Source organism: Leiobunum rupestre, chromosome 11 (genome assembly GCF_980474605.1).
Source record: "Leiobunum rupestre chromosome 11, qqLeiRupe1.1.hap1, whole genome shotgun sequence".
In the NCBI taxonomy this organism is placed as follows: Eukaryota; Metazoa; Arthropoda; class Arachnida; order Opiliones; family Sclerosomatidae; genus Leiobunum; species Leiobunum rupestre.
In genome coordinates this window covers 40,775,977-40,848,065 of record NC_143394.1, presented here as the reverse complement: position 1 = coordinate 40,848,065, position 72,089 = coordinate 40,775,977, and the positions used below count along the sequence as shown (strand labels likewise).

The window sequence follows — 72,089 nt, the reverse complement described above, 5'->3', positions numbered from 1 at the left end:
AGAAATTTGAAATTTGGGTTTGTAAACCTTTATATATATTTTTTTAAATGTTTCCGCTGAACCCCTGGAGCCATCTCAGAGAACCCCAGGGTTCCGCGGTACACAGGTTGAAAAGACAATAACATATTTCATATTGACCAACATCAATTCTAACCTCTAATACCAATTTGTTTCACTTGTTCTAATGAACTAAGACTGCAGACGATATATTAACAAGTTTTAAACTTGACTTTCTGTTTACTTTCTTACCAAAAAAAATGATTTTACTTGATTAATTACGACATCGGCACAAAGACGTTTTCAGATTTCGCGTTCGGTTTCTAAATTCCTAAACACAAAACCCTTTTTATATCCTGTCATTAACTTTACAAAACTCTAACCGTCCCTGACGAATTTTTTCTACGTCACTGAAGTTGCTTTACCCAATTCAATGGCTGTGCCTTTAAACACTTTAAGCGCAGTGTTGTGTACAAATTTCATTGTACGAACCTTTACACTGAACGTTTTACGGAAAGGGGGAAGACAATTTCCGAATTTTCCCTTTCCGACGGCAGCAGGCGATAATGCGTCTAGCCAATGAAAACTGTACACAAGAAAATGCACGACTTTTGACGGGTTGCGTGCTCCTTGTGTGGGGTGTTGTGTTTGTGGCTCCTAGGTTTTTAAGTAGACCTTTTCACTTTAGATATTTGTATCGTACATATTCCAAAATACGTCCAACGCCACTTGTGAAATAAATTCAGTTGACTTGTGCTCTCAGGCTTTTGGAAATCATGTTTGATATTGTATGATGTATTTTCCATTTGACACATAGAAATAGAAGTTTTGGAATTTCCGCTTGACACAGTGCTAAAGATCACAGCAGAGCGTTAAAAGGTACAAAAGTCTACAAAATATATTAGAGGAAGAATCAGTTGCAGTGCAGCAATAAACAGGGATAAAAGCTGCTTACGTGAGTTACAGAGAGTGCCTGCAAAAAGGTTCTAATAAGGGGCCTCCAATTGAGGAAACACAAGCAAGCCAATCTCCGAAAATAATACATTTTAAACAATTTGTTAGAATTAAAGGAGATTATTTTCAATCTGTTCTCCCTATCGGATTTTAGTGCAGCTCTAGGTGACATTCTATAGCCGACGTGTTTGTTTTTTGAGTGTAACAGATTACATGATGTAGCAATACGCTGTTTCGTCAAAAATACTGTTAGACTCGAATGAGGCCTATTATGTCGTATTTGTAATTGCAACGATAATACTATAACAAGGCCTGATTGCTACCTCAAAAAATAATGGAGCTGCCACTAGGAACAAACAAAAATAAGGGAAATTAAAGGTTACCAAGAATATTTTATGCGGGTACATTTTAAAACGAACTATAGTTAAATGTGATGATTTTTTAAAATAATTTCGAATACTATTTTAAATTTTAATTTTTACCGACGTTTCATCAAAACATTTCATACTCATGGCACGTACAAAGTCAGTGATCCCAAATGGGGTAGAAACTAGACTCTGGTTAGCTAATACATATAATGCCACCTAGGAGCAACAAACACAACACCCCACACAAGGAGAACGCAACCCGTCAAAAGTCGTGCATTTTCTCGCGTACATTTCTCATTGGTTTGACGCTTTAGCGCCTGCTGCCGACGGAAGGGGAAAATTCGGAAATTGTCTCCCCCCCGCCCGTAAAACGTACTGCTTAAAAGCTCGTCCAATGAAAGCTGTACACAACTCTGCGTTAGCGTGTTTAAAGGATAGCTGCGTTCTCCTTGTGTTTGTTGCTTCTAGATGCCACATACCGATTGAAATAACCAAAATATTTTTAACGACAGTACAAAACTATACAAGAAAGAAATAAATATACCCGGTTGAAATCTTAGAAAGGTTCCACATACAAATAAAATTTGGTCAAATATATCAATAGTTATTTGAGGAATTTCAAATTTGACTAGTTGAAAAATTCGGTTCATCGGTGGCTCTAAATTTAGTAAATAAATTCAACCTGGTATGACATTAAAGCGAATTCCCTTATAATTTTTTTTACTCTTTCTAAAATGGTAACTGAGTATAGTTTAGTTACGGCCTGGATAAAAATGATAGTTAACATGGAAACTCGAGTTGTTGTGACAGGTTGACGTTTATAATGTCTTTGAAAAGTTGAATAACATTTTAAGTGTTAGATTTAAACCCTCGATTAACATTATCGTCCGTAATAAAACGTTAACGCTAAAGACAAGTTCAACCGCTTAATTGAACAAATTAATCACTTTGCAAGAAAAAAACGACTGCCGAACTTCACGCTCAGTTGATTTTCTGCTCGGCTTCATTCGGGCTGGAGAGATCCGATATTTGCTGCGAGAAATGACAAAATAAGCTTTTAATTTATTTTCTTTGGCTATTTATTATATGACATTTTTGAGCGAGTTCCAAGAAGCATTTCGTTGAAAGCTTTCCTTCGATCATAAGGATGTAATATATCTCCTAGAGATAAGTATCCATTTACTTATGTTATTTGGTCGAAACACCTACATTCAAAACACATCTTACAAGTGTTAGTGATCTACTGATCTTACAGTACTGACAATGTGAGTGTAGACATAGCATTATTGTGCAAAGATTTACCCATTGAGTTGGCAATAAATAGAGGTACAACTAAATCGGGCTGGCGCGGGACCAATTTCGTTCCATAAGGAGACTATATCAACTTTATCGATCTACGGTGGCGGCATCTGTCTCTAGTGGTGGCAACCATATTGCAATTGAATTTTTTCGCGAATCTGATGCGAAATTGAAATGTATGATTTCTCGTAACAAACAAACCTTTGAAGTTGTTTAAAAATAATTTTATTTTGTCAACACGATCCTTTTTAACTCAAGTTACGGTGAGTTAGCTAATAATTATTTATTTTTAGCCATATAACTTTACAAAATATAGATGGCACTACCGCCTAATTATAAAGATGAATTTCGTACAGTCTTATCAGAACAGGTCCCGCGTAACCATGGCAACCGAAATCGTAATTGTTATTCTAGCAGTATTATTCCCAATTCAATGGATTTACCCTACACCGTTTATTGCGCTTGCTTAACTGGGCTAGTATCCCTAAACTATAAAGTTTATTGGGGCTGAAAAGATGGTAGTCACGTGACTTTATGGAGAACTGCAGCGCCATCTATCCTAAGAAATACGAACTATTATTCATTTCATTTTGCTAATGGTGGTTTAAATTTTGATCGATTCATCTAAATTATCTAATTATTATTGTGATTAAAACTTTTGTAATAGAAAGGTGTAGGTTAATTAGATGTCTGCAGTATTTGGAAGGAATAATTGTTTACTTTACCATCGCACGGCCAACTATGAACACGAGTTACCGAATTGAAGTTGGCTGTGTAATGATAGTCACGTGATTTTGTTTTCCCATTTTAAAAAGTTGGTTAAGACCAAATTTACTTTATATTTTCACCTATTGCTATTGGAGAAATTATCATCTGAGTCGAAAATCTAAAGATACATATATGTTTCACATTTATGAATTAATACTTGTTTCTAAAGAGAGATTTTATGGACTTCTGCTTCGACTGAGAGACATCCCATCTTGGGACATTTAAGCATTTATTCCACGTTTCAGATATTACTTTTGATAAATATAAGTATTATCAGGAAGGGGCGTCTTGTTGCTTAAAGTCAGCGACTATGTACGTTCCTGCCTGTGTTTTGACTCAGAGAAAGTATCGATTGCACTGCATTAAAAGGTTTCGGAGTAGGACCGTATCTGCTCAATGACGTATACGTGACATCTCGAAAATACTACGGATAACGTAGGTGTCCAACCGTTATCTTTCTAGCTGCTACCCATATTACGCCCCCGGAATCTTTCTCGGTTTAGTTCGGATTTGAAGGGCTAATTGACATTTTAATTATTCCAGTAGCTCACCCAGAAATTTATTTTAGGGGGGTGGTCCAATGACTTGTTAAAGGCTCAGATAAAAAATATACAGGGTGTTTGAAAAGGTTGTGTAAAAATTTTAAGGAGTTGTAGGGGTTGAGTTGAGAAGCATGCCTGTTTTTCCCCCATTTTCCTACGATGAGTTAAAGTGGCGCCCAAGAGCTTCAAAGTGTGGCCTACTAGACCCTGGAAGTAGGCTGCAACCAGCGCAAAACCAAGCAGCAGGGACTTTAAATACTGTTTAAGTTTACTTTTTCACGCTGGTTACCTCGATTTTTTTTTACCTATCACACGAACCCAAACTTTAATGTTCGCATTTCCCTGCTGCTTGGTTTTGCGCTTTTTGCAGTCTACTGCCACGGGTTAGTAGGCCACACTTTGAAGCTCTCTGGCGCTCTTTTTACTCATCGTAGGAAAATGGGAAAAAAACAGGCCTACTTCTCAACTCACCCCCTACAACTCCTTAAAATTTTTGCATAACCTTTTGGAACACCCTGAATAAAAACGTTTTAAAATTTTTTATTTCGTAAATTCTGGGTGGATATTTCCCTGGCCTCCTGGTTGCGCAACTGCATTATCCCATAAGTTATATCACAGCCATAAATACTAAAATTGAGTTAATGTTTTTACAACATCCTTTCTTTACTGTGACGCCCAATTAGAGCGCCACCTATTTGAGACCTCTTGTGATATACTTCGTGAAATAAAATCGCCTACTCTCGATTGTTTGCGGCCAACGCTTAGAGAAATTTAAAAGGCTTTTAAAATTAAAACTAAGGTTTCTTTGGACCAAATAATGATAAATTCGTAAATCTAAACAGAATTTGGTAATTAAAAACCGTAGCTTCTTGATCTAATATTTTTAAAATTGAAGATGTGTGGAGTTTATCGATATCAACTTACATTTTCAGATATTTATAGAATTGGCTGAATTTTAAACTTGGCTGACCAATAGTGAACCCAAAAAGACGGTAAAATTTTTGATTATGTATTTGCTATTCGCACTACTAATTGGTCAATGGCTTTCAATCCTCCTCCTGCTCAAGGTAATCAAATAACTCTATATCTCATTGGTTTCGCAAACAGTGGTTTTTCCATAATTTTGTTTTGATGGCATACAATTGAAAAAATTAGTGTTGTTAATTTTCCGGAAAAATAAAATGCGGAAAAATTTACATAAACGTTTTCCGAATTGCATAAAATTTTCCGCAAATCAGAAAAAATAAAAAATTTAAACATAAATTACTTTTAAAGGGTTTTTAATTTTTTAATATTTTATCGATATAAAATGTCTAATAACAGTAAACATACTAGAAAAATTAGCAGTTTTACATTGTTAATCAGATTTAAGCTAGTCTAGAGGTTTGGTTTTACTTTTAGATTCGAAAAAATGAGGCGAAAATTCCGCTTTCTTTAAATTTGCAAACAATATTAGACTAATCGTGGAATGAAAACTTTTTTTTATTTTTTTCGGTAAATTTTCCGACTTACAACACGTGCCCCTGTGTCACCCTGGCTATGCCACTGGCCCCATAACTGACATCTTCCCAGGGCCGCAATAAGGCGGGGGTGGAGGGGTCGACGTCGGCCACAGGCGGCAGAATCGGTAGGGCACCGAAAAAGTCTATTTTTTTTAAATTTACTTTTAAAATTGTAGATTACATTTTCATAAAATCCTAAAATTGTGGTTTTTACCTCTCAGAGGGGACTATGTCCTCTAGGAGAGGTTTTACAATCACCGTGTGTGTCTGTTTGTTTGTGTGACCGGGGCAAAGGTAAAAACCGTGTTTGCTGTTTAAAGGGAAGCAAAACCACCGCGTAACGGTGAGCGTTAACGGATGATTTTGCGGTTGGGTCGGGTGTGGTTGTTTCATTTCGTTAACGCTCACCATCGCGACGGTTTCAACTTAGTTTTATTGGCAAGTTTTTTTTGTAATTTTTATGTGTAGTGTGGGAATGTTGAGTTCGTGTTATGGCGGTTGTGGGTGATGAGTTTGTTGTGTATGCGTTTAGTATGTATGGGTGTTTTCTCTTCAACTTCTTCTTATTGACTTTTGGGACGGACCGAGGGCTGAGGGTTACGATAAACGCCTCAACGTCCAAATGGCAGGGTGTCCACCAATTGTTTACGGTATTCGTCTTAGTATCAATTTGCGATTGCATCGGGCGGGATTCGAACCAGAGCCCTCCTGCATGATAGGCGAGTGTTCTACCACAGAACCACCGATACATGATTCAGCTCAAAGAAAATTATAAGCTCAGCTTAAGCGGAAGAGTATATTAATAGTTTTTAAAGTCTAAATTTTTACGTATGAAAATTTAAAGGTCAAATCTTGTTTTAGCGCAGTCAGCAGATAAGATGATTAAAGGGTAGAACCCGTTAGTTTTTGTAATTTATTTCGTTTTTTCAGTCGTATATTTTTTATCTATTGTATGTTAAGCGTATTCGTTTTCAAGCGTAATAGTTCATTTATGAAGAAAATATCGAGTTGTATACATCGTCTGGTTTTTAACTGGGTCGTCATTACTTCGTAATTTATTTTAAACGTTTTCTCGACTGATTAAGATGTTTAATGCAGTTCATCAATTGGGCTCGTTTGTTTTTATTTATAAAGAGCCCTAACTATTCCGTCTACGGTCATTTATTGATATACGAGCTATCGTTTAGTCAAGTGGCTTTCTGTGCTTTGTGAATGGTAAGTTTTTCGCTTCTTGTTAATACATTTTTTATTGGTGAGGATATTTGGACATCTACGATTCCTAATGTAGTCATTGATTTCCTGGGTGTGCGAGTCATTATATGATATTGGAAATTGGACGGTATTGGTCTTTTTCATGTGGTATGTGTCACAACGTCAACAGGAAGTCTTAGAGTCGTCGAATATAGCTATTCTACGGTATCTTCATCAAGTGCGAGTGTTGAAATAAAATGAGCATTAAAGATGCGGCAACTATTTCGTAAGCGAGAAAAATACAAATACCCTCTGTAGATATTTATTTCATTAAAATTTGCTTCGTATTATATTTAACTGAAAAACTTGTTCTGTAAATAGGGTTAAATTCAATAGTGCATTGATTAGTACTCTAACTCGCTGTTGTAACTATTTAATTTATAATATTCTGAATAAATTAAACTCGGTTGTTTCGTCTCAATTATTTTAATTAAAATTAAAATTTTATACCGGGCGGGATTGAACCGGGATTACGTTTTTAGTAAATAACTCTGAATTGCGGAGATATTTTTAACGGTCGTCTCGAGAAAATAATACCACTAGGGACAATTCTTTCGAGGAGATTTATATTTTGGCTGGCCAACTTGTTATGAAAATGTAATCAACAATTTTAAAAATAAATTTAAAAAAAAATCGGGTTGTTTGGTTAGTTAATTTTATTATGTTAGTCTACTCTGTATTGCTATATATAATAGATCGCACACGTCGTGATATCTTTTGTATCAAATATGTGATACCTCTTAGTAGTAGTGCATTATCCCCTTACCTTATCCAACTATACTAGGGTGCCGATCTAGCGCTCGATGAGCCAGGAACGTTCAACTAATTCATAAATAATTTCTATAGAAATATCTATAGCAAAAGCCTTGAATTACGAAGGTTTAAATAACCATTTTACACAGGTAAAGGCAAGTAAAGTGAAATTTTTATTTTGGTAGATATTTACCTTTTTTTTGTGTATTTAAGAAAAATCATTACACCAAATAATTCGATCGAATACGAAATCGAATATTTGATTCGTCGAATCGAATAGCACTTGGGGAAGTTCGCGAATATTCGTTTTTCTTGATCAAATAGTCGAATATTCGAAAAGATAGGAAAAAAGTATTTGGTATTTTCAAATCGTTTGCAAACAGGTCGAATAACCGCTGGTCTTTTTCTAATTTGTTGAGTTTCAAGGCCATCAGAGGAGATCGCTGTGAAATTTACGAACTAGTGTTATGGCAGCTCTCTTTAGGCCACAGCGGCAAGGACCATTTAAAGAGTAACTTGCACGTCCATTATTCATACCGTGTGTATTAAAACTTCTTAGCGAAAGGCAGAAGCTGTTTATTCTAGCGCCTATTGGCTAGATTATTCGCGTGTTCTTTGTTATGGAATTTTCTAGAATAGCAAAGTAAAACTAAAACGTAAACCAAGTTCAAAAGAAAACTAATAACTGGGAGAAAGGTTGAAGTAAGTAATTTTTTGGATTTTTCGGTTTCGAATTTTTGAGTTCACTAAATTATTGGTTTAAAATTATTATAAATAAAATTAAATATTATTTTTTTATTTGTAGATCTGTTCCTTCGAGTTTTACATATATTTAAAAACTCGAGATTTTAATGAAGTTTTTGCAAAGCACGAAAAATATAGCAGATCCTTTGATTTTAATTGTAGTTAGTAGTTACTAAAAAAGTTGCTAGCTTATTTGGACCTGCGGTAGCTATACTTTAAAAATGTGTATTTTAAATTTTGTTTGTAAAAGTTTTCTTTGAAAAAGTTTAGTATTACAGTTTAAATTTGTTAAATGAAATAAAATATAAATTATACATTTGGTTTAGTATTTTACTATTGCAAGTAAAATGAACAGTGACTTCAATTACTTTTTTATTTTTTTGACAAATATGCAAACTATTTGGTTATTTCAAAACTAAATACGTCGAATTATTTGGTATTCGAAATACTATTTAGTATTTGATCAGTTAACTGGCTTAAAATTTTGCTCTAAAAATATTCGACCAAATTATTTGACTTTTTAAATATTCGATTTGGTATTTGACGTGCCTTGAAAAAAATATTTGATATTCGATTCGATCCCCAAAAAATGATATTTACACACCTCTATCATTCACTATTAAAATGTTATCAAGTTTGTCGTATAAAATTAAAACATTTAAAACGTTTTATCGCGTTTGTTTTTTCTTATGCTTTTTAATTTTTATGGAGAGGGGAGGCGCCATTTTGAGGTTTTGCCACCTAAATTATTCTCCATAAGTATAAATAAGTATACATTCGTAGCCATACTTATGGGTATAGGCCTAATATATATTATAAATTAACTTCTGATTCTACTTAAAGTGTTGGTTGCACGAAATTTTAGCTATGGCTAATTATTAATTCATAAGAAAAAGCAAACCATTTATAGCAAGTACAGAAAATTTCATCAAAATCGGCTAAGTGGTCTTTGAATTATTATAAAAAGAAGTCGAAATGGTGGAAATCGAGTTTTTCGGCGAATTTCCAGACTTCTAAAATTCTTCTGGGCACCAATGACGTCAGAAAATGCGAAGCTAATTGTCTGTAATACATTTCTTTACATCTCGGATTAAAAGCGGGTTGATTTAACACCCAGGAAAAAGTCATACGCAGTAGTAATTGAAATAGGCATACACAAGCCTACGTAGTAGAAAAACGATATGAAACCGAAGGCTCCTTGTAAATTCTTCTTAAAATGTCAGGTCGCGCGTGCCGCGTTGCGCGCGCGTAACCAAAATATTTTTTATTTCGATAATAAGCCTAATATTATGATTAAAAGCCTCTGGTTTGATAACTTCTACAAGTCCCTCCAGAATCCCTCCACTTCAATTCCTTCTATTTTAGGAATAAAACTACAGCTTTGATTTGCCCCAAATTGCTCGTGCTACGGAGGAGAAAATTCGCCAAAAATTTCAGGATTTTGGGGAGCGAAAAAGGTCAGTTTCGGACTCAAAGTTAATACACTTAGGCTTGGAAATTTGTTTCGACAATGACATTTTTGGAAAGAGAACGTCCTAGGCTTCAAAACAAGCCCGAATTCATTCGCTTTTATTTATATAGATTTTTCGTGCAACCAACACTTTAACTAAAAACGGCCCCAAATAACATCGCTGCTCCATTGAATAGAAATATTTTATAAATAGGCCCACTATATCAGCGGTTCCCAAAAGGTGTTCCGCGAAACTCTGGGGTTCCGTGAAAGGGTCACAGGGGTTCCGAGAATTCGCAGCACGGCCATCTTTGTTTGCGTCAAGAGTCTTTTAAGATAAGTAAAAACAATGAGTTGGGGTTAGGGCCGTCTTAAGGCATGGGCTAAGTGGGCTACAGCCCAGGGCCTCCAGTCAGTTGGGGGCCCCCGGAAAGGCCATCCATACACTAGGGATAAGGGATTAGTTAATTAAATATTATTTATACTAATTTAATATTATGTATCTTTTAGTTACGTCTAAAGTAATTTGACTCATCACCACATCGCGCATCATACGGTACCAACAATTTCTAAAACCTAACAGCGAGTCACTGTCAGTAAAAATCTTATTTTCAGTAGGACTATGTTATACTTTTGATATTAAAAGCTTTGGTTTGATTATTGGGTTGTTGAATTTAGACAACGGACATACCAGTGCTGACCGTTGGGGATCGCAAAGGTCTTAAGAAATAATTTATCCCATGGTCCCAAAAGGTCTTAAGACGGCCGTGTTTCGCCAGAATTAGTTGGATAATTTAGGGTTCCATAGCATAAATAATTGGGAACCGCTGCACCTGATTACCCACGCAGGGAAATTAACATTTTAGGGGATAATATCTTCATCAGATTTATTAGCTTTCAATACGACTTTATAAACAAGCAAAACAGAGTGACGAATATAATTAATATAATATAGCGTCTTCATGACCATTGATAGTTTTGAAAGGACAGAATTTAGACATTCTTATTAAAAATATAATTTTTAAAATATTAAGATTTTGGAAATAAACCATTCTGGATATGCACTTGCTTATTCTGGAATAAAGCGCGTGTCAACATGCTCAATAATAAAATATTTGGACGCTAAAACTGCTTTAGTCCCATTCGACTGAAATCCCATTCGACCGAAGGCGGTTTTTGAGGTGTCCCATTCGACCGAATTCCGCCGAAACGTGCGGTTTTTATGTGTCCCATTCGACCGAACGCTTTTATGTGTCCCATTCGACCGAAAGCTGCTATATAAATTGGCTTTTGCTATGTTTTCAATTTAGTTACTGAAGTCGTTTGCAATGGAGCGGATAGCTAATAAAGGAGGGTATTTATACATCAATAATAATTATTTATTCCGTCTTAATAAAAAGAAAGATACAATACTTATGCATTTATTTGAAAATAAAATGGAATGAGCATGAATTATATTTTTATCTTCACCTAGTCAAGAAAAGTAACTGAACCAAAACTGAAATAGTAAACTTAACCAACTCTAACCTAACGTAACCTAACCTAACCTAATCTAACCTAACCTAACCTAACCTAACCTAACCTAACCTAACCTAAACATGGATCTTCGATAGTACATACCTTATAAATAAAATACCAAATCACCCCGCCAATTGGGATTTCGGTCGAATGGGAATAAACGCTAAAACTACTTGTAGACGGTGTTTAAAGTAACTTATAATAATGTTTTAATTCAGGATAAAAAAAGCTGTACACTTATTGGGCCCAGATACGCGATAAAAAAGATACTATAACGCTCGAAACAAAAGAAACTATTTACATTAATATTGATACAATGATAGTGTCCGAAAAACGAAAATAAAAAACAGAATTTCACAAAAAAAAAAAGATACATATGAAGCGACAGTAATAAAATTTAAAAAAAGGCTAATCGTAAGTAATGCTGAAATGAACAACAGGTCAGCCCCAGTTTTTGTGATTGAGCTTTCTTTTTTGCGTACTAACTTCACTAAAGGATATTGAATGCCTCCAAAGAAAACCATGTTTTGCTTAAGATAAGCAAACTACACCTTAATAATATTTAATAATAATCAGCTAGGCGAATACTAAAGTCATATAGAGCCTTATCTTTTCCTTTATCTAAATAAATATCATTTGAATACGACCATTATTTTCATTTTGCCGGAAAAATGCTTTCGAAACCCTGTGCATAGATATCTCCATCATACGGCAAACCTGCAAACCAAATGCCTTAGGTATCAGCTGATTATTATTATTATTTATTATTAGAGTTGTTAATTTTCCGGAAAAATAAAAAAAAAAATTAAACAAATTAATTTTTAAGGGTTTTAACGTTTTTATCGATATAAAATGTCTGATAACAGTAAAAATACTACAATACATTAATAGTGTTACATTGTTAATCAGTTTCAACTAGTCTGGTTTAGTTCTACTTTTAGTTTCGAAAAATTGAGGCGAAAATGCCGTTTTATTTAAATTTGGAAACGATATATTAGATTAATCATGGAATGAAAACTTTTTTATTAAATAAGGAAAATTTAAGTTTTTATTTTTTCACGGTCGGGTGTCACCCCCAAATCACTCAGGGCGGACGCCCCCCCCCCCCGCTAGCTACGCCACTGGAATTTACATATATTTTTTAATACAATTCGTTTATCAATAAAAAACGAACGTTACTCGTTGGTCAATTGGTATTTATGTTTCCGCGACACCTTCACGTTCCAATATTTAGTCAAATCCATTCCTTCGCAAAAATATTCCCTCTTCCAGCGAAAGCTAATTATTCCAAGCCTGTAGTCGACACCATGTTTGACTCTTACATCCACGTCTCCTCCGCCACGTTTCAGAACTTCCAACTTTTATCGATCCATACATATCCCAACCGCCAAACGTACGAGTCAGATATCTATTTTCCACGCCCTAATAAACCCTATGGACCGAATAACTCCCTTCAACGCGGTCCATACTGACTCCGATCCTTGTCTCCTCTTTCCGCAAGCGCGGATCGCGTTGAATAAAAGTAAAGGCGAGGAAGAGGGAGTATTTCGTCTGGAAGATGCTTCGCGTGTGTATGTACCGTTTCGGTCGAATGCCTTCGCTGAAAGCGGGGACCTAAGCCTTGGTCTCTCTGCAGAATTTAATGCGCCACTGGAGTTTCTCCGGGGCTAAATTCGATTGTATACGCCATTCGCGGCGGAAGAACTTCAAAAGTCGGGGATGTCGGGGAAATATTTTTACGACCTTTTATTTCTAGCATAGGTCTATGAAATTGTTCCATAAGTATGACACTTCCTACACTAAGAGACTATATCGGGCTTCATCACGGTTTTGCGTCCGCTGACTTGGATTTCTCAGAAAGCCTTGGACAGCGAATCACGTAGCAATGGTTCCTCATTTCATTACGCGGCTTACATTACCTTGTTTCTTTTCGTGGTCTATTGACAGCTAGGAAAATGTAATCATATTGTTTCAGTTAAGGTTTTTTGAGGTTAGAGGTTAGCTTACGTAATCATGTGTACAAATCACGAAAAATAACTTAAGAAAATCATTGACAATCAACGAAATATTGTATAAAATCACTGTTCAATCAAAGAAAATGTGATAAATCACTGTTCAATGAAAGAAAATGTGATAAATCACAGACAATCACATAAAAATTGTAAAAAAATCAGTTCAATTACAGAAAAATCGTAAAAAAATCAGTTCAATTACAGAAAAATTGTAAAAAAATCAGTTCAATTACAGAAAAATTGTAAAAAAATCAGTTCAATTACAGAAAAATTGTAAAAAAATCAGTTCAATTACAGAAAAAATGTGAGAAATCACGAACAATCACCCAAAAATTGTGATAAATCACTGACAAGCACCGAAAAATCGTAATAAATCACGTACAATCACCGAAAAATCGTGATAAATCACGTACAATCACCGAAAAATCGTGATAAATCACGAACAATCACCTAAAAATTGTGATAAATCACTGACAATCACCGAAAAATCGTGATAAATCACTGATAATCACCGAAAAATCGTGATAAATCACTAACAATCACAACAAATTGTAAGAAATCATTGACAATCACCAAAAAATTGTGAGAAATCACGAACAATCACAGAAAAATTGTGAGACATCATTGACAATCACAGAAAAATTGTGAGACATCATTGACAATCACAGAACCTCTTTCGAAAAGCAGTAGTCAGTTATTTCCCCTAGGTCTTTTTGAGCAGTGAAAATTGGAACGGCTGCTACGTTCAGTCACACGTCGCCAAAGCCAAAGGGAAATTTTCTTTCTATAATATCGTCATTCCGTGTTTAACCCCCAGTCAAATATAGGCATACTTATGGAACGATATTATAGACTTTTGTTAATATTAATAAGTCCAGACTTTAACGCTCCCGCACATATCGCGTATTACACCGGTGTATTCGGCGAGTCTGATTAAGACTTTGATCTCCCTGAGACCCTGTTATTATATTATTAGTTATAGCAGGGAGCGAGGGTCGAAAAAGAGCTGATACGGAGGGCTTCCCCCTTTTATTCAAAGTATACGAGCCCTGCCATTGGAATGTTTTCGCGTGAAAGAGTTTTTATGTTCTTTTAAAAGTCATTAAAGAAGTTTCCGCGACAGCGCGATTTCCACAAAGTTGTTAACTTTCCAAGCAACGCGCCAGTAGCATCCTCCACGACATGTTTTTGTTGTATCGCTTACACTTTCCAGGCGCTAAATTGACTGAAAACCTTGAATTAAGCTTCCAAATTTTAATCAGCGGGGGAGCTTGGTGTTTGTATCTCCGAAATTATATTTCCACATAAAAGGGCCTCACAGTTTTCTACGCATTTTAAACGTCTAAGGTCAGGGACTTGGTGGTATGAAACGTTTCATCATAGGTAGAAGTTAAAACAATTCGCTGATATTCAAGTTACTCTGTACAGATTTTAGTCTAAGAACGGTTTGGAGCAGACGAAATGTTTTATAATACTTTAAAATTATCCAAGTTATAAGAATTTTGCATATATTCACTTTTATTTTTTTTAATTAACCTTTTCAGTTTACGTAGCGACCAACGTGAGTAGTTCTTAACTGAGGATTTGTTATTATAAAACACAAAATATCTGCTTAGCGGAAGAAAATCGATACATTTCTTATAGTTTGCCCCATTGGCCGCTACGTGGCACTATGTAAACTGAACAGGCTAATTGAGCTTTGCAAAGGACTATTTCACTTGTATTCCTACAGATTTTAGCTTAAGAACGGTTTGGAGTGGACGAACAATTTTCAAATATTTATCTTTAAAATTATCCAAGTTATATCAATTTGGAGTATTTTCACTCTATTTTTTCTCAATTAACCTTTTCAGTTTACGTAGCGACCAACGTGAGTAGTTCTTAACTGAGGATTTGTTATTATAAATCACAAAACATCTGCTTAGCGGAAGAAAATCGAGAACTTTATAATAGTTTGCCTCGTTGGCCGCTAAGTGGCGCTATAATAATAATAATCAGCTAGGCTAATACCCAATGCACCACCTTAGGCCTAAGTCATCAAGCGCCTTTTAAAGCCATTAATTTAGGTGGCCGGGTTAATTTACAATGCGTAGGAGGGTGGTGGTAAGCCCTGCAAACTGAACTGGCTAATTGAGCTTTGCAAAGGGCTATTATCGATTGTATTCCTAAACTATGAACCCGTTGGTAAAAAAGTGTTCTTGTTAGTTTAGATTCATTTGGTTAAAGGGCCACATCGACGTTTGAATTTGACCTGTTTCACGCGCTAGTTTACAGAATAGTAATGGTCGTATTTGCTACCACGGGCTGAATTTTTCAAACGCCGGTGTGGGCCTTCAATATTATTGAAACGTTTTAATACAACCTGAGGGCTGGAAATAATCCATAATATTATTATTATAAATATAATAATTATATATTATTATAAATAATAATAAATATGGCATTATATTTATATGGATAAAATAGAAGTGTTAGTGAAGAAACTGGAACCCAATTTAAAGATGTTCTGTTAGATTTCATACCATAATATTTTCACATACGTGTGTCAGTTATCTATTTTAACTGGGAGAGCGACCACATTTGGTGAACATTAGACTAAAAACTTACTCACACAATAATACTAATTTGCAATTTGGAATAATTGAACACTACATTAAAAAAACTGGCTCGGGGAATGCGTCACTTTTTCTATTGGGGTGATCGATATAATTATTAAGGTTGAGTGTTTGTATATATGTTTTCCGCTATAGGAATCTACAGTTTTCAACTTAGGTCGACCACATTTGGTATACTATGTCATGGTACCCTGATTGTGGATTTCAACGGATACGGTCAGCAAAACAACTTTAATTAATTGAATTAATTTAATAATTAGGTATATCCGCTAATAAACCAAAACTATTCGCTCGCTTTGGGACGAAAAGAATACACCTTTTACCCCAAACTACCAACTTCTTCCATACAATAACAGCCAAACTGTATTTTGAAGTTGCTCCATATTTCCTAATAATTACTCAAAAACTAGCGACTAGTTTTCGCCTATAGACGCTAGCATAAACTCTATTTATGTCTTATTCAACTTGTTAAAAGGTTCAACGCGAGTTTTAATATTTTTACGTAAATGGGCTCGAGTGGTTTCGTGCGTGCTCCCTGAAATAAAAAAATGCACGAGCCTTTAACGCTAAAATATTAAAGAGCGCGAGGAACATTTTAACAAGTTGAACAAGACACGAATTAACTACAGTTTCAACTTAGGTCGACCACATTTGGTATACTATCTAATGCTACCCTGACTGTAGTTTTTCGACGGTTACGGTCAGCCAAACCACTTTAATTAATTTAAATAATTTAATAATTAGGTATATCCGCTATATACAAGATAGTACACTTTGATCTTAATCAAAAGACCAAGTTTCTTAGTTCTTTAGGCATACACACGAAAAAAGTTTAAATTATTATTTAAAAACCTTCTTCTATAGATACTAGGCAAATTATTATGTAATCAACGTACAATTGGTTAATATTGTCATTAACCAGTTGGTTATATTGGGTACGGTGCTATGGGTGGAGACAGTTATTGCGTCGTTCTAATTTCGAGTTGAATGAATCGGTGTTTCATCATTGGCGCTTATCCTTAGTTGTACAAATTGGCATCTTTCCCCGGGAAATACCTGGTACCCCAGCTAGTTCTGGTGTCTAGGGGCAAGCTTCAAATAGAAATTACAACTGTTTGAGGTTTGCCATGGAAAAAAATATTTAATAATCACACTAAAACTATTGCAAGAAAATAAAAGGGTATGTTCCCATTTGACCCAAAACCATTTCTCCCAATTCCCATTTTACCCAAAAGATAAGAGTTGTACCATTTGACCCAAAGCCACTTCTCCCAATTCCCACTTCACCCAAAATTCATAAAGTTATTTATTTATGACATTAAATTAAATTTGAATACATTTGTGGAATTGGAGAAACGCTAAAAATAATCTCGACATATTCATTCTCCCTGAGTATAAATAAATACATTATTGGTTTAATCTTTAAAAAAACTAGAGGTCGGGGATGGTTAACTTGCTCAAATTTTCCGAATAGTACATGTTTTTTAATCATTTTCCGAAATATTAACCGGTAAATTTCTTTGTTTACATTTTTTCCCCGAAAAAAAATCAATTTAAACATGGATAATGATTACCCGTGCCCGACCTCCAAACAAGTCAAAAATTAAATTAAATTTTGATACATTTGTATTGCATGTTTAATCTTTTAAAACAAAACAAGTTTTTTTAAGTTTCATATATTAAGATGTTAAAGTAGTTGGTTTATCGCAGTTGGTGTTCTGGTTAACATGAAATGGGTTAGAAGTTCGAAGAATCGTATGATGTCCTTATTATATCTTTTTGGGATAAATATATTTGGGTTAAATGTACTTGGGAGAAATGGGTTTGGGTCAAATGGGATTGGGTGAAAAGTAGTTTGGGAGAAATGATTTTGGGTGAAATGGGACTAAATCAATAAAAGCGTTGCTAATACAAACTAAATGACTACAGACATTGAATTTGAATATTAGCGTAATGTACATACGTCATAGACGGTAACTTAAGATATAAGGGTCAATACGATCCAATAAACACATCACAAAGATTAAAATAAATATTGGAAAATAAAAATATGAAGAAAGATTTTACCGCCGGTGACAACATTCCGAAGACTGGTTTCTGGTGGCGATATTTGTCGAATATAAGGTCTTACATTGATACTGCTGTGGCACGGTGAAGTCCCCGATCTCACAAACACATTTTCCGACCACGCTCCTTGGTTCTAAGTTCACCGTTTTATTTAATTGTCGGTCATAAGGTCGAAGGTCACGTCATGACCATTGGCAGGAATCCCGCGCTTGGAACTTCTTCCAATCACACACCGTGGGTGTCGCGCACCATTAAAGGGTGACCCGCGCATTACTCCAAAAATATTTATGACGAGAAATGGTGCCAGAGTAGCGGTGCTCATAAATTAACGAAAGTTCAGCAGAATGAACAATACCAAAAAAAAATAAGTTGTCAGGGCGATACCAATTATATTTTCGCACTACCGAATGGATAGTGGAATTTCCAAGAATCGTCACATGGTAACAATATAGGCAAACTTCAACTGGAAAATATGAAGCACGGCGTCTTCACTTTTTAAGGCTAATGAAGGGGGGGGTCACTAAGCCCAATAAAGTCGGTGCCGCGGTTCGGCATAGATAAGGAAAGCGAAAGGGGACCATGGCCAGTAGTCCCAGAACGACCTTCAAGAAGAAGGGGGTTTAGGAATGAAGGGGTAAGCCCATTAGCCTGTCACCTGAACGCTAGATGAGTTCATGGAAGAGCATTCGTAAACAGAGCCATAAATTTAAGAATGTGGGAAAAACTAAAATCATGTGAAATAGAACACTCAGGCTATAATAATTTTTAGCGTTAGAAGCATACAAGTCGTAATTCTTAAAAAAATGCAACTAATAATTATTTCAATTTACATTATTAAAAGTATTTTATAATCATATTAATTAACATTTAGTTTGGTTCATTTTACTAAAAATAATTATATTTAAATATTTGTCACAAAAACTGGCCGGTCTTTAAAACGTGCTCAACAATGCGATTGTGTCGCCAATTTTTTGTCGAAATATTTTCTCCATTTACGCTGACTCGGTTTGCGACTCGTCTTGGCTAAAAATGTTTTGCAAAATTATTGGCTCTAGTCATAGTGAACGCATGCAGACTTACGTTCATATTAATATGCCATTTTATGTAGAAACGTGGCTATCTTGTTTTAATGATCTGGGCTTAGCTTCCACTTGCTCTCCCACCAAATAGCGTATGAATATATCCATGACAGACTTTTCCGTGACCTATAACAACAGATTGCTCCGAAAATCGATGGTCTTCCATTAGGTCATGCAGAGCATATCCCGAAGAAAACTGTAGTTTACATTAGTAATAAATAGATTTAACAAAAATGTTAATAGATTTAACAAAAATGTTAATAGATTTAGGAAAAATGTTAATAGATTTAGGAAAAATGTTGTTAATAGATTTCGGAAAAATGAAGTTAATAGATTGAGAAAACTGTTTAAAGATTAAGGCAAACTATTTAAAGATTTAGGTAAAATGTTTAAAGCTTTAGGTAAAATGTATAAGATTTAGGTAAAATGTTTAAAGATTTAGGAAAAATATTAATAGATTTAAGAAAAATGTAATTAATAGATATAGGAAATATGTTAATAGATATAGGAAATATGTTAATAGATTTAGGAAAAATGTAGTTAATAGATTTAGGAAAAATTTTAATAGATTTTGGAAGCATTTTAATATATTTAGGAAAAATGTTAATATATTTAGGAAAAATTTTGTTAATAAATTTAAAAAAATATAGTTAATAGATTTAAGAAAAATTTAGTCAATAGATTTTGGAAAACGTTGTTAATAGATTTTGGTAAACGAAAGTAATAGATTTGGGAAAACGTAGTTAATAGATATAAGAAATATGTTAATAGATTTAGAGAAAATTTTAATAGATTTAGGGAAAATGTAGTTAATAGATTTAGGGAAAATGTAGTTAATAGATTTAGGAAAAATGTTCATAGATTTAGGAAGCATTTTAATATATTTAGGAAAAATGTTAATATATTTAGGAAAAATTTAGTTAATAAATTTAAAAAAATATAGTTAATAGATTTAAGAAAAATTTAGTCAATAGATTTTGGAAAACGTTGTTAATAGATTTTGGTAAACGAAGGTAATAGATTTTGGAAAACGTAGTTAATAGATTTTGGTAAACGAAGGTAATAGATTTTGGTAAACGAAGGTAATAGATTTAGGAAAACGTAGTTAATAGATTTAGGACAATGTACTTAATAGATTTGGGAAAACGTAGTTAATAGATTTAGGATAATGTAGTTAATATATTTTGGAAAACGTAGTTAATAGATTTAGGACAATGTACTTAATAGATTTTGGAAAACGTAGTTAATAGATTTAGGACAATGTACTTAATAGATTTAAAAACGTAGTTAATAGATTTAGGATAATGTAGTTAATAGATTTTGGAAAACGTAGTTAATAGATTTAGGATAATGTAGTTAATAGATTTTGGACAATGTACCTAATAGATTTTGGAAAACGTAGTTAATAGATTTAGGATAATGTAGTTAATAGATTTAGGACAATATACTTAATGGATTTTGGAAAACGTAGTTAAGATTTAGGACAATGTACTTAATAGATTTTGGAAAACGTAGTTAATAGATTTAGGACAATGTACTTAATAGATTTAAAAACGTAGTTAATAGATTTAGGATAATGTAGTTAATAGATTTTGGAAAACGTAGTTAAGAGATTTAGGATAATGTAGATAATAGATTTTGGACAATGTACCTAATAGATTTTGGAAAACGTAGTTAATAGATTTAGGATAATGTAGTTAATAGATTTAGGACAATATACTTAATTGATTTTGGAAAACGTAGTTAAGATTTAGGACAATGTACTTAATAGATTTTGGAAAACGTAGTTAATAGATTTAGGACAATGTAGTTAATAGATTTTGGAAAACGTAGTTAATAGATTTAGGACAATGCGAGGGGCAGATCACTTTGTTACAAGGTGTCCTAATAATCATGATTAAAAAGTTAGTCATGATTTAATCATTTTTAATCTTCGTACAGCCAAAGCTACAAATTTAATTTTAATCTAATCTAATCATGATTTAACCATACGAGGGGTGTCCTAATAATCATTGGAGTGAACTGCCCCTCGGGACAATGTACTTAATAGATTTTGGAAAACGTAGTTAATAGATTTAGGATAATGTAGTTAATAGATTTAGGATAATGTAGTTAATAGATTTTGGAAAACGTAGTTAATAGATTTAGGACAATGTAGTTAATAGATTTAAGAAAACGTAGTTATTAGATTTATAGAAAATGCAGTTAATAGATTTAAGAAAACGTAGTTATTAGATTTAGGGAAAATGCAGTTATTAGATTGAGGAAAATGTTGTTAATAGTTTTAGGATAATGTAGTTTTTAGATTTACGAAAATATGGTTTATATATTTGGGAAAATGTAGTTAATAGATTTAGGAAAATATAGTAAATATATTTAGGGAAATGGAGTTTAATGTTTTATAAAAATGTAGTTTATATATTTGCAAAAAAATGCGGTTGGATTTGGAAAACCAGGCCCGTAGTTCCAAAGGTATTTTGGGGAAATTAAAAGTCATTCGCTCAAACGTTTTCCCTAGTTTTAATTTTTTAGCCCGATTGGAAAATTTTTTAAACTCCCGGGTGCCTTCAATTTTCAGTCTAATAGTTCCAAATAAATGTAGCTATTCTTCGAACCGATGGGCTCCAAATTAAAATGACGTAATAAAAAAATACAATTATCTAAAATCAGTTGAAATTCGTACACCACTTTTAAGTTTTAAAGTGACAGAGACATAAAAATTTGTACCAGTATGTTTCCAAAATATAGAGGTGTAGAGTATCAGAAATATTTTATTTCCTGTAACTTAAGCACCATCTTTTAAATTAGGCCTTTCTTTGCCACGCTTAAGTACGAGTAAAGTATATTAACCCCGAAAGTCGAAATAATTGAAGTGAAACCGCGTTCTTTAGTCACAATGATGTACCACTCTTTCGATAAAAACCTCCGCGGAAAACCGGCTAAAGTTGGAAATTTGTCTGACAAATGACTCTTATTTATTAGACGGTTACCATTTCATTCCGGTTCTACACGCTCCGCGGGGTGAGGGGGGTTGCGAAACGCTGGCAAGAATTTAATTAAATTTACGAGTTCCTTAGCACGCTTAAACTTTAATTGGGTCGTGCGACGTCAGATTTGAATTTCCTGTAAGACAAATAAATTAAACGGAAAATTTCTGTTTCACATTTTTTTTAATCGAATTTGTTTTACAACCATAATGTTTGAAATTACGACACTGTACATTTTTGGATGGTAAATGTTATTTTTTTTTCTCGATATCGAGATATTTTTTTTCTTCAAACTACAGCTATTTACATCTACAGCCATTTCTTTATTTTTTCTTCTTGAACAGACAGAGAAAGTTGAGAATTATATAGAGATTGGGGCGTGGTATGCAGCGAGTATTATATTCGTATTTATTTTGAGCTACGTGGTTTTTTGCCCTATTAAGAAACGACAATTAGAAACGCGGAAGAGTTATTTGATCCTTCCCACATAATTAACTCTTTATTGTTCGCGCGTTATTTCTCTTTGTAAGTTTCACTGGTCATTAATCACCCAAGTCACAATGACGTCAATTGCGCATTTAGTTGTAATATAATTCATAATATATAAATCTATTGAGCGATTACAATTTAGGAGCTTAACAACAAATAATTCGGCTGTAAATCGAAGGAAATATTATATTAAATTAATGGTAAAATTAAGGTTTAAAATTATTTTACTTTTGAGTGAAAACTAAACGATTTAAAATCAATAAAAATAAACCGTAATATTCAATAAAATAATTAATTGACGACACTGTAAAAAATGGTTTTGACCAGGAGATATTAGCCACTAGTGACCTTTACAGTACGCGTTTAGTACAATCATTAATTAATTTAATTAATATGTCGATAGGTTGTTTCTGACTTTTTGTTGAGAGATATACACACTAAGTATTAGAGCCTAACCTGTTTATTATCTACAGAGAGAAAACTTTAACTAATAACTTTCACGTTATGAGAATTTTGGAGATCTTTCGAAAACACTTTTATAAGAAGGGGGGAGGGGTGAGGTAAATATAATATAATATAATTTATAGTCCATACTACGCGGAATTCCAACGCGTATACAGCACCTCATAATACTACGAGTAGTTGATAATAACATTTTCATATTATACGATTCACTGAAATGTTCACTTTATTTTTTTCAATATTAGTTTTTTTTTTCAATGGAACGTTTTTTTTTAGTTTATTTTTTAAAAAATAAAAAATGGACACCGGATTTTGTTTATTTTAGTCAAATTAGTTCTCGATGCGTACCGACATCAATCGGTAATCGGTGGTATGTACGAGTTTGCTAATAATATCTTCTGAGTATTTTCGGATACTGAAGTATACTTCAGGCTTATATTTCAATAGCACTCCTTTTCTTAGTCTCTATCCTAGCGTCGAGCCGTACTCGTTTTTAACTTGCTGATAACGCCTGTTGAAAATACACCCGATGTCGAAACGTTTTTAAGTATAACGATTGAGTGTATATTCGGGTGGATGTAAAGGATATTTATGGTGATATGAGAAATGTATTTATTTACTTGGGGAGTTGGTGGTGATGGTGATGCGCGTGATGCGAGGAACCGTTGGTGTTGCTGTTGTTTTGGTTGTTCTCCGCGTTGCGTTGGCTGTTCTTTTTGCTCTTCATTCTTCGGTTTTGGAACCATATTTTGACCTGCCTCTCGGTCAGGTTGAGATTCCTGGCTAGTTCCCAGCGTTTCTGTTTCGACACGTAAGCGTTGTACAGGAACTCCTTCTCCAACTCGAGGGTTTGGAACTTGGAATACGGCTTGCGCTTCTTCCGCACCGTCACGTTCCCCGTCCACTCCAGCGGGTTGCTCGCCACGGCTTCGGCCACTGAAACGAAAACCGGCATTCCTTTAAGTAAAAAGGACAAACTGTTAACAGAGATCTGATATCAATTAATTGATAGGCGTATTTGTAAATGCAAATTTAGAAAATATTATTTTGATAATAAAACCACGCCGGCCTAAATCAATTTGATATAAGCGGGAAATTCTTTTACTGGTGTACTTTTACGTACGCAACTTTGGTCTGAAGCGCCAAATTGTTTCAGAAAAATTTGTGTCTCGGGAGGTTTTACTTACTAGTCAGCAAATTTCGCTAGTTTTTTCTTTTGTTTTAATGCGAAACATTATTTTTCGGGAATTAATATTTAAGGAGATATAGTTAATGCGGTTTATATATGTACCCAAGATGATTTTCAAAGCAATAATGCTTTTCGGGGAATAATTTTTGCACCATTTGAATCTCCTTAAAATGTACTTTCAGTGGAACTAAGGGAGGGGCGGTGCTACTGTTCCAATTTACCGTATAAATATTTCAATTTTTATATAATAATGTTATTCGTTCGAAACGGTGTATCTTCACGGGTACACCCTGATTGTTCAAAATACGTTTCCCGACCCCAACTAATATGCTTTAAAAATAAATAAAAACAAATATGCTTCCCAAACAAATATTCTTTACAAATAAATAAAAACAAATATGCTACCCAAACAAATATTCTTTACAAATAAATAAAAAAAAATATGCTACCCAAACAAATATGCTTTAAAAATAAATAAAAACAAATATGCTACCCAAACAAATATTCTTTACAAATAAATAAAAACAAATATGCTACCCAAACAAATATGCTTTAAAAATAAATAAAAACAAATATGCTACCCAAACAAATATTCTTTACAAATAAATAAAAACAAATATGCTACCCAAACAAATATTCTTTACAAATAAATAAATAAATAAATAATCCTACACACTTCGTTAAAAAATGGTGCGTGAAGCGGTGTAAGCATTCGCCGCTTATACCAGGAAAGTAGCTCCTATTTTTCTTAATTAACATTAATTAATTAATTTCTCAATTAATTTTCATAACTGAAAATTATAGCGCAGAATTTTTAATACATCTAGGGTGTTTAAATAGGCATTTGACAAATAGTGAAGAAAATAAGGTCATTAAGAAATTAATAATGAGAGAATGAAACGAAAATTTCCTTGTTTAACCTGACCATAACTTAGTCTTTAATTATTTTTCATAAGTATGTCAGGCAGTCGAAATAATAAACGCAGAATCAACGTCATATCTAACCCTAGCTAGAGAAATGTGAAATTTAAAAAATAATTATCCTACACGCTCACTATGATGACTTGGCTAAGAACCACTATTACCTCGACTGACTTACAAGGAGATTACCCGAGTTGTTTATGGCCGATTTCGTTAAAAATCGGGCGTAATGTAGACCTATATGAGATATGAAATTTCCCAAAAGGAGACGTTGCCCTACCCTTCCAATTTGCCATGGCAACCGAAATTTTATTTCACCACTTAAAATCAAAAATATCTCCATTAAAAAAACATAGGATTTTTTCGGTTTCACGAAAATTTTTAAATTTCAAAATCACGAAATGGGTAATTTGGACCACATTTAGGTAAATTTCATCAAGTTTGGGTAAATTGTAACATTTTTGGGGTAAAATTGATACAATTTCTGGATAAAATAAGGGAAAAATATTATTTTTGTTTTAAGTGGTCAAAAACATTTTCGGTTGCCATGGCAAATCGAATGGGTAGTGCAACGTCTCCTTTTGGGAAAATTCATAACTCATATAGGTCTACATTACTCGAAGACCTATCGGTAAGAGCTATTAGTAAGTTTTTAAATTTCTTCAAATTTGTTTAGGGCTTAGCTTTATTATCCCTTTTTATTATGAACTAATCTAGTTATTCGCTAATTTTATCATCCTTTACAATGCAGTCCATAGGTGGTTCCATTTAACACTACATTACGCCCGACCTTGAACAAAATCGGCAATAAACACCTCGGATACTCTCCTTGTTAGCCTAAAGACCACCAAAAATATGTGGTCATTGTAGAAACGGCCCTGAGTAAAAATGTAACACAATTATGTGAAACTTAATTACAAACTTGTGATCTGAGAGAAATTTAATAGCAGTGGACGCTTCAATAAAAGATACTCGGTTTCCACTCCAATCTCCAAATTCATCTGGGAAGGAACTATTTCCGGTCGGTCGGTTAAAGGGTTAGAATGGCTCGCCAAAAAGTCATATTTAAGCCAATTGGAGACGCGTTTTTGCCCTCATGAGAATTTTGCGTCAGATAAGAAACGCGTCGGCTCACGTGTATAAGGAACATACTAATGTTAATTTTCGATAACATATTTTAAGGTAAAATAGATAATGTTACTAAAACTAAGTATAAGAAGATAATATTATTATTATTATTATCCTCTTATGGTATAAATAATTAAATTTATACGGAATATTTTTATATTACCGGGCAATTTTAAGGCTTCTCATGGAGGCAGAGTTAATTCATTTCGTATGAAATTATCTTTCGGAAAAAGATGAAAACTAATTCCTTTAGAACTAAACGTATTTCTTTTGCATTACGGTATGCAACAAGTGTTTCCTTTTAACCAGGTAATTTTTTTGGCATTTTAAGGCTTAGCAAACAACCGATGTTACGTTCGAGAAAGTTTCCAGCTTTCTAATATTTCAACAAGCACTATATAAATAGTAACTTATGAGTCCTGGCTATCGGAAATATTACTTCTTGGCAATTTCTGGGAAGATGTTTTATTTAAGCGCCTATTGTTGTTTTATTGGATAAATAAATACATAGCTGCAGCTAGCCTTTCTATATTAGAACGAAATACCCTTCTTGGAACAATGGTCTACGTAACTATGTATAAGTATATTTCCCAAAACCGGATACAGATGGCGTGTCTTGATTGTTTGATTTGGGTACATTTGTTCGAATTTCATTCGTCCGAACGGTGGTACAAATGTCCGAATGATCATTGGTCCGAATGCCGGAAAACAGGATCGTATGTCCGAAAACGTATTGCATTTGCCCGAAAAATTTATCACAACTTTTGTTGGTGATTTAGTCGTTCAATTTATGTTAACTTTACTGGCGAATTTCATTTCTTCGAATAATCGTTTGTCCGTTTTTGCAAACATTACTAATTGTTTTTTTTAAATATTATTAATATAAGAAAATAGTAACATTAACGTGAACCTAACCTAACCTAAAATATCCACAACATTCAACGCAATTCCCACTTACTAACAAACAACGATATTTACAATGTAGTTTTTTATTTTTTATTCTAGCACTAAAAAAAAACGGTAAAAAAAACAGCAATAAGAAATACTAATTTAGCGACAGAATTCGGACAAGTGATGCTACCGATTCGGACGAATGAATCAAACAAGTTGTCCAATTCGAACAATTGAAACATTTGTTATTTCGGCGGTTCGGACGAATGAAATTCGAACGTTTGTTCCACCGTTCGGACCTATTCCCCGATTGTTTCTAGTCCGAAATTTGGCGTGTTTCCATTCTATGATATTGAACAAATGAATTTGATGCGGCAGATTTACACTAAATTAACTGTTCTAGCTAAAGTGTTTCGATAAATAAGACCAGAAGTATATAGTATAAGTGAGAGCGAAGTATTTACCAGCCTATACCGCTAATGTAATTCTCCTGAAACACGCACTTTCACAGGCTCCCTCTGATTTTTCAAAATGCGATTCGAAAGGAAAAAATGGCGCTTGGTGAAATACATCACATAATGATTACCTAAGATTATCTGCAGATGGAAAATATTATTTATTAATAAGTAAATATCCCTACGCGGTGTAATATATAAATTTTGCATCGTATATTTAAAATTAACTCGAGGGAGAAAAATTATGCGTAGCGAAATATTGACTTTCTAAAACTACGAAAATATGTTTTATAAATAAGTAAATATTCCCGCGCAAAATGTGTTTACGTTTTAAATAAGAAAACTGAGTTATTCAAACTAACACAATTTTTTTTAAATACTACAAAAATTAAAAATATCTACTGTTAAAAACAAACATGTATTACTATGTTTTTTTTTGTTTCTTAAATTTTTATTTTTATTATAATTATAATTTTTTATTATAATTTTTAATTATTATTTTTATGATTATTTTAATTATAATTGTTAATTCTTTTTTTAATTATAATTTTTAATTCTTATTTTAATTATAATTTTGAATTATTATTTTATTCTAATTTTTAATTATTATTTTTATTCTTATTATAATTTTTTAATTATTATTTTTATTATTATTTTTATGATTATTTTTATTATTATTTGTAGCACAATTTTTAAGTATTACTTTTATTATAATTTTTAATTATTATTTTTGTTATTATTTTTATAATAATTTAATTATTATTTTTATTACAATTTTTAATTATTATTTTATTATTATTTTTATTATAATTTTTTAATTATTATTTTATTATTATTTTTATTATTATTTTTATTATTATTTTCATTATAATTTTTAATTATTATTTGTAGCACAATTTTTAATTATTACTTTTATTATAATTTTTAATTATTATTTTTGTTATTATTTTTATAATAATTTAATTATTATTTTTATTACAATTTTTAATTACTATTTTATTATTATTTTTATTATAATTTTTAAACAATATTTTTATTACAATTTTTAATTATTATTTTATTATTATTTTTATTATAATTTTTAAACAATATTTTTATTACAATTTTTAATTATTATTTCATTATTATTTTTATTATAATTTTTAAACATTATTTTTATCATAATTTTTAAGCATTTTTATCATAAATTTTAAACATCATGTTTATTATAATTTTAAATTATTATTTTTTTGTATTAATACATTATAATTATGGTAAGTAAAAAGTTGCAATATTGGTTTCATCTATTAAAAAACGTCTTGTTATTACGCATAATATACCAAGTTTGATATTTTGATTAGATTTTAATTTACCCCTTATTATACTGATTGATGTGGAATCTGACAATATTGTGTAAAGGCAATCGAGCAGAAAGGTAAGTTTAGTTCAGCTAGAAAGCGAACGTGCATATGGAATGATAACAGACAATAGTTAGCTCTCGTAAGAAACGCTCGAGGAAATACGGGCTACTTATAACTCGCCCGACCGGTTATTGCTTTTTCACCTCGTACAGCAAATGTTGACCATTATTCTGCCTTTTATCCTAACTATAGATACGCATTTGCTATAACCAAAAGTATATAATATTTTTCTTACGACAGAAGTATCCCACTAACAAGGGGAGTACCCGAGGTGTTTATTGCCGATTTGGTTCGCGCGTAATGTAGACCTATATGAGATATGAAATTTGGACTACCCATTCGATTTGCCATGGCAACCGAAAATATTTTTGACCACTTTAAACAAAAAAATCTCCATTTAAAAAGCATGGGATTTTCTCGGTTTCAGGTAAATTTCATCAAGTTTGGGTAATGGGTAAATTGGAATATTTTTGGAGTAAAATTCTAACAATTTTTGGGTAAAATAAGGAAAAAATCTTATTTTTGTTTTAAATGGTAAAAAACATTTTCGGTTGCCATGGCAAATCGAATGGGTAGTGCAACGTCTCCTTTTGGGAAATTTCATATCTCTAATAGGTCTACATTACGGCCGACTTTGAACAAAATCGGCAATAAACACCTCGGGTACTCTCCTTGTAAGGGAACTTGCCTTCACATACAACGCATCACAGTTCAAAATGTATTAATAAGCCTGCCAATGTTAAACGAAAAAATTACAATCTTTAGGGATATTTTAAACAAAATATTGCCATACTAACAGTAATGGTAAATTCGGTAATAGTTAGTGTAGGGAGCTGTTCGCTCGCGTGGCATTGTAACCCGTCCACTTGAATTAATGGCTTTAAAAGTCGGTCGATGACTTGGGCCTAACCAAGGTGAAGCCTTGGGTATTAGCTACTAAAAATATGGTTCATAAATAAGTAAGATTGTGATTGACAAATTTCGAAATTTTAAAATTCGATCTTGAAAATTTTTGGTGATTTGCTAGGGAGAAATTTCTGGTAATTGTAGGTACTCTTGAAACACATATTGACATAATAGTTATCAATAGTTACGAAAGTAGACCAATTCAGTCTATGAAAATTACTTGTGTGGATCAGTAGCTAGCCTAATAATTAGATTTTACGACGTTTAAAAATTATCTCACACACTTCTGTATAATAACTAAATTTAAGTTTCACGGCTGTACTAAAGTGATTGCTTGGTTTATTTAGTTTTATTTAGTTGATTTTATAAAATAAAAAGTGGTCTTTCCCAAATTGCTAAATAATGTTGCTCTTCGCACGAGCGATTTGCACGCGCGTGCACTAGAAAAAGCTATTATCCTCGTGAGTGTATAGCGCGCGCTCGTAGACTTGTAACAGTAAGAGACTGTGACGTCAGAGCCACATTTAAACCAGACGGTCACTTTACTTTAAAAAAAGAACTAATTGTTATCATAAGTGGCATAATATCAATAAGTATGACAATTAAACGAGATTTACAATCAAACTGATTTTCATAGATATTTCGTAATCAAGATGTTTTCTCAGCACAGTGCCCTCTAGTGTCTAAAATATGCGAGACTTCCGCTAAGCCGAAGTATCTGGTTTCCGATAGATAGGAGGAATATTAGGCTAAAATGTTAAAAATTAAAAAACTTTTATACTCATTAAGTTTTAAAATGTAGCGAATTTAACTTTACTACATTAATCGAACTAAAAACCAAGGAATCAGTTCAACAATTGGGGACAACCTTTGAAGTACGTACGCACAAAAGTAATGAATACCCATGTTAACTTAAATTATTAAATTGAAAGGGTAATCATATCCAGACAAGAAAAATTCAATAATCATAAATATAAAACAGAACTAAGTTTACTACATTGTTTACGTCGACCTAGCGAAGCACCTACGAGCGCGGGGTTCCCGTTAATGGTCGACGCTCGGAAAACGTAGATGGGTTGCGCACATTACCTTATATTAATCGCGGGAACTCGAACAATCACGTCTTGTTTGGATTTTTCCTCAAGTCTCCAACTCATGTTGAAAATTAGCAAAGTCCCGATATTTGGCCTTTCCATAAAATATTTCTACGTTCTTTCCGCGTTTTTTCTACGTCACCCACAACCAATTTCGCTAAAACTAAACAAAAAGTTGGCTGTACTTTTTGCATTTTCCGGTAAGATTTCCCCAAACATTTTACATGGAGCTCGGGTTACGCTTAGTGACTTTGGAGTTCAAACTGTTTTTAATTTATTTTCGATACTAATTAAATGAATTATTATTGCAATTCTCGTATCAACTCTGTGAAAGTATTGTTAATGCTTCAATATTTAATAGCTAGTATTTTATGATAAACAACATTCTTTACCTGAATACCTGATACACAACTGTGGCTGTTAATGAAATGTTAAGCCTTAGTTCACGAGGCTATAAACTGTTAAATATCATCGAAACCGTACTAAATCTTTCGTTCCTCTCCTTTTATGACTAGTTAAGTAAACGAAATACATTTATACTTTAAACATTTGATACAACAAATTTATTAATATCACTTGAATTCATTTTAATACGCCGTGTAAATACTTACACTCGGTAACAGACGACATAACGAGCTCAAGAGTCGAGCGAGGGTAAAAACAAGGAGTAATATTTATATATATTACGTTGTTCTAAATCATCCTTGCAAAAACAGTTTTCCTTCCCCTTCTTACCGTAACGAACATTTTATGGAAAATTCTATTGGAAATGACTAAAAGAAAAACTATTTTTGGCTATAAATTATCTAGCTAAATCGTATGGTAAAAATATTTAAAGGAATTTGCGAAAACTGCAGAATTGATAAAAATATAATATTTATATATTTTTTAAATTAACGGTATAATTATGATTTAGGCTTATTTTGCGTTACACCAGCTTTACTTAATCAGTCTGTTAAATTGATTTAATTATATGAACTCTCAATATCTGGGTGAAGACGTCCAGTACGGAGCACCAACGCCATCTAGGTTTCCTAACTGATACTATCTTATCCCGTAATATTTCAAACGAAATGTTTCAGCAGATTATAGAAAAATGTTCAGTCTCCTAAGAAAAATTAAGTTTATTGTAAATTTATTGAATACTTTACTGGTTAAGAAGTTGCGCACGTAACCGTAAGTCTATAATCATATTCCAAGTGTGTCAGTAAGTCTAAATAGTCATTGATAATGCGTGTGAAGTGATGTAGATTTGATGTCATACCCAAAAAACCTTATCGGGAAAAGTCTAGCCAATACTAACTAAGGTCATAAGTAACATAATAACAATAAGTGTGTCATTTAGGAAAAATTGTTTTTCAGAGCTATCAAGGTTTAGTTCTCAGCACAGAGCCCCCTAGTGTCGAAATATGTCTATAGCAAAATATACGATAGACGATATCATACAACTCAGCTCTAGTACAGAGCCAAGTCACAGCTGGTCGAGAATGTCAGTGTCCCCGGTTTCACAATTTGCATCGCCCGTCAGCGCTCCTACCGAGAGAATCTCGAAATATTTATATCCAAATACAAAACACGCGCGTAAAAATGTCAGATGACCCGCATTCCGTAGTCTGCTCTGCTGTTTTAATAGAAGTGAGGCTTTTGGAATTTTAATAGGCTTTAGATTATTCAATAACAATTGTATTGGAATAAAAATAAAAGGGTAATGATTTAATTAATTTAAATAGGCAGTTCGCTTTAATGTTTTTGCATTTATAGTTTGTGTGAAGGTTTAAATAGATTATAAATTTAAAAATGCCTAGTCAAAATGGAAATTAAGGTGTAAGCATTGACGACAGTGACGAGCTAAGAACACTAGGCCTAAAGTCGTACGCTAATATTTGGCAGGTGTTTAGTATTTGGATAGAAATCTTTCCAATACTTGACACTACGGCGCTACTAACCCCTGGAAATATTCTGCAACAAGCGCAAAACCAAGCAGCAGGGAAATACGAACATTAAGGTTTGGGTTCGTGTGATAGGTACAAAAACAAATCGAGGTAACCAGCGTAAAAAGGTAACTTAAACAGTATTTAAAGTCCCTGCTGCTTGCTTTTGCGCTTGTTGCAGCCTACTTCCAAGGGCTAGTAGGCCACACTTGGAATCTCTCTGGCGCTCTTTTAACTCATCGTAAGGGAAAACGGGAAAAAACAGGCATACTTCTCAACTCACCCACTACAACTCCTTAAAATTTTGGCATAACCTTTTGAAACACCCTGTATATTTAAGAGAAACGAAAGAACTTTCGTAGACAGGGATTGAAGTTGAGTCTAGTCTTAGCATATTGTGGAAGGGCCTAAGTGGCTACTCTACGGACGTAAAACAAAGAAAATGAGCTATAGGCGTTTGAAGCTTATTGCCAGAATTAATACTCCATACACGTTATTATGATGGCAGTATAAAAGTTAACGCCTTTCGAGTCGTAACCTTTGTTTATGACCTTTCATTCGTAAGAGAGACCTCAGCTTCGTAGCACTGACTCTCTTCGTGGCCCGCCTAACCAAGACAATGTCAATAATCTAGTTTCGAAAAGCAGCATTCATTTTTAAAGGGAAATAAGAGACACATACGAAAAAGGAAGGCTATATATGTACTTCCACTTTTTGCAATTATTGTAACGGATACAGATTATTTTCGTGTAATACAATTTGAGTTACTTGGATATTGTGAATTTCTATTTGTCTATCTTGTTACTGGTTTATATTCTTTCAAAGGTAATCCAATATTATTTTTAAAAACTATTATTATTAAAATCATTTTCAATATTTTCAAATTATTCTTACTACTTTGTACCGAGATCCTACATTTAAAAATGTATTTACTTTGTTTAATTTTAAATAAATAATTTAATCTTTTAATAATAATAATTTTAATAATAAAAATTTTAATACTAATAATTTTAATAATAATAATTTTAATATTTATAATTTTAATACTAATAATTTTAATACTAATAGTTTTAATACTAATAGTTTTAATAATAATAATTTTAATACTAATAGTTTTAATACTAATAGTTTTAATAATAATAATTTTAATAATAATAATATTAATACTAATCATTTTAATACTAATAATATTAATACTAATAATATTAATACTAATAATTTTAATAAGTGTCCACTTTGGTGTGAGACAAAAGGGACAATAGAACATATATACTTTAATTGTACTATAACTCTGTGGTTTTTAAATATAATTTCTGATATAATAGCTACTTTCACCCGGTTTTAAATTGAGAGATCAGTTGTTTTTATATTGGTTTAATGTTACAAAAAAACGGAAAATAAGGAATGTATAGTGATGCCTTTAAATGTATCGAAATTTTAATAATAATAATTTTTATAATAATAATTTTAATAACAATAATTTTAATAACAATAATTTTAATAACAATAATTTTAATCAATCAGAATAATTTTTATCAGAATAATTTTAATCATAATAATTTTAATCGTAATAATTTTAATCATAATAATTTTAATCATAATAATTTTAATAACAATAATTTTAATCATAATAATTTTAATCATAATAATTTTAATAACAATAATATTAATACCAATAATTTTAATAACAATAATATTAATACCAATAATTTTAATAATAATAATATTAATAATAATTTAAAAAAATAATTTCAATTTACCATCGTGGTAAAGTTTTGGTATTTATAAGTTTATTTTTTTTAATTTTGAAAATAAGGGGAAAATATATTTATCGGGCGATCTAAAAGGTTACCTGGATGGAACGAAAACGAACTCGATCGTGTACTCCGAACGAAGGTGCGTGTCAGCTTCGCCGCTTATATCATTCAACGCTCTACCACACACGTTCCCTCCTAATCAGCTGGTTCTACCACTTTTATACTCTTTCTTTTCTGTCGTTATCGGTCTAATAGAGAGGTTAAGCAAGCGCTCACAAGTAAAAAACAACGTCGACGAGTAAATCGACGTTTAAAATCGGTTCGCCGAATAACACAATCAAGAACGTTTCAAATCGAATTTTTACGAATTGCACACCTTTCGCTAACCCAGGGCAGACGCAAAAATTTTAAACGTCGTTTGGACAATATTAAAATAGGCGTTATGTATGGGTATGAGTGCTGTACCAAAAATGTCTCTTTTTGTATACTCTTACTTATTTCGACAAATTTGCCTTAATTGTACAAGGCCTAGACGAATTTCAATTCAAACAAGTATTCACGATTTTTAACAACTTGTCATAAGTCTGTCCCGATTTGTTGAGTTGGAAAATAATAATTATTTTAAATATTTTTATCGGAACACTATTACGAGGTGTCACCAAAAGTTAATGAACTCCCCATGCTGGAGGCGTTTTCCATACGAAGTTACATTTTGACCTCGAATTTAAAATTTTGCGTGCTTCTAGACCGAAAAAAGTTTTGGTTTTTATGAAACAATTTTATATACATAGAAGTAGCTATACCCACAATTCCCAAGTGCAATGTATCGCGTCTAAAAACGGGGTTGGAAATTAGCTTTTATTTGACTCGATTTTCTCATCATTTTCATTCTGAGCTCTATTTCGATAACTTGGGTTCATTTACTTCTGGTGTCACGTAAGCTCAACCGAAGTTGTTAAATATTCGACAATGGGGAAAAGTAAAATATTAACGTGACTTCCGAAGTTATTATTCAAACTTCTAGAGTCCTCTTCTTAACCTCTGTAGTATCCCCGATCACGTCCCAAACGTACAGTGTCCAGATTGGCTTTCAAATGAAGCTTAATCAGAATTAGTTTTCGTTTACTTTAAACAGTTCCTTGACCATTTAAATTTAATTTATGTGGTAAACAATAGAATAATCAAAATCTATACACTCGAACCTGTTCAACGTTATTTATTAAAATTAAATAAATAAAAATAAAAATAAATACATTTTATTAATGCATAAGCTCCAATACTGATGTACTTTCTACAATTTCATAAGTGAAATGCAATCTTGAGGGAAATGTTACTTATTTATTAACCCTATTTTAGTAATTAATGTTAATTAAAGTTGTAATAGAAGCTGTGTATTTTTGATTTATATATCGTAATTATTAATAATTCATATTTTCAAATAAAATAATAAAAATTAAAATATGCTACGATATTTTAGTTAATTAATTACGAATAACTTATAATAGTTATAATAATAAACGCAAATATATTGTAATTATTCATTATAACATTAATTATTAACAGGTCAAATTATTATTAATTATTAATTAATGTTTATTTTTATTTTGTTTATAATGCTATCCTTAAAAAATATTTTTATGGTTATAAAAAATACGGTTATAATTAAATAAAATCGTAATAAAAAAACACTGTGAAAGTGTACTAAACGTTTACGGGAATGTCAAGGCCTTTAAGTTTATTTAACAACGGTACTCTATTTAGACACGAATTTGCTGCATTGCGGGTGGAACACTTTTACAGGCGTTAAGTCTATTTTGACCTACTCCCTAGAATATTCTACATTTTGCCTTAATTATAACTTATTTAACAACGTAATAAATCAATTTATCTTTTACACGAAGATATTTGAAATAGGCCTAGGTTTTCGCGGAACAAACTTGAGCCAATATGGCGTAATATTTTCGTAACATTAAAAACTAGTTCGATTCGTGATAGTATTATAGTTAAAAGTAGGGCTCGGATAAGCAATTTTCCGTTCATTTCTTTTATAACCATATCCGAATATTATCCGAATTAAAATTTAATTTTTTGCGTATTAAATCGTATAATAGTCGCGAATAATATCCATAAATGAACAGTTAATCGAATTTTTTACGATAAATTGAAATTTTGGTGCTTAATTTATCCGTTTCCCCGAGCTCTAGTTTTAAGGTAAATAAAATGTAGTTGTAGCTCTGTAGCGCGGCTCACCAACAGTCGTAAACGGTAAATCATTCCAGGTTGGGATAAAGAGGGGAATTGTCAACGGGTTTCGGAGAGTGATATTTACCTGTCGCAGTTGGCACGTAAGCGGCGGTAGAGTGTCCCTCGACCGCCGTGCCGAAACTCCTCAAGGCGTAGCTGTCGGGGTGGTGTCCGAATCCGTCCAGAGTCGGCCTGGTCGCTCGGTCGTCGGGCGCCGCGGCCAAGTAGGAGACGGCGGGTTGGGCCGGGTGCGCGTCCATCCTCGTGCCGTACGGCGCGTAGTTGCACCACGTTTGCGGGGCGAACGACTGGCAGGCGTCCGTCGGAGACACCGCGCTGCCGCTGGCTCCCGGCGCTCCTCCGCCGCCCGACAGCTCGTAAGAGTTCGACCAGAATTTCAGCGACGGTTTGCGGTCAACGGCTGCCGCCGCCGCAGCCGCCGCCGCCGCGCGGGCCGTGTGGTCGTTGTAGTAGTAGCCGGCGGCGGTCATTCCGTCGCGAACGTTACAGAGAGTCTGATTATATTGCGAAACGTGGTGTCCGTCGAAAGTCGGGTGGTTGTCGTAACCCCATGGCTGACCGGCAGCGGGGTGACCGTGTCGAATCACGCCGGCGGCCGCGTCCACCCCGCAGTCCGCCGCGTGAGCGTAGGTGACGGCCAGTGCCGAGGTGACCCGTTTGGCCGGAATGTGCAGCGGGCCGGCCGCGACCGCCGAAGAGACGTTCTGCGTTGGAGACACCGGATCCAGGCTCGAACGGCTGGAATGGTCCTCGTACACGAGCGTCCCGTTCATCGCTACAACGAATCGACCCCTCTTGCCCAAATATCTCTTCCTTCCTTCCTCCCGCTTTTTCGGGTACGACCTAGAAGAAACGAAAATACATTCTTTCCATCTCATTAATTAAAGGTACCCCTCCAAAAGCGGCCCTCTAAATTGGAAAAATATCCCGCTGAAAACCACGCGAGGTGAACCCGGAGTACCCGTTATTTTTTTGGGCAAAACACGCGGGTGGTTTCAATTTCGTAATCGGCAGCGCATTAATTACAATACATTAGACGCGGTAGGTCCCAGCGTTAAAAGTTAATCAGTATGGACGCGTCGCTGATTTATGACCGACTAAATCAGCGATAAACATTCGTTTTTATTATCAGTCGTATTGTAAAGAGTGCTCTACGGATAAGCGACCAGAGCGTGTACAGTTATCCGCGACACTTAATTAAATTAGAAAATGTTCGACTTTCCGTTTTAAAAGAAAAAAAAGGTTAAACAATCGTAAAAATAAAAGAGTTGAGAAAAACCGTAGAAGCGCCATAGACTCTTTTTTTACGAGTCACTAAATAACGCTCTAACTGCTCGTAAATTAAGTTATCGGTTTTTGAACTGGACCATTATTTTCAAAGCTAAAATTTTGTGGCCGCCGAGAACTTACGATTGTTTAAATCGACAATGTACGTTCGTAGCCGATTATAACCTTCTTCTCACTTTCATTTACGCTATAGGGTCATTTCTCGGAAATCGTATTGAAGTCAAAACGGTTCTTACGCGTAAGTAAAAAACACAACGCTCGTTTTAACGTTCGTCCATAGGGCAACAGGCGCTGCAGTTTATGCCCTATAACATTGTCCATTAAAAGTAGGGGGTGTTCTTCTATTTATGGGGGGGGGGGCGAGGACGACCACGCTTCGAAAAAGGGTGGTAGGGGTAAAGGTTATTTTTAGTGGGTGGAAGAAATACCCCTCATCCATCCGAAAAAAGGAACGAGCCTAAACATTTGTCGGTATCTAAAAAGGAATACTTTAAATTGTTCTTGCTTTCAAAAAAAAATCCTGTTTTTTTCGAGAACAATATTATCCCCTTAAGGGTACAAAATGGTCCTTTTTCTAAAACGGGTAAGAGGCAGGCGAAAAGGTCCGAGTGTCGTCCTTGCTTAGCCCAATAGCCCGAGGCATCGGCTCCAACCCCGTCAAAACGCGGGACCGGACAGCGAAGTGGGGCCGCTGCGAATTAGTTTATGGCACCCAGACGCGGCTCCTTTGTCGTAAAGTAAAAAAGCCAATTCGGATATTATCGGCGCAGTTTCTTCGCGAAGAAAATTCTCTTTTTACTGGATGCAGCCAAAAGAAGCTACGAAGATAGCGAACGATTATAATTGTACTCTCGCAGCTGGTTTTTTTTTTCGACTTTGAAAAGAAAGCCGTTGTTCTTTTTGTTATAGTTTAGATAATATCAGCGTTCGCGATCTGTACAGAGTTCCGAAAAACGTGCCAAAAAAAGGTTCGTCTTGACTATTTTTCGTTCCATCATAAACGTAATAGTTGAAAAGAAGACATAGTTTAAAAAACCCACCTATACGAAGAACCAGATTATTTTGGTTTGTTTAGGATGAACGACGCGCGTTTTAGTTCCATTTGGGATATTAGTAATTCGCGACTTAAATAAGATTATTAGAGTTGAATTCGGGAGGCTGTTGGGAGGTCTTCAGCCGGCAAAACGACTCCTTTCCACTGAAGGCGACGAGAGCCGCCACACTTCGACGGCGCCAGATTGAAGAAGCTTCGTTCGGCCAAAGCCGCCTTTTCAGCGTTCCAGCCTCGCTGCCATTGCTATTCTGACGCCCCCCGACTCCCCCCCCCCCGGCGGCGGCGGCGGCGGCGGCGGACGACTCTTCCACGTTCCTTCAACCCCCTTCGCTCCCCAAAATGGCCGACTACATTTTTCTCCAATACTCCGCCTTCCTCGCCAACCGCCGCTCTAGCGCCATCTATCGGAGACTAAGTTCTTTAGAGGTCGGGGATGGTTAACTTTTATTCAATAGATAAAGCTATCAAAATTATTCGTAAAACGTTTTGATCAAGTAATTTATATTTCTGTATTATCCGATTAATTGTTTGATAAATTTGTAAAATTAATCAGAAAAACGACGTTTTTTTCGATAAAAAGCTAAAATTTTACGAATAATACATGTTTTTTAATCATTTTCCGAAATATTAACCGGTGAATTTCTTTGTTAACATTTCTCCCCGAAAATAATCAATTTAATCATGGATAATGATTAACCGTCCCCGACCTCTACCCATCTTTAAATAAATCTTTTGGTGAAGGCGTAAAATGGTTTAAATAAATGAAACTAAATTGATCAATTTGTAGTTATATTTGCGCGATTAATTATTGTACCTTTGCAATTATTAATTTTCGTTAATGATCTCAAAAAATTAGTTTTTTTAAATTCAGGGCCTCTTCCACCCCCCCCCCCCCCCTTTCAGTCTATAATATTGTTCCATAAGTTTGTCACTTTCGGGAATATTTTACCGAGAGCTAGTAACAGAATGACGTCATCACCAGAAGAAAATCTCCCCCTAGCGGGGCGCTGTCAAAGGCTACTTGTGACGCGTTAGCAAGCGGACGCAAAACGGCGACGAAGCCCGTAATGCAGTTTGTCTTTGAGAATAACTCTCAGTAAAACTTTTGTGTGTAATACACCATGCACGGGCCCTGGTAAATTTATACCCGCTTCCATCCCCCTCTGCCATTGGGCCTGCTTATATTAAGTTAATAAGAACACACCTATGGACTGCAATGCAAATAATGATAAATCACGCGAAAAAATCTAAAATTAAATAAAGACGCGAAACTCGGACGGTCGGACCAAATAGATCTTCTAGTCCAAAACGTTGGTTAAAGACCAACCCTTTAGAAGTGAGAGAAATCAATTGAAATGTGCTTACCCTTTTCCGAAGTAACAGTGGTTGGACCGTCGGTTGATGGACGTCCAAACACTCGGTATTTTCCGCTTGTATTTGACTCCGAACGCTTTTTCACCCGTTCCTCTTTTCGTTTTTTCTGGCGGATAGGTTTCCACTTTCTCTGGCATGGCCTCGAGCCATTTCATCCTCGATATCTCTTAGTACCCTCGGAGTACCCCCTGAACCACCAGCGTCTCTCCAATCATACCATTCGTTGTTGTACGCGGAGGGCCTTCGTGACGGGGGGGGGGGGGGTGTTACTTCTTCAAGGCTTTACGCCATTCTCTTTTATCAGTGTCTTATCTACCTCGTACAACTATTGCCGATTTATAGAAAGTAGCTGGAACTTATAAAATTATCATTTAAATGTAATAACTCATTTTCACAAACTGCGTTTCGGTTTGAATCGGAAGATATAATTTTTGTAATATTTGTATGATATTCTTCGAAAGATATACCATCGTTAAATATATATAGAAGACATTTATTTGGAAACACGTGTAACGATAATTTGATATCATTTGATTTTTAATGATGTGAAAATCGTATAATATATATCACTATTGACTTGGCCCTTCAAAACCCTAAAAATTGTAACACATAATTGTGAAAAATAAACTTGAAATTGAACTTTTATTGATGTGAAAATCGTATAATATAAGTATTTTATTATATTATATTATAAGTATTATATCAACTCCTGGAAGTAATTCCGAATTTTGGGAGTACTGTGAATAAACCCTTACAAATTTGACACAACAAATATAAACCCTTACAAATTTGACACAACAAATATAAACCCTTACAAATTTGACACAACAAATATAAACCCTTACAAATTTGACGCAACAAATTGATGTGAAAATCGTATAATATAAGTATTATATTATTATATTATAAGTATTATATCAACTCCTGGACGTAATTACCGAATTTTTGGGAGTACTGTGAATAAACCCTTACAAATTTGACACAACAAATATAAACCATTACAAATTTGACGCAACAAATATAAACACAATTGTATCCCAAACAATTTTTCAAAATTATAATTTTTTCCTCATTTATTCATGATGTATTGAAGTGAAATTGCAAAATGCTTGACCCGTGTAAAGGAAAATATTTTCTTAAAGTACTTACCCTTAATTTCCTCCTATTCCAAATGGTACTCCCACCACTTTCATATTTCGTCGAGGGAAACCCACAGTTTTGTATCCATTAGACGAAAAATATTTCAGTTTTCCAATCCTCCAAAAAATCCATTATTTGAGTATCGGTAGAAAAAACTGCGCCAATTTTTCTCTTTTGTAGAAAAAAAACCCACAGCACGCTGAGAAAGTGCACGCCGGCAATAAAAGGTTTTCGAGAATCGGTCATAAATCAAAAGTCGGGATGAAAGATTTCCTTCACGAAAGAAAATATATTTTTTCTTGCCTCGTAAATTGACGAAAACCGACATATTTCTCGTTTATAAATCCGCCGAAATATTATTTCTTAAATCTGTGGAAAAATCGTCGATTCCTTCTGGGTGCGAGTGACAAAATGAACTGAGATCTTAAGCTAGGAGAAAACTTTTGGATATATCTCCCAATCAACACCATAAAGTTTTTAATTCGTTATGTGACTATATGATAGGCTTTACCGTCGTTTCACCGCTCGCGTATAAACTCTGATAGTAAAAATATTTTATTATCTTTTTATCCAATAGATATGACAGCTAGTTTGATGGCCTATTTATTATTACTTTTTTTTATTTTACAAAATAATAATAATAAAAAATAAAGCGTTTAAATAAGTGTTAAACAAATTTACAATGAAATATCATTTATTGCACGGGCGTTTTTTCTGTATTAGCGTAATGTATATTTAGAATGACGGGCGTAAATTTTCTTTTAAGGTATACGCGTTGTACCAGTATTTTTATTATTTCACTTAAACATGGTCGTGAAAGTTTTATGCCTAAATAAAAAAGAGTGAGCCCTTCATACAACTAAGCTTTAAAAGTTTTATTTTTCAGGGACAAATAGTTTTCGTGCGTTAAAAACTATGGTCTAACACGCGAAGCGAGCTCTGAAGGAATTAAAAACTTTATTGGATTGCTGAGTATCCGTTCGGGGAAAATGTCGTTAAATTTGCTTGGAATGAACATTCGAGTAGGCCGATGATAGCTTGAAAAACGACACGTTAAGATGTATTAGTTTTTATTTTAGTTCCATAGCTACGATTCTCGTGACGTCATCATTGACTCCTTCGTCCATCTTGTCTAAATATCTCGTGAATACCGGCAATAGTTACTTCATTCGTGAAACAAAATGAATATTTCGTAGTGGTGCTTTGCGTGTGGAACACTTTTACAGGCGTTTCGTAAGGAAAATGTTAGTAGGCGAAACCCTGGTAGCTCCCTTCTCCTTGAACGCCGGAGCGTTGCGCGTTGAACACTTGTACAGGCGTTTTTAGGTCCAAAATAGGCCAGATCAAACGTCGTTTGAGAAAAATAGTAGAAGAAATCGAAAACATCAAATCAAAAATGGAATAATTACTTATAAATATTAAGCTAATTACGAAAAATGCGCGTGGTTTCGATACTAAGTCCTACCTTGAATAATAATTTACATACTTCATTGACTATTTATAACAATTTAAATTAATTAACTAAATTAATTTATCTAATAACATTTTAAATTATCTATTGACAGAACAAATTGGATTTCTTAAATTAATTTTTTAGTGTGTTTGTTTTCTTGGTGAACGTCATCCATTTTTCGGCGGCGGCTGTAGCTTTTTGTTTCATACAGCGGCAATAACACCTTATACGATTTTCAGAAGAAGCTTATCAGCCACGATAAAAACTGGTTTAATTAACCAAAATTAATATTTAAACTGGGCTTACTACGTTAATTCTTAGCATAAAATAAACTTATTGATCGTCTGCATTTAAAGCAGCTCAAGATAGCAGACGATTGCTTGGAAGTCGGACCATTTCATTTTCTATATATTTAATTAAGCGCCATTTTGTGATTTTTATGATCACATATCTTATCTTTTACCTAATATTTAGTGTGCTTAATCACTGTTTTTAGAATTACATGTGAAATCCCATTTTTGTACGGATTATTAATTATTTTCTAAATAATAATATTTTTAAATTTTCTTAATACTTTATTCAATTAATAAACCCAAAAATGGTTGCTCATCAAAACCAGAGCCTAATTTCAACTCCTGTAAACTCCTTATGAATATATAATTTCCGGGTTTAATACCCTTTCTTAATTTAATTGTCGCTATTAATTTAATTAATTATATTATTTTATGGAAATGAAGGAGTGTTTATTGTATTTTTAAAGCATTGAAATGTAACAATTTTATGGTAATTTCCGTGTCTCTTTGACATTTCGTCACGAAACTTTAGTGTTAGATGGATGGGTGTGGGTGTGTTTAAAGTGACGGTTATCGACGTGAGAGTCCGCCTTTTCTGTCGGTTTAAGGCGATAAAATACAGAGCTTCCTCTTTCGAAGGCCGCCATTCGCCGGTAATTTTTCGTTCCTCCGCGCTTTCGGGAAAGAGCTCTAGCTGGATGACAGAGTTCCGATCTCTAGATCGCCATTGGGCGAAACGTGGAGGGAGTGTTTCTTCTTCAGGCTACTTTTGGCGGTGGGCGTACGCGTATGTAAATATTCAAATTGCATTCCAAGTCAGCTTCGGTTTCTGGCCAACAGATGACGCTTCACAGAGACCCGACTGACGAGTCGAGGGCTTTTTTATACGCGTAATTTTTCCGCCCGAAAGTTGTATGTTGTAAAATTTAATGATCCATTCATTTTGAAACTTTTGTTAAGGGAATAATTATAACATAGGCGCTTTTTTATTGCCGTTTCTACAAAATAACACCTGCAACATTATGCCATCCCAGAAATTAATTCAGAAAGTATACTCTACTCTAATAAATGAGACTAATTTTGAACATTTGAAATTAAATTTAAAGGGTAGCACTTTCCTCAAAGGAAAAATAATAACATCTAACTAATAAAATTTGTATTTAGTCGATGAAAAATCATTTATTGGTGTAATACGCCGTTCAATTGGCAAAATTCATCCATTATATTGTTTTCCGATAATTCAGTTTTCGATTTATCATAATAATTTCTATAATGGTTTAAGAACGCCATCTAGTAATAAATCTTTGAAGGATTTGGTGGCGTTTAAATAAACAGGGTTTAATAAGTTAAAAATACTTCTCCTAACCTATTCAAGAAAGTTAAAAATCACCATCTCTATTATTATTTAATAAAATATTGTTAATACAGTTAATATTTCCCCGATAGATGGAGGTGCTACTTCTATATAAGAACGACTTTTGTAATGTTGTGTTAAGAAGAAAATTTATAGGGGCCACTGTCAACCGCTGAGAATTATGATTTGTGGATTATAAATGCTTTTTGTAGGTATGTCGCAACGTTTATAATTTAATAAGAGGGTATTTGTTAAGTAATTTGAATGGAAAACTTGGGATTGGATGTAAAAATCCAGAAGCAACTAAAGTTGGCATAAGAAACTATGAGCCAAGGCCCCTAAAGGTTATTGGTCATTGAACACTAGTAAATACTCAAAATGGAAATTCAGGAGCGACCAGTTTTCATTCCACCACGAAAAAGAGGCGCTAAGTCATCTCCAAGATCATCGAGCAGTAACCAACTTAACACATCACCAGCCTCCGCAGTGATACTCAATACTCCTCAGCATTATCCAAAACTTTCCCCTAAAGATAGTAAAGCTTCGCCACGATTAAGATCAGTTTCGCAAGAGCAAGTGTATAACAACCAAAACGCGAAACATATATCAACTCCAACTTACAGTGGCAAGGGTAGAAAAAACTGTTCTTTTACGCCGGCTAAAAATGTGGACATTGTAATAGAAGAGCCTTTTCACGAGAGAAATCGGGACTCCAGCGAATACCAATCCCAAGATTCAAGTCGATGTGATTCCGAACAAACCATCACGGAAAGATGTGCATTAAATGCCCGTCGAAGTGATGGCAACAGATTTGTAACTATGACTGGAACCGTGAAGAGGGGTCGTAAGAAAGGACAAACTATGGATATGCAAGTGCATATGTCTCGGGAAGAACTAGACGAACTAGAGAATAATCTCAGAGCCCAAAAACAAAACGAAGAGGAAGATGATTGTTTCTTTGGTATTCGAAAAGGACCCCATGTATTGTTTCTGACTTTGATGGTATTCCCTTTAGTTCTGCTCATCTCTGGTGTTCATTCATTTTGTACGGGAACTTTGACTTGGTACAATATGCTTGTTTACTTTAGCGAACGAAAATCTTTGGCCCATAAGGTTTTTATCAGCCCAGTCTTAATTGTGGCATACCCATTTCTTATTATTACATTCAGTATCGGTTTGGGGTTGTATGCCGCCTTTGTTCAGGTATCATGGCATTTTGAAAAGTGGCGTATGGAAGTCGTGGATTGGGAGAAAGGTTTCTACGGCTGGTTGTGTTGCGCTTGTCACATTGAAGAATGTGCACCTTATGAAGTCGTTATTTTAACCGAAATTCAAAACCCTACGAATATTTTAGAGAAGAAACCCCCCATGTTAGATACGGCATTGTAATCCCTTAGCTTTTTTTACAATCTTCATACCTCATTTTTACGCATATCATTTTATGCAATGATAATTCATACATGTACCAATTTATAGCTAGACGGCTAGTGACCATCTACAAACAAAACTGAAATTAGAGGTTACTAGCTTGTGTTTTTACGAGTGAAAGTCACTTTGTTCATCTTATATATGTCCTTTAGGCTAGGAACAAGTTCTGATCTAATACTCTTCCAATATTTTTGTTACATATTTTAACGTGGTGATGTTATACTTTTTTTAACTTTAAATAAAGCAGAAGTACGAAAAATTATTTAAAAAGTCAAATTAAACGAGCATTTGCTCAAAAATGAAATAATTAAAAGTAAAATTTGGATACCACTCTTAAAAAAAAAAGGAAAAACCATTTATACTGTATTTATACACTCAGAAGAAAGAAAAAATAACTTGAAATTTGTAATATCCTTTTTTACTTTATATAAGGTACCAATTTTAATTTTTTTTTGTGCATGTCTTTGCCGCCAAATATTTGTCTGTGATATTTAATTAGGCTAGTATGTTTATCAGTTTAATTACCCAAAGATTTTTTTTTTATATTTGAGGATTCTACCATATATTTCTTATCTGGTAACTGTTTTAAGTATTATTTTTCTCTTTATTTTTTTTAAATAAAAATATATAATTTTAGTTTTCCTTGTATTTTTTGGCATATATTATTATTGACATAGGTAATGTTATTTGATATGTAATATTTTATCATTCATATTTATAAGTATCACTATAAGGATTATATAGTTACTTTACATTAACATTCCTGTTAATTGTATAAAAGCTTATTGTAGCTCAGCAAAGCAATTCATTTGGTAAATAAATAGGCAACAAATTTACATAATACAGGAAAGTCAGGATTGTGTCATAATATACATAAATCTAATTATCATCTTATAGAAATATTTTTTAGCTTTTCCTCTACCTACCATAATATTTGGGTTTTGTTATTTCGGTAGAGGGATAGACTTTTTAATGTGCAAAATATAAATTTTTCGATTATAAATTGAATAGTAATAGAACTATTTGATCTATCGGCCCCCAGTCTCTTTAAATCGTGAAAAAATAGTCCCGATTTAAGAACCGGCTTTCCGTCTCCCTAATATCAATGCGCAAAATGGCGCCATACTGGAGTGTCCCTATGTAACCCTGCTCCACATTTTCCTAATTAATGGCAAAATAGCATGGAGCCAAATAAAACTGTTACATCGCGACTTTTTAGTTTAACGCCAGTTGATGCTAAAGATGAGCTGGATGAGGTAAAAATTGCATATTTACGAATAAATACCCCATAATTAACTTTAGGGCTTGGCGACATACAAAGGGATTGTCTGTGCTTTTTTTTATCGCCCCTAGATGGCGCTCGATGTAGTATTTTTGCACGTGTAAAGGACTGTTATCTGTTAATGTTAATTAATTTAATGATAATTTTTTTGTAAAGGATATTAATGTTTCAGAAGCTTAAAATTTCCAATATATAATTTTTCTTTTCAGAGGTACGATCGCTGTTATAATAATTTACTAACGTTAATCAATGGAGTTTCTGAGAAAAAAGCCCACGATGCTTTAACTGAAGCGGTATAGTATTTAATTGAAATATATAACTAAACATTTTTGATTTTTCTGTGACATTATGTTATAGGTTTGTAAAGGACCACAAGTTCACGAAGATATAAGCTTAGGATTGCTAGTTGGAGTTTTGTCAGATCCGATAAGCGCACCTCAAGTATAAATAATAGAATAATATGCTAGAAATCTCACCTAAAATAATTTTTTTTTTTCAACAGTACTTTAGAGACCTCACTTTTGTTACCCGAGACGGATTAAAATTTGTTTTGGGACAATTAAACCAAATTATTCTAGAAAAGTATACCAAGTTAAACGACGCCTGTAGGCAACAGGTAATTAAAATTTAATATCACTAACAAATGAGCTTTAATAACCCACGTTCATTTATAGATATTATGGGTGGTTCGAGAAATGATAAAGAATTCTGTAGCTAATTGTGATTTATTATGTTTTAATCTATTGAGACAAATTGCGGGTTTGTGAAGTCTTTAAATTTATTTCTATTTTTACATGATTAATTACCAACTTTTTTTTTATTAGGTGGTGATATCTCTCAAAAAAATGTATGGTTAGCGGAGTCCTTGTTAGATCTATTCATTGACAATAGGTGCGTCACTTGAATATTTAGGTATTTTGTGTAAATATTTATCTGGGTAGTTTCTTTTCTTTGCAGGCCATGGGTGGAAAGAATTCCCGATTTAGTTGCAACGATAGTTTATACCTATTTAAGGCTAATATTAGACCATGGAGGTCCAGTTGCTCATATAGTTACTATGAGACAACGGGAAGTTGACTTCTGTATCTCTCTCCTAAGGGAAAGGGTAATTTACACTCTCCATCATTGTCATTATTCTAAAATATTTATTGTTATATTTAAAATGATTTATTTTAGTTTTCTGACTGTATGATGATTGGCCGCGATTTGGTACGCTTACTGCAAAATGTAGCTAGAATACCCGAGTTTGAAAAGTTATGGCGGGATTTACTTGGAAGTCCAACTTCTTTGTGTCCAACGTTCACTGGTATTCTTCAACTGTTAACGACACGAACTTCTCGAAGATTTTTACAGTGCCGGCTCACTCCTGACATGGAGAGAAAAATTGTCTTTCTCACATCCTCGGTAAGTTTCAAAATTTTTCTAAAAAATGCTCAATCATAGTACAATAAAATATCGTTCCACCATTATCATTTTAGGTCAAATTTGGCCAACAAAAAAGGTACCAAGATTGGTTTCAAAGACAGTACCTTACAACTCCAGAAAGTCAGTCGTTACGCTGTGACCTTATACGTTTTATATGCGGTGTTATACACCCTTCCAATGAAGCGCTGTGCTCGGATATCATTCCAAGATGGGCCGTGATTGGCTGGTTATTAACAACTTGCACGTCCAACGTTGCAGCCTCGAATGCTAAATTATCTTTGTTTTACGATTGGTTATTCTTTGATCCCGAAAAAGACAATATTATGAATATTGAACCGGCGATATTAGTTATGTACCATTCTATGAGACCTCATCCAGCCATTACAGCCACCTTGTTAGATTTTTTATGCAGGGTAATGAAAATTGTTTTTTTAATTAAAAAATTAAACATTAATTAATTTTTATCACTGTTTATAGATAATGCCTAACTTCTGTATATCACTTGCTGTGCAAGTTAAACAAGGCATTTTTACATCATTGAGACAGATATTGGAGAAGAGAGTTTTACCGTATGTTCTTTTATTAGATATTATTAGGCATGTGCAAGCCTTGTATTTTTGGTTTCGAGAATGAGAAATTTCACTTTTCAAGTATCGACGACTGACAATTAACAGCTAGGGCACCCTATGTTTTGTAGTTTTGGTTTTGTTTTCTACATTTAAAATTAGTGATTAATCAGAATCAACTAGGACTTGTAACTCACCCAATAAGATACCAAAGGGAATTTTTTTCGTAGCTTTTCCCACCATTTTTAAGAATAAAAGTTTCGAAAGTTATGGCTAGGCCTCGGTTGAAGGCTCGAACCATTTTTGAGCTGTCCAACTAATGCTTTTCGAGCTTCGAGCCAAGTACTAGGCTCGAAGATCTTGAGCGAGTACTCTATTTTTATTATTTTTCTGAGTTAATCCTTAGGAAAAGCTTCATGAGAGAGTGAAAAAAAGTTCAAATTTAAAAGTCCCATATGAAGTGTCATACTTATAAAACAATATTACAGACTAATGATAATATGTTTTAACAGCTTTTCAATGCATTGTCTTTTTTTTTTAGGTCCTTGTCTCCCTTATTTGACAATCCAAAACTAGATCGAGAGCTTAGAGCAATGATTCAAGAATCATTTTCAGAATTTTGTTCAAATGTTGAGGGTACGAAAATTCTCAAGTTGTAACACTAAAATCAAAAAATTAAATTTCAAAATATTTTACGCAGTAAAACAAGAAGATTCGGTACCCATTGGACGAGAACCACCGGTTATGTTTTTAGACACTAATCATACAACATTGTCGAACAATATGGAAAATGAGGCTCAGTTTAGTGAAGATGAAGATGATATTCCATTAGGGAAGCTCAAAATTAAAGAAACAAAATTCCGGCCCATTCAAGAAACGACGGAAAAAAATAATTCAGTTGACATATCGGATTCCCTAGATATTCTGAATGGAGAAATAAGAGAGAATATTGTTATTATGCAGAATGAGAAGTAGATATAAATCTAAATGAGAGCTCTTTGTGCATAAAACTGGTTTTTTAACTTTTCCTATAATTTAATTTAGGGATAACGAGTCCAGGTGTGAAATTATGGAGAAACTATTACAGAAAGTACTCCAAGAAAATTCATTCGATCAAGATATGGCCGTATCATTGGGTGGCTGTTTATCAACCATACTGAATGATGAAATTAGGAGGAAAATATTTCCAGATCACGTCGATGATGAGTAAGCTTTGTATATTCGCGCCAAAACTAAGTTGATTTTACAACCTTTTTTCCATATTAATTTTTAGAACAATTGAAGACTCCATTGGATCACCTTTATTCGTAATGTTTAGGAATTTGTGCCAAACGCCCGAGGAAGATCCCAGTCGGCAACCTTTGCTAATGATATTAACAGAGTTGGCTACGCAGCAGCCTAGGCTAGGCTACCTACTTTTGTATTTTGTGAAAGTCAGCCGAATCGCGGATGACAAAATGTCATCTTATAGAGACTATGTTAAATCTTTCGAATCCAAAGACTTGTCGTCCTCTTTGCTTAGTGATCTCAAAGTAATGTACTCTCAGTACTGTGATTCAGACTTACATTAATGTTCTTCAATCTAAACAGCTATGTCAAGAGGATGATGTTCGGTTGTTTTGTTATCTTATCCCATCGATATATATCCAGTTTCCTACCATCGCGATAGGAAATGCCGAATTGTTAAATTTAATCGTATCTTGTATCGACTCCTCTCAGTTACAAGATTTAGTTTGTCACATTTTGCAAGGAAACGTTATCATGTTTAGAAAGGACTCTTTCCTGTCGATATTAAGTTAGTTGTTTCGTTTAAATTATTTTAAAATGTTTCTCTTTATTTACCAATTCTTTTAAACACACTATTTAGACGCAAGTTTAGAGTGGGATACGTTTGAGCAGTTTTGTTTATGGCAATTAATAGCCGCTCATAATATTCCGGTCGACTATGTATTACCTATCTTACCAAAATTGGAATTCCAAGGTACCGTTTTATAATAATTTCTCAGTTTATTTGAAGTATTTACAATTTGATTACTAAATTTAGCTCACGCAGAGGCTCTTACAAGTATTTTGTTGCTTCTAAAGCAAGTTAGGTATGTACAGTACGTGTATTTCCTTCTGTGCCTTGCGTTGTACCTCTGGAATGTTATTATTCAACTGAAATGTTTTTCTTAAATAGCCCGTCTGAAGACTTACTAAGGCACATAATGTGTCGAGATGTAAAACCAACAGATCAGTTTGTTGTGTCAATTTTAAAGTATTGGTGTCAAGAAAATGAAGATAAATTAGCTGACATGATCAGTACCCAACTGGGGCGCTCATGCTCACTTACAAATAAAAGAAAAAGGTAATTGCTCCATTCGTAATAACTTTATATTAAGTTGTACTAATTTCTTGGGTTAATTTTTCACAGGCAAGCGACGCCTAAAACTCAAAATCCAACCTTAGAACAAACATTAGCTCATTTAGATCACCTTCGGCAATGTTTGCAAACAAGTATGGCGCAAAGCTCCAAGCCTTTGCCTCGTAAGTCACTGATAGTTGTAGAACTATAAAAAATCAAACTATTACTATTATTTACTAACCATCCCCTGTTTCTATAGTATTTAGTCAAGATGCTATACAAGCAGCCTTACTTCAAGTTCAACAATGTTGTACGGAAGCCCAAAAATCCAGGCAAGCTTTTGAACTTTAGTAATGCATATATTAATTAAACTATAAGTAGCACAACAATAATAAGTATGACATTTGTAACCTTATCCAATAATTTTTTACTTATTACTGCCTTAACTAACCTCTCACAAATAAAAAAAAATAGGTTAATTAACTGTAGACTAGAGACAAAATAAGTGTTTCTTAATTTTGTTTTGATTTAATAATTCATAATTATTTAGCCAAAAAGTTTTTGTTTACATTTAAACTACAATAAGACTTGACTTCAAATCCGTAAACTAGTGAACATAGACAGTTATATTATCAAAAGGAAATTTCCACAAGTCTCCGCTAGCTAGTGCAATTTTGGTATTTTTTGTGTAAGGACGACAAACTTATCATTTTATGTTACTTATTATTAGGGCTGTGCTAGTACTCGAAAATTAAGAGTACTCTTCTTGAGCACTCTAAAATCGTTTTTCTAGGGCTCGATTGGGTACTTGGACTCTAAAATTGTTTTTCTAGGACTCGATCGGGTACCCGGACTCTAAAATCGTTTTTCTAGGACTCGATTGGGTACCCGGGTTCTTTGCTAAGGCTTAAAAATTACTCTCAGTGGACTTGAGTTTATAATAATGAAAACACTTGGCGAGTCCCTTATTTTCTGGCGATTCTTTTTTGCTTTGCTTCCAAATATTCCGCAAATAATTTTATTTAGTAAATATTCATCACAAAAGTGATAAATCCCTGATAAAGTGATAAAATTTAGTTTTTGAGAATTTTTGTAATATTTTAATATTGGAACTTTCAAATTGGTCATATAAATTTAATAATTAGTTAAGTACATAATGAATAATTAGTTAAAATATTTTTTTCTGATTTTGTATGGTTAGGATAAAATTTAGGGCTCGAATAGGACACTTATTAGAAAATTAGGACTCTCACACCCCTACTTATTATCACACTAAGCCTAATTCCGTTAATTCTAATTTGTTAGGTATAGCGACCTCTTTGCACTGGCTGAGGATCTGGAAGATATAAAACCGGTTAAAAGCATACGCACTTCTGGCAGATCTAAAGGAAATTCTAATGCAACAGTCAATAAAAATTCTGCAAAAAATAAACAAGTTTCGACAGATTCTGAAACAGAATTCGAAAGTAGTGGGGTAAATGGAAATCGTAGGGTGTTCTTTTTAGAAATTTAATTAATTGGTAAAATTTCATTTAGGATGAAGATATTGTTAAACCGAAAGGACCAAGAAAGAAGAAAAAAATTAGCATTGTTGGTTCGGATAGTGATTGAGTTTCTGTTTGCAGAAAAAAAAACAAATTTCAAATTCACCAGAAAGAATGTTTAAAGTGTTTCATTTTTAAGGATCCAAAAAAAACTTATGAAACTAGCAAAAAACTAAGGACTTCACACAGCCTCAAAGACTTCAATATCGGACGCGAGTGACCCGGGTACTATTTCTCCTCTGTGCATTATTTTCACCAAATGAATTGAAGAATTGAACTGGAGCCAAAGCATGTAGGATTTAAAACTTAAAAAATAAGCTATTGAATTACATGTATCATTAATGTAAATATTGTTTGTAATAATCGTGCTGAGAAATGATTTCTCTCTTGCCCCGTTTTTAAGAAAAAAATAATAAAACTTTTACAAATTATTTATTTAAAAGGATTTTATTCAGGTACAGATACATACTTTTGTTTATTATAACAATACCGTATTTACAAATGCGTATTTATGGAATTTATAAAAGTTCATGGAGAAGGAAAGGGGTAAAAATGGCAAACTTGTAAATTATTATTTTATTATTGTAAATGTGAAAATTAATGGTTTTTAGCACTATTATTATTTCTTTGAAACATAAAGTACCATTTATGCACCATTTTTATTAACTTTTCAAAGATAATCGTAACAACAAGGTTACTTTAACTTGAAAAAAGTGGGTTTTATTTCTAAAGGGTTCCATCAGTCACATAAGGGCAGATTTTATTTTCGATATTTCACACTAACCGAGAAAGGCGCTGCGACCAGGCAAATTGATCACATGTGCCTCCGTTCTCTACCCTCCGAAGGGGCTGCGGATGTTTGTGCCCTTATGAGGCTAGTGTGCACCCATTAAGATGATGACGGGAGGGGGGCAACGGTTCTCTTCTGAGCTTGAGCGACTTGTTTCTTCTGGGGGGGCTGGCGTTAGACTTGCCGCCACCTTGGAAACTACTGTCTTATTTTTCGCGTTCTTTCTAGTTTTTTTTCGCTCTGTTCAGCGTTTTTAATCTCGTTTGTTTGTTTTCATTAGTTTTATGTGTTTATCGGGTGTCTAAGGCGTAAGCTGACACCATAAGTTTTCTAAAAAAAAAACTACTGTTTTATACCTTAATTCTTTTTCTATAATTTCTTATTATTTTATTCAACTGTTGGATAAAATAAAAGAAACAATTTCCTGCCAAACATCCATAAATAAAAATAAAATAAAATTGTCTATGGACGCGTTTACGGAGTTCCACGAAAGGGGTCGCTATTTACTACTTTTGATTACCCATTTCGGTTTTTGGTATTTGACAAACACCCTGATAACTGGCAATAGGTCTTTAATTTTTCCCTCGCTTTTTCTGAATTATGAAATAGGAAGACATTTTCGGGAAACTCCTAATTTGTAGATAAGCAAAATGAGTAATGACTAAGTGTTTTTAATGTTTAACTTTATTGAAGCAGGCAGATTTCAATCATTCTTAGCTGGGTTTTAGCAAAAGTACCATAATAAACTATTACGTTACTTATGATGTTAGTGATAACGTGGATAATAACAAATGCGACTAGTAAATCAATTCTCGCTGTTGCTGCGGTAAATAGATGATAAAAATTTACATTATTTAAATAACTGGGCCTAGTTAGCCTCGTAAATTTGACAAAGGAACTGGTAACAGCAGTACGAGTAGGCGCGTAAGTATGGGCGAGGGGTGGGTGGTTAGATTAACCCTTGATTAATCGCAAACGCGACGAATGTTGAAAAAAGTCACCCTCTTTCAGCTAAAAGCGAGTTTAGCTGAATGATCCAATGCGCGGTTTAACTTTGCACGACGGGCATGTAATATTGGTGACCATTAACCATTTCTTTGAAAGCAAATTTTGACTCTAGTTTTTCGGCGGGACAACTGGGCTTTCGCTTAGGCTCGTTGCAGGTGTAATGCTGATTGTAAGTGGTTTTCCCGCAGAATGGTAGCTCCCCGTTGAACAATAGGGTGCTACTGCTCTTAGCCGCGTTGGCCTTGATGGCATTTTGGTTCTTGTAGACCTCTAGCAAGTATTTGTTGGTGCTCGGGGCGTACGAAGCTAAATTGGTGGTTTCAAAGTCCATGTCGCCAGTCATTTTTAAATGACTCACGTGCTGTTTCATCGAACCCTGACTAGTAATAGAATTTCGCTTAGAACTACACCGACTGGACATCTTTCCGGGAGAAGGAGGGTGTGATTCGGGGGTTTTCGAACTCGGACGAACTGTCGCAACGTTCTTCCGAGAGAATGCGCTTCCACTCGTAGTGGTGAAATCAACTCGTCCCGTATTTTGAATGCTACTCTTGTTCCTGTCTGGTGCTTTATACTTTTCGAACTGTTTCCAGATCTGACCGTACATGGATTTTCGACTTCGCGATTTGTCCTCCTGGTCGCCGAATGGCGTGGCAGCTACGGCTAACCTTTCGCTACCTAGCGGTTCCGGTCTATCACCCAGCTTTCTATCGACCCTGATTTCTACCGCTTGAAGATCTATTTCCCCCTTCTTGACTAGACCGGCTGGTTGCCTACGATCTTGCAGCATGAGGATGGGCTTGTAATCGTCGCGACTCGTTGTTTTCAGCTCGTGGACCCCGGAGAATAAGAGGTTGGTTTTCGGCTTAAAAATTCGACTCTTTTCGCCTTTGGTCTTTCCCGAGAAGTCGCTCTGCATGGTACTGGATAGTTCCATCCGCCCTTCTTGTCTCAAATTGGTCGGTGGTTTACCGGCGATATTTCTGCTAACGTCCCAGGCTTTGTAGTCGGTTTGCAGTGTGCTCTTACCAACGGATCCATGTTGTTTTAGTTTTGTTTTAGGCGATAATGGTTTACCTTTATGGTCCCCGGTTTTCAAGTGCCTTCGCGGTTCTTCCAATGGTATTTCGAATTTGATTGAATTCGGGGGTTTAAACAAGCAGGCCTTATCGGCAATCTTTTGAACGTACTCCGCCTTATTGGTCGTTATGAAGTTGGTCGGTCCTTCAAATTTGATGTTAGTCAACGGTTTATGCCGTTGAAGTTGTTGGCTCAACGGAACGTCTTCTCCCGTTTTGACGTAACTTTGCTGATGAGTGGTGCTTAGATCCATCTCTCCCGTTGGTTTGACGCTCGTCTGTGGTCGAAAAGACTGTTTGTATTTCTCGATGGCCGCGTTTGTCGATTCCAGGATGGGAAGCGACCTTCTGCCCGTTTCTAACTTTTCCTTCCTAGATTCGCGTTGTCTCGGGTTATCCGCCAGATCGCCGTGATCGAGAACAACCGGCATATGATCGGCCGGCTTGGGCGTTTGCAACTTCGGCGTGTTTTTATTCGTAAATACCTCTTTGGTGGTCGTCAAGTAATTAGAATCGCCCTCGAATTTGAGGTGCGTCGCCGGTTTGAGATTAGCTTCTTTCTGATTCCCCCAAGATTTGAATTCGCTCCTGGTGACGCTTTCGGACTCGACCGGCAAGTCTTTGGAGAAGATCTTATCGACGTCGTCTTTATACTTCAGATTGTGTTTGACCTCGGATCCCGGTACGAAATACGACTTGGTATTGCTCATTTCCTCCCGTATGTCTGTAAGAGTAAATGGAAAATGTTTCTTTTTGGGATAAAACTTGTCCCTCGTCGATTGGACGAATTTGAAATCGTCGCTGTTGGATGTAATCAAATTCATGGGACCTTCCATTTTGATGTGAGTCGGCGGTGCCTTAGCTACGATAACCTTTTCGGCCGGTTTATCTGCGTACTCTAGCTTGTTGATGGTGTTCAGATCCATGGGCCCCTCCATTTTCAGCGTCTCTTTATGAACCACCGGGGATGGGCGTTCGGTCTCACGGTAGGAAAACTCTTCCTTTGAAACTGTGGAATCTTCCATAACTGCCGCTTTGGAAGAGCCCATTTCCCAGTGAGATTCGTTCCTTTTAATGTTGATGCTTTTGACCGACTCCACTGGACTCGGAACGTGTCGAACGTAGATGTCTTGGTTAGTGGTAGAATAATCAGTCGGCCCTGTATTTTTCAAATGGCTATCCGGGGCCCCTTTCCGTTCCGGCGCTACATTTCGGGAGATGACGTAATCGCGACTCGTCACGGAGGACTTCTCCATAGTCCTTCCCCCAACTTTCAAATTATCTATCGGTCTCTCTATGACCGGTTTCTTTTGATGCCAGTTAGGATAGTCCGTTTTGATGGTGGTATTATTTCCCAACGGTTCGTGGACGATGTGGCTCTTTTCAACGGGTTTGCACGACTTCTGTTTTTCTCCGATGACCCTGCCCCGAAACGCTTCCTTGCTTACGGTTCTATCATCGAACTGTCCGGTATGCTGAAGGGTCGTTTTGGGTCTCATCAGAGGGGTTCTGGTCAACATGGGAACCTCGACGTATTCGGATCTGTTAGTCGATTCCAAATTCATGTCGCCTTCTTGCTTCATGGTAGCCGCTCTGCTATCCTTCACTTCCAGTTTCTCCTGTTGACTCCATTCTCTATAGTCACTCTTGCTAGTGGTCTGGCCGTTAAAGGCGTTAGTTTCGGCGATGTAGGGTCTGACAACCATGGTATTATTTAACTGCCGCATGGCTGTTTGGTGTTTAATTTGTTCCACCTTCTCAGCTTTCTTCGGGTAGTACTCTTCCTGGATAGTAGTTCGGTAATTGACCGGCTCGCCTTCGTCCAGCTTCCAGGTGCCTTCAGGTTTTATAGAGACTGCCGAACGCAGACCACCCATCAATTTTCCGCCTCCGTAATCAGCTTTGGTCGTAGTTTGATCTTCTTGTATTCCTTCCAATTTCAAACAATCGTTGGGACGATGCTTCGTCGGTTTAGTGACGTTCCATTCCGGGAATTCGGCGTGAACTGTAGATTGCGATGAAACCGCGGCCGCCTGGTCCCCCACGTCGAAAGATCTTTTCATCTGATAGTTTTCGGGTAATTCCGGATGATGTTCGTCGAGGCGTTGGGCGGCCATTCCAACGTTAGCGACTGTGTAAGTTTTGTTGGTACGAATGGTCTCCTTGCTGACGTCGCTGATGGCGGTCATCACGGAAGACGGGCTTCCCGGTTTGACGGCGTTGGAATTGGCGGCGAGTTTGGGTGGCTGTAGTTCTTCGAGCGCGTCGGCATTAGTGATGCTCTGCAGCGGATTGCGGCCACTGACGACCACCACTTTGGAAGAGGGCCTCGTCTCTTCGTTGCCGCCGTAGAAAGACTCCGAAGTGCGGCGACTCGTAGTCTGCGATTCGTTTGTTACATTTTCCTTGTCTCGACCGGCCGCGTAAGCGCTGTAGATCTCTTTGAGTCTCTCAGGGGAGGTTTCCCACTGTCTCCTTTTCTGACGGAGCTCCCCTTCGGAACGGGCTTTTCGACATAATTCAATCAACGAAAAAAGAGGACTTGATTTTAACACTCCCGATTTATTTCCAGATAGATCCCTCGATCTCGTTTATTTGAACTCACCTTTTACCAGCTGCTGACTATTGTAACTGAATCCGTTGTCAATAAGTTTTCTGATATCCGCCAAGCCATCTTCTAGATTATTTCGGTGTCGACAGGCGTGATTTCTAAGACGGGAGTAAAAATAGAAACGCGTTAGTTTCAATTTCAGGATCTCGAGGTTGATTTACGTTAAACAAACACTTTTATCTAAAAGAAGAAAATATTTATGAGGTAATAAATAATCGAACTATTAAGACTAAAGAGTTATCGAAAATAGGTTCGCTATCGATACTATACCGGTATGTAATATCTTATTTTCTTTAAATAATAAATACTCCTAATTTGATCGCCCCGCCTCGTTTTATAATGAATTTAAATCTTCGTTAGTGTTAAAGCGGTTAGAATCGATTAGGCCCTTCCCTTGATAAAATACGTCAGGGGTAATTCCCTTAAGTAGGCGGATAATAATGGACTTGAAACTTCTCTAGCATAGATACATAAATTTAATCTTCGTCTAAAAATATCCTGACAGAAAGAGGGCCTAAAACAGAAGCCACCGCATTCACCAATCCTCACCCACAACAAAAGCAAGGACTATCCCCATCTGATCGATACTCACTGTTACGGAGAGAGAGCGCTAGTAACTTTTGAAAGCCGTTCGCTCCACTTAAATTCCCAAAATAAAACGCATATTATAAATCTTTATAATTAATTTGTACGGAGTTTTTTTACAGCGGACATATCGTTATTGTTGCTGGTCTATTGATCGACCCTGAAGGTAATAATCCTCGTTGTCCGACGCGCGGCGTTGGTTTAAGGAGCTATCGATGTCGCGTCTTGGACTGAGGCGCACTTTTGGTGTTTCGTAGGGGTTTTCTTCTCCTTAAATCGGTAGTCGCGCGCTGCTCGCATTAAGCAGGGGCGGGCACGACTAGCCTCGTTGATTGGTCCGACATCGAGATGGTGGCAAATTCGTGACCACCGTCACGCGATGTTCTTCAAGTGTTTTCTTCTTTATCATATGGTTACCCTTTCAAGTTTTCACGCTATTTAGCATTTCACCGCGCAATCGGTGAGTTTGCATTGTTATGCTTGTTTTCCACTGGCGCGCGCAACGACGCGTTTCTCAGCTTTGAAACGTTCAAACGTTTTTACGCGCGTAAAGAAAATAACATTATAACGCGCGCTAGTGGAAAACAAGCTTAAGGCGATCGTTCACCTTCTTACATCATATTAATGGCTTTAGGGCGTTTGCTAGCTTTAACGTTATGAATGGGACGAAGGCGCAATCGTTGTATCGACCCATTTGCGTTTAAATAGAAAATATAGCCTCTCTAACCTCTCGCGTATGATAAGTTATTTTTATCACGAAAACACTGGTATTGAAATCCTGTTAATAGTTTCTTTATTTACTCATGTATTTAAGACGTTATTAATCCAAATTATTCAGGGAAGTGCATAACGTTTATGGCCCCCTGGGACAAATGTCGTCATCGTGTCAGCTTTGCAAGTGGATAAAGTTGTAACTTGCAGTTTAGCGGCGCTGGTTAAACGCCGCAGCCGCCCCCGAAACATTTTTTTTTTAATTTTTTAAAGGAACTTTAATTAAAAACAAATTAAAAATATTAATAAAATTTTGGAAAGAGGCTGAAATTTTTCCCTTACGAGTCGCCACAAAATAATCAAATTATGTTCCATTTCGTAATATTATTAGTAATGTCTCCAAGGAGGTGGCTATCACCGATTTTGTTAAAACTCGGGGGTTAGGAAGACCTTATGGTAGTATGAAAATTGCCAAAGGGAAAAGTTGCAATAGGCTTTAGTTTTCTTATGTCAACCGAAAATGTTTTGACCTCTCCATTTAAAAAAGCATGGGATTTTCTCGGTTACCCAAATTTTGTCAAAATTTAAACAAATCAATTTTACCCAGAATAGCTTAATTCATCTTTTTCGGTAAGTTTTGAAAATTTAAGTTTTTAAACTTTTGTAAGTAAGTAAGTACCCTGTGAAACCGAGAAAATCCCATGCTTTTTTAAATGGAGCTTTTTGGTTTTGGGAGATCAAAAATATTTTCGGTTGCCATGGGAAAACTAAAGCCTATTGCAACTTTTCCCTTTGGCTATTTTCATACTACCATAAGGTCTACCTAACCCCTGAGTTTCAACAAAATCGGCGATAACCACCTTGGGTAGTCTCCTTGTTAGTTAACTCTGGATCTGCTTCCTAGGTCCAAAGTGCACATGGATGGCTTTTACGAAGATTTGGACCCTTGTTAGTCAGGAACTCCTCCTTCTAAGGAACCCGAATTTAAATTTAAATAGCGCTACTTTCATCTACTATGCAATTAACTTATAAACTGCATTATCAACTTTAAAGTTAACCTTACGCAAATTTACTTAATTTTCACTTAATGCACTTCCATATCAAATTCCCAACTATGCAAAGCGCTCTCTAGAGACTTCCGGTGTTTAGTCCGATTGTCTAGGCGTCGTATTAACAGGTACTATTTCCGGCATACGCGTTGGAATGACAAATCTCGTCATTAAGGGGAGGAGAGCGGCAGTAATTAATTAAGATCGTCCCACGTAATTGGCAACTTTAAAGCGGGTCAAGCGGATCAGACCCGGGATGATACGCTAATATGAACGGCGGCAAAGCGCGACTAAGATTCGTAAGAGGAGGGACTCCCAGTACAAACAGCGGCCCAAAGCTTCCTGAAATATTTAGTAGTTAGTCATTCATAATTTACGAAAAACACCGTTTCGGAATGCTCGATCACCACGCTTCTATCACGCTGACAAATGGTTCTGACTAGCGGTAGATAGTTACGGGAATTAGCTGACGCTATTTACCGGAGGTTTGAAACCAATCTCCAAACTTCTACTACACTGTCAGATGAACGCCGGACTAAAGGGCGTAGTTCGGACCGGGTTTTTAGTAAATTAGCCGTCTCGCTAGAGAGCTTTTTGTACGAGGGGTAATTGCGCTACTTCTGTCCCTTCTGAAGCCCCTCTTGCATTTTTTCCCTTACAAATTTGTGGTTCCACGTAGCGTTTCGTATAGTACCGTTAGAAGATAGTGTAGCGGATTCTCAAGCTCTTCCCTATTACGACTGAGGGAATAGTTTCCTGGTACGTGTTTTCTCCGCATAACTGCGTTGTTACAAGCCCGGAAAGGAGCTCTCTCCCTTATACCTGTAAGGCTTTAATATCGGTAATGGACTCTTGATTCTTTTATGTACTAGCTTAAGCCAATTTCAACATCCAAATTATTTTTTTGTTTCTTCGTCATATATTAATTTAATTTACTCGTTTGATTTCCTAATGGTCATACGTAGCGTTATTTTGAAGAAAAAAAAATATTATTATTTCGGAAGTGAAAGTACCGCGATTTTAGTTAGTTTAAAACATTTTTGAGTAGCGTTGATCTGACCTATTTTTGGCCTACTAACCCCTGTAGAAGTGTTCAACACGCGGTACACGACTGTTATGGGTGAAGTAGCCCACCGGGGTATCCTATCTGTTTCTTACATACCGAGAAATTCTAGACACACATTCATCAATATCAGAGTGAATTTCTTTGAGCCTATTATTCTTTAGGCGTGGGCTGGATTTTTGTTTTTCTCAAGGACTGTTTCTGGCGTCATTGTGACGCCATCTGTTAAATAATCGATGAAAGGATGCCACTAGTTTAGCGACATCTATTGATTTTCATCTATTGATTACGGTTGCAAAATTAAGTTTTAATAGCGGTTTTTACACACAATCCTAAGGATTTGTGTGTATTAGTATCACGTACAGTGTAGCCGTTGCCGATGCCGCCGATGCCGCCGATGCCGCCGATGACGCCGTGTCACGCATACCTCTTCAACGGTTAGGGCTAGAAGAGTCAATGATATCTCGTTCGAATGTACAAACATCGCCATTGATAGCCTTTCATAAAGTTTTCAAATCGGAGCCCGAGAAGTTGGGCATTTGCCCAATTTACTATTTTCGGTGATTTCCTTTATGTGGTAGATATTTTCTTTAAAATTAAGTGCGATAACGTTAAAAAAAAATATTATTGGATAGGTTAGGATTCACTTGAAATACAACTTCGGTTATATCAGTAAATATTAAATTTAAGTATAGTTTTCGGGGTTATTTGCCGGACCCCAATGTTCGTGGTTTTATATTTCCGCCTGAAAGACGACATAACGTTCCTTAATTTAAGTCCGATTTTCATGAAAGTTATATTTTTGAATAGCTGTGGTTTACACTTAACCTAGAATTGCAAATACGTTCCTTAAATTTAATTCTAAGTAAGGTTTTTTTAGCAGCGTATACGGACCCCCGCAATTTCCAACATTGTAAATCCGCGTGTTTATAGAGGTCTACGCGCCCGTTTCCCTCTGGCGTTTTTCAAGGCCGTTCAGTGTGGGCCGCACTTTCAACGTATGAGCAGAAGTAACAATTAAGTATGACACTGATCGGCCTAGTCTTCGGCGTATGACCAGAAGTAACAAATAAGTGTGATCAAAAGTAACTAATAAATGTGATCAAAAGTAACTAATAAATGTGATCAGAAGTAACTAATAAGTTACTAGAAAAAATAAGTGTGATCAGAAGTAACTAATAAGTTACTAGAAGAAATAAGTGTGACACTCAACGGCTGACTAGTAGTAACAAATAAGTGTGATCAGAAGTAAAAAATAAAAGTGACACTGATCGAAGAAATTTTCGATGCTTTCCAAGTATGACTAGAAGTAACAAATAAGTGTAAATATGTTTATATGTGTGACCGTGGATATATTTTGGTTGCGATACCGGCGTTGCAGGTTGCTGTGAATATCTCAAACAAACTTAACACATTAGAAGGATTGTGTGTATTCCGACCGTCGTACGTCTTGTTAATGATATATTGTGGAATATACATACGAAAAAGACCGTATTGAAATTATTATAAATTTTTGGGTTTTCCTACGCTCTAAATGTGCCCACCCCGGGAAACGCGTTGGTCGAACTTGTAACCAATAATTCTATGTGGTTTTTAGTGCAGACTTTACCCGTTTTCGAACCCATTCTTTGAAGTAAAACAACGTTTCTACTTTACAATTTGTTTAACTTTGTACAGCTTCCTTCCTTCAACTGCTACATGAACTCGCAGACTTTACTTGTTTCGGTCGTTCTAAGCGCCCCTAAATCCCATTTCATTAGAGAGGTTAAGCAAAGCGCTCTAGACGTTTTAACAACAACGTCGGGAGTACCTCGACATTCAAGAAGAAACATTTTTAAAATCTCTTAAGCGTGCTTTCAGTTCACCGGCTAACGTAATCAAGTACGTTTTAAAACGAATTTTAACAAATTGCACACCTTTCGCTAACCCAGGGTACGCGAATAATTAAAAACGTAGTTTGAACTATACTAAAACAGGCGTTATGTTAGGGTAATAGTGTTGTCGAAATACAGTTATTTGTTTGTTCGTGTGCCCGGGTGTACCGCAAATTTATCTTTTTGTATACTCGTACTTATTTCGCCAAATTCGTCTTATTGTACAAGGCCTGGGAGTATTTAACAAGTACGCTGCTAGATAAATTATGAGTTGTTATAACTCTGTCTCGATTTGTTGAGTTGGAAAATTATAATTATCAGTATAATAATAATAATAATAATAATAATGTATTTATTGCATACTTTCATGAATACAAATAAGAAGGGAGGGCTAAGTCATGATATGACTTTTAAGCCACAGCGCATAAGTTTTATTTACATTGTCTATCTTTTTATTTTTTACAATATAATAATAATAATAAGAAAATATATGTTATAAAATATATTTTTTCCAGTATATTATTCTCAAAGAGATTCACGAACAATTTAAACCCTATAAATAAATTACGACGTGTCACTTAAATTCGACAGTAATATGGCGTCGTTTTGACGTTGTGAAACATTCGACTTCTAGAGTGCTCTGCTTCTCTCTATTGAGAGCACGAAATTGCAATAATTTTTTTGGTAGGCCCTGCGTGAGAAAGAGGTTGTTTTTGGGGAGCCAGTACAAATAACCGGGCCCGTGCAGCCTGGAACACCCCGAAAACGTACTTTCAACCGACCTGTTTATCGGCATCAATTAGGAATTTCTAATTTCTCATATTATATGCCGTCATAAACATTTAACCTTTGAAACTAATGGTTTTAGCGTGTAGGCTTTCTAATTTTATTTACACGGAGCTGAAGGAGTGCGTGTGTATTGATTCTGTATTTAAACATCGTGTTTTAATTCAGCCAGAAACAAAAATAGAACTACGTGATTCCGGAATACCGTAACGCAAAAAAAGTGATTGATATAAAAGCAGTGTGTATAAAAAAATGAACTGGGCTTCGTGCAATCAATTGAGATTCATCGCGAAGAGTTGGATCTATGCCAGCTCAAAGTTGAAATCGTATAAGGTCCATAAACTCTCTCCGAAGTCCGAAATCGTCCACTCTCTCGCAAAATTACACCCCAAATCGCCATGCTTTTCAACCGGCTATATTACTTGTATAGTAATGCCAATAAATTTGATTTGACCTTTTAAAAACCATAAATATCTTTTATATTAATTAAGTTTCTTTAATTTTAGTGTAAAGACCTTACGGTGGTTATAATTAACATTTTATTAGGTTTCATCAAGTTTTTTGTTAATTTAAAATGATATATTACGTTAGATTGAATCCCCATATGCAAATTTTCTCAAGCATATGTTTGTGGAATTTTGAACTTTCGAATTGTCCAATTTAAAAATCAAATTTATGCGAACTTAATTCGTAAAGACAAAACGTTTTTCTAATAAGGCTAACGCATCTAAAACAATTACGAATAATAGTTAGCAACGTTGTACAGCGTGAAGAACACGTTCACAGGCGCTACGTAGAAAAAGCTTTATTAGGCCGAATCCTGGTAGTCGATTTTTCCGTGAAAATTACTGCGATTTGTAAATATTTTTGCGCTAGGATCAAAGAAGATTCACCCAAAAAACAACTAAATATTGTAAATAATTGTATATATGTTGAAATTGTTTATAATTTTTAACACTTTATTATTCCTGAGAGTCCTACTGTAAAGAACACCTCCCTGATACGAAAGGGATCTGTATGTACAGAAACGAAAATAAATATTAATTGATTCATTTGTAAATATTGTTAGTGCAACTTTATTGGTGATTTAAAAATTTATATCGTTTTCTGATCTCGGATCCAGAAATGGATTCCTCCCTATTTTAAAAGGGATTTGTACATTACATTGAGCTAATAAATATTATTTCATTTAAATATTCATTCATGAACGTCTCTACAGGAGACTTTTAGACCCAAAAGACCTACTTCGTTCCTAACTAATCCGTTACTATTTCGGCATAGCTCGAAGACACGAATCCGGTGGTATGTTCACCGCGAAATCAACAGATGTCAAATGTATAAAAGACACAACTCACCCGCAAGTGCAAATCTCGCAGATGCATTTCTTAGCCATTGCCGGATCGAAGTAAACAAGATTACGTCGGCTCGTTCGCTCGCTCGTGTCGTGTGGTTGTCGTTGTTGTTGTTGTATAAACGCGCTGGAGTCTCCAGAGTTTGAGAGCGGCCGGCGTTTCGGGCTCTTCTGCTCTCAAGTTTCTTCCGCTCTCACGGAACACACGACGAGCGGACAAATTCCGGTTGCGCGCGCACAGGTATAAATGTGGAAACGATGGGCCGGTGCCAACATGGGCGGCGGAAGTCCGAGAGATGTCCCCCCCCCCTCCTCTTTTTGCTCTGACCCTAGCTCTGATAATCTCCCTTACAGTCGAAAATCTAGGTTTCGTCGAAATGTGTCTTCCTGATAAAAGGCTAAATGTTCTATAAAGGCCTAGGATTTCTTCCCGCCGCGCAAATATCCTGGTGGTAGGCCAACGTGTTCTGCGGTTGGCCTACCACCAGGATATTTGCACGGCGGGAAGAAAACTTAAAAGGAAAACTGGCAGAAGAAATCCTAGGCCTTTAATGACATTTTAATGAAGACCAAATTCAAAGTAAAGTTTATAACACTCGAATCTATGAAAACCTACGACCACCTGGAAAAAAGTACATCAATCAGCCCTCTCGAAATATTGAAGTCTTTTGCTGTTTGCTTATTTTAAAACAGCCTTCTTAAATTTTTCGATTGGCCGAAGCAATTTCCTACTATAGATTTTATACGGAATTCTTTAAAATCGAATTTTCCGATAAGAAGTACTTTCGGAAAACCCAGAGCTAATTATAAGTCCCCTTAACCACAGTACCTAGAAAAGCCTTCAGTGAATGAAGAGGAAATTTCTTGGTATATCGATAAATTCGTGTTAAGTTAGCAACGAAGCCAATAGAAAAGTTGGGGTATAGAACGGTAACCGAACCGACTTTACTAAAGGGAGTAAACCACACGTGAGTCCTTGCGGGATTTTATAGACGACACTTTTACCCTTAAATATATAGGTTGGCGGAAATTCTTAGTTTGACGTCTGACATATAGTTAGACATATACGATCTACCAGAAGTGCATAATATTAATTCCTAAAGAAGTGTCTATCGTGGTATAACCTTAGCCGGAAAAGGTCTAGCTTAAAATCGCAGGTTTCAAAGATGACTGTTTTTCCTTCTCGAAACTACGGAAGAATATACCAAATTGTAGGTCAAAGCTTAACCCATGTAACACATAAGGATTTAAAATCTAAAAATATTTACTTACTTGTATCTGACTTAAACAATACTCTAAACTAGTGTACACTAACAAGGAGACGACCCGAGGTGTAACACACTGATTTTGTTCCAACTCGAGGGTTTGGTAGACCTTCATGTAACTTGAAACACCCTAAAGGGAAATGTCTCCATAGGCAACCGTTTTGCCATGGCAACCAAAAATGTTTTTGACAACACAAAATGGAAATTTTCCCATAGAAAATAACATGGGAATCTGACCAATATTAAATTAAATTTTTTAAAATGCTAAAAATAGAAAATATAAATAAGAAAATAATGAAAAAGTTCGAAGTTGATTAAAATCTTTACAGGGGTACCCTTACATTTGGTCAGATTCCCATGTTATATTCAATAGGAAAATTTACATTTTGTGTTGTCAAAAACATTTTTGGTTGCCATGGCAAAACGGTTGACTATGGAGACATTTCCCTTTAGGGTTTTTCAAGTTACATGAAGGTCACCAAATCGCTGTGTTACACCTCGGGTCGTCTCCTTGTAAGTAATTAAAATAAAACTATACAACGCTTACCGGTACTCTATAAGAGAAATTTTAATAAACTAATTTAAGTCGCGTTACATTTTTCGGCATATAGGTGGTATTCACGAGAAGATGGCGGCCATTGCACTAAGGTAGATAGTCATGGGGGAAAGGGGTTAACACTAGCCTTCCACTACAGCGATGATGACGTCACGAGAATACACCCTATTGGCGTGTACGCCGCCGTTCTCACACGCTTCACAAAGTCTAATGTTTATTAAAATATATATTATAATAATAATCAGCTAGGCTATACCCAAGGCACCACCTTAGGCCTAAGTCATCAAGCGACATTTGAAGCCTTTAATTCAGGTGGCCGGGTTACAATTCGTAGGAGGGTGGTGGCAAGCCCTGCATGCCCCACGACCGAGCCAACAGCTTCCTACACTAACTATTACCGTTAACCTCAACAAGTTTTTATGGAAGGTGAAACCGAAGAGCTCGGGGGAAAACCCCTTAAAACAGTGGGGGAAAGAACTTGCAAACTCAACGCGGAAGGAGTTGTTCCGAGTTTTTCACCCAGTGCCACATGCTGGGATCGAACCTGGCTCCTCTTGCTGCGAGGCGAAAGTGCTAACCACTCCGCCACCCCACTCTAGTGTACCGGCAGTCGTTGATTAGTTTTTATTTTAATTACTTATTTGTAACCTTAATTTATTAACATAATTGTTTTAGAAACTACTAAATTCGCGCATTTCCGGGTGATATTTTTCCTTACAGAAAGTGTTTCACAAAAATCATGCAGAAAGGAGCGTGTTTCCAGCGAGTAACATTAGCAGTATATGGAGATAGTAACTTATCTCTAAAAGATATATTATTTACTCATGCCTCTATCTAGGCCTATTCGAACCAGAAAAAGTATGTCGTGACGAGGTCTAATCAGACGTTGTCGGATAACCTTCGTGGGAACCTCCCTCCTCCCCCTGATACGGTATGGGAAGATGGAGTCGGAAAGGGATCCATTAGGAACCCTCCCTGCTCTTACTGGGAGATCCTCCGGTCTTCAAACAATAGAGTTTTGGTTCATGGTCTATGGAAGATGAGCCCATTCTTGTCAATTCTTTATTGTAACGATACCAAATGTGTGTTTTTTATACCACGCAATATATCACACCCCTATAACTTTGGTCAGTTAGTAAACTGAGGTAAAGTTGGAAAAATTAAAATTTTTACAATATTTTTCTTAAAGAAAAAATCAAATTAGGATTGAGTTGAGCTTAGGAACGAAATAAAAAAAAAAAAAATTTTGGAAATTCGACTCCAAAAAATTGGGTTTGAGTTGGCCAAAACAAGGCTTCTCCATCGCTTTGAATAGACCTCTACGGTTACTTTTGGTAGGACCCTGGCTTGCCACCACCCTCCTGCGCATTGTAACCCGGCCACCTGAATTAATGGCTCAAAAGTCGCTTGATGACTTAGGCCTAAGGTGGTGCCTTGGGTATTAGCCTAGCTGATTATTATTATTATTATTATTATTAAAGTTATGAGGTATATTTTCCCCCCACAATGCAGTTCGCGCTAATGAGTCTCATAATTATTACTGAATAAAAAAAAAGAAAATTGTGTGTTGAGAATTGGACATGGTAGAGCTAAGAATAAAATGTGAATTCTTATCGAACGTTCGCGACTTTGCGCAACATCAAAACGGAGCGATTTGTTCGGGAGAAGGTTTTTCCGGTTGCCCCGGGAGACCAGACGTCTCGTAACCTTTTTCCAGGAAAAGCACTCGGTGAAGGGGACAAAGAAACTTCCGTTCAAAAACAAACCACGGACGTCTTTGATTTCTTCAGAAACAAAATAACCCATAAAAGACCCCATAAATCGTATAACCTGATAAAAATATAAAAGGTCTACCGAAATTTTCATGACACGTTGTGAGTTATTATAGCCCTCGGTATGTGATGTCAGGATCTAACGTAATACGACGGTATGCGCTTTAACCTTATTCTATTTTTATAGCCTTTATATCGAGCGATGTTTATGCTTACGTGATATGCATTTTATGGGCTATTAAATGTATGGACAATCCCGCACTACCTTCCTGCCTCACTTCTATGGTGGAAAATATTACATTTTCAGCTATTTTCATAAACAAATATCTACGCTGGAAACAATTCGGAAGTTTGTTTTGGAAAGTGTAATTCTAGTGCTACACTTTATGGGCCGTGGCTAACCCTATTCTATAAAATGGGGGAAAAGACACTACCTTTGGCCTGCACCCGATCAGTATACGGTCAATTGTAAAACCTTGGTAGTGGTGTACTTTCGGACAGCACGGCCAACTTTGATCTCTCGCGCTACAGCGGCCATCTCATTCGTTGACGTTTCTGTGTTAACCTATGAGCAAAAGATGTGTATGACGTGAGCGCCCCTAGCGGATTATTATTTTTACAATAGTTTTTACATTGAAGCCAATATAAAAACCGAGCGTGGCGCTGAACTTCTACAAGTTATAGTGGGGCTGTTCACAAATTACGTAACGTGGTAGGGGGGAGGGGGGGTTTTGGCAAGCGTTACGAATTGTTACGTGGGGGAGGGGGGGAGTCAAAAAAGTTGTTTTTCTGCGTTACGTAATTTGTGAACAGCCCCAGTACAGTTTATAGGGGGGAAATCCTTGCTCGCGGAATTTCGACGAATGTGTCGGCCGCTGTAGCGCGAACAGCGCGTGATCAAAGTTGGCCGTGCGGACAGTCTACTCTAGGGCAGGCGAATAGCTTTCACCAACTGTTTATTTCCACTCAAAATGGTGGTTTTAAAACGATAATTTCACCGCTTCAAAAAGTGTTTTACATTTTTAACCTATTTAAACTATAAATCTTAGTTATTAACGCGACGAAAAAGAATAAAAAAGCTATTAGCTTACATTTACGATCAATTTCCGCTACTTGTAGCATTTCTAACAGAAATAAACCTTAAGCCTTGGCTATAATTGCACTGAAATTTACGAAAGAAGAACTATTCGCTTTAGTGGCGTGTACTACACCAGAAAAATGAGGACTACACTTTTCTATACAATGAATAGCTCAAGTGAAGCCAATAGTTTTCACTAACAATTGTAAGTATCGTTTCCTACGGCGTAGATCTATCAAAATATTGTACATTCTAGTGGGGTGACTGAAAAGGTAGCAAATCGATATTTGATTGAGGAGTGGGGAAATGTTTCTATTGAGAGGAAAGGGCAGCGAGGAGGGCCAACAAACTGGAATATGAGATCGATTCTGACTAAATAATGGTTATTTCCTCTCCGTCTATTAGCCCCTCCGCCCCTGTAGTTCTGGCTGCCCTCCTTGTCTCTCATTCATTATGAATGCGCCATATGGGATTCTTCGGGGGCTGCTCCAGATAATAGCTTTAAATTCCGAACGACATTTATTACTCTTACAAATATATCTTACGAGATAAATATCGATATCTAGGAAGGAAAAATGAAGGACTGATCACTTACTGTAATCAGTGTAGGTGTGGGGTGGCGGAGTGATTAGCACTTTCGCCTCGCAATAAGAGGAGTCGGGTTCGACCCAATGAGGTAGAATAAATAGAGATCCGAACAAATCTGGGACTCGCGGGACACGTTTTACTTGAGTAGGAGAATTAGGCTTAAGTTTCAACTTTATCCAATCGTGCTAGCGCCATCTGTTTCTATAAGCAGACACTTTGGCAAAATATATTAAAGTTTAGTTTTCCAATAACACGATAGATGGCGCCAATACGATTTGGTTAAATTCATTTGCTAGGCCTAACTCTCCAACTCAACAAATAATGTCCCTCGAAACGGTAGGTCGTGGAAGGTGGATTTGGATCTCTATTTATTCTACCTCATTGGTTCGACCATCAGTAGTGGGGTTCTGCTACCCATGCTGGATTTGTCACCTGTCCGGGCTTGGGGACGCTGGCGTAGGGCACTATGATGATAGGCCTCCGGTGGTATGGTCTTTGTTACTAGGTACACCGGGCTATAAATTCTGACACACTGGTTCGACCTCAGCTTGTGACATTGGGTGAAAACTCGGAACAACTCCTTCC

The 72,089-nt window shown here is 35.4% G+C and overlaps 4 protein-coding genes across 7 annotated transcripts; 2 read left to right on the top strand and 2 right to left on the bottom strand.

The window, feature by feature from the left end:
- Window positions 1-22,137: 22,137 nt before the first annotated feature.
- Window positions 22,138-42,019, bottom strand: Abd-B (Homeobox protein abdominal B). 3 transcript variants are annotated; one of them, XM_090163724.1, is made up of 5 exons: window positions 41,659-42,019; window positions 40,501-40,864; window positions 36,859-37,637; window positions 23,478-23,814; window positions 22,138-23,368 (listed from the first exon to the last, which is right to left on the bottom strand). In XM_090163724.1, exons 2-5 carry the CDS (start codon window positions 40,662-40,664, stop codon window positions 23,323-23,325), a joined length of 1,326 nt encoding a protein of 441 aa, XP_090019850.1. In that variant the 5' UTR covers window positions 40,665-40,864; window positions 41,659-42,019; the 3' UTR covers window positions 22,138-23,322. The 3 variants fall into 3 exon arrangements, with proteins under 3 accessions (XP_090019850.1, XP_090019851.1, XP_090019852.1); XM_090163725.1 differs by lacking the exon at window positions 41,659-42,019 and having other exon boundaries at window positions 23,478-23,793; window positions 40,501-40,947; XM_090163726.1 differs by lacking the exons at window positions 40,501-40,864; window positions 41,659-42,019 and adding an exon at window positions 39,122-39,366.
- A 2,842-nt stretch (window positions 42,020-44,861) lies between these two features.
- On the top strand, window positions 44,862-46,807 carry LOC149922850 (transmembrane protein 169). The gene is made up of 2 exons (XM_090162837.1): window positions 44,862-44,961; window positions 45,116-46,807. The coding sequence occupies exon 2, from the start codon at window positions 45,128-45,130 to the stop codon at window positions 46,136-46,138; it is 1,011 nt and encodes a 336-aa protein (XP_090018963.1). The 5' UTR covers window positions 44,862-44,961; window positions 45,116-45,127; the 3' UTR covers window positions 46,139-46,807.
- Window positions 46,808-47,279: 472 nt separating this feature from the next.
- On the top strand, window positions 47,280-53,769 carry IntS3 (integrator complex subunit 3). 2 transcript variants are annotated; one of them, XM_090164303.1, is made up of 22 exons: window positions 47,280-47,433; window positions 47,669-47,752; window positions 47,817-47,900; window positions 47,962-48,075; window positions 48,134-48,218; window positions 48,284-48,350; window positions 48,417-48,564; window positions 48,636-48,863; window positions 48,938-49,297; window positions 49,362-49,453; window positions 49,992-50,086; window positions 50,151-50,421; window positions 50,495-50,656; window positions 50,724-50,982; window positions 51,041-51,245; window positions 51,318-51,431; window positions 51,495-51,543; window positions 51,630-51,797; window positions 51,864-51,976; window positions 52,054-52,126; window positions 53,100-53,268; window positions 53,331-53,769. In XM_090164303.1, exons 1-22 carry the CDS (start codon window positions 47,359-47,361, stop codon window positions 53,403-53,405), a joined length of 3,090 nt encoding a protein of 1,029 aa, XP_090020429.1. In that variant the 5' UTR covers window positions 47,280-47,358; the 3' UTR covers window positions 53,406-53,769. The 2 variants fall into 2 exon arrangements, with proteins under 2 accessions (XP_090020429.1, XP_090020428.1); XM_090164302.1 differs by having other exon boundaries at window positions 51,495-51,552.
- A 217-nt stretch (window positions 53,770-53,986) lies between these two features.
- Window positions 53,987-66,412, bottom strand: LOC149922848 (uncharacterized). The gene is made up of 3 exons (XM_090164301.1): window positions 66,250-66,412; window positions 58,821-58,924; window positions 53,987-58,721 (listed from the first exon to the last, which is right to left on the bottom strand). The coding sequence occupies exons 1-3, from the start codon at window positions 66,285-66,287 to the stop codon at window positions 55,177-55,179; spliced, it is 3,687 nt and encodes a 1,228-aa protein (XP_090020427.1). The 5' UTR covers window positions 66,288-66,412; the 3' UTR covers window positions 53,987-55,176.
- Between the last annotated feature and the right edge of the window lie 5,677 nt (window positions 66,413-72,089).

Coding starts and splice junctions, on each gene's coding strand:
- Abd-B (XM_090163724.1), bottom strand. CDS start 40,664: ATGAAATGGCTCGAGGCCATGCCAGAGAAAGTGGAAACCTATCCGCCA. Junction 23,815..36,858: donor TTACGTGCCAACTGCGACAG/GTAAATATCACT, acceptor TTTTACTTAAAG/GAATGCCGGTTTTCGTTTCA. Junction 23,369..23,477: donor CATCACCACCAACTCCCCAA/GTAAATAAATAC, acceptor TATTTTCAACAG/GCGTTATCAGCAAGTTAAAA.
- LOC149922850 (XM_090162837.1), top strand. CDS start 45,128: ATGGAAATTCAGGAGCGACCAGTTTTCATTCCACCACGAAAAAGAGGC.
- IntS3 (XM_090164302.1), top strand. CDS start 47,359: ATGGAGCCAAATAAAACTGTTACATCGCGACTTTTTAGTTTAACGCCA. Junction 51,246..51,317: donor CTCTTTCCTGTCGATATTAA/GTTAGTTGTTTC, acceptor CACACTATTTAG/ACGCAAGTTTAGAGTGGGAT. Junction 51,798..51,863: donor CTTACAAATAAAAGAAAAAG/GTAATTGCTCCA, acceptor AATTTTTCACAG/GCAAGCGACGCCTAAAACTC.
- LOC149922848 (XM_090164301.1), bottom strand. CDS start 66,287: ATGGCTAAGAAATGCATCTGCGAGATTTGCACTTGCGG. Junction 58,925..66,249: donor TGCGAGATTTGCACTTGCGG/GTGAGTTGTGTC, acceptor CTCCCGTCTTAG/AAATCACGCCTGTCGACACC. Junction 58,722..58,820: donor TAGTCAGCAGCTGGTAAAAG/GTGAGTTCAAAT, acceptor TATGTCGAAAAG/CCCGTTCCGAAGGGGAGCTC.